Source organism: Primulina tabacum, chromosome 13 (genome assembly GCF_025594145.1).
Source record: "Primulina tabacum isolate GXHZ01 chromosome 13, ASM2559414v2, whole genome shotgun sequence".
In the NCBI taxonomy this organism is placed as follows: Eukaryota; Viridiplantae; Streptophyta; class Magnoliopsida; order Lamiales; family Gesneriaceae; genus Primulina; species Primulina tabacum.
In genome coordinates this window covers 15741972-15814060 of record NC_134562.1, presented here as the reverse complement: position 1 = coordinate 15814060, position 72089 = coordinate 15741972, and the positions used below count along the sequence as shown (strand labels likewise).

Below are 72089 nucleotides of genomic sequence, written 5' to 3'. Positions count from 1 at the left end.
GCTTCTTAAGCTCTGCCATCTCTATCGGTGCTAGTCGGTACGGCGCTTTGGATATCGGAGCCGTACCTGGCATAAGCTCAATGGAAAACTCCACCTCTCTCTCGGGTGGCATACCAGAGACGTTTTCGGGAAAAACGTCTAAGAAATCTCTGACAATCGGAACATCTGAGGCTGACTGGCTGGGTTCCTCGGGGACAGATAAAAAGGTCGCTAGAAATGCCCGACACCCTCTATGCATGAGCTTCCTGGCCTGAACATAAGGAATAATGCACGGTAAAGGAAAGTACCTGTCCGGCTCAAATAAGAACTGCTCCATTCTAGGCGGTCGGACAAGAACGGATCTCCGCTGGAAGTCTATCAACACTCTGTTCCTCAATAACCAGTCCATCCCTAGGATAATGTCAAATTCCGGCATCGGTAGCACAATCAGATCCGCATAAACAAGATTACCGTGCAGCTCAAGGTCTATATCTCGTATAACATTGGTAGCTGCCAACTCCTCGCCTGACGGCAACACTACTGAAAAGGCTGTATCTAGCCCAATGGTCTTGATCTTGAGAAAGTTTGCAAAGACCTCCGAAAATAAACGAGTGAGGGGCCCCTGAATCTATCAAGGCCTTGGTAGCGGAACCAGATATAAAAATTCTCCCTGAAAGAGCGGAGCTCTAAGTTGAATCCAGTAGCTACAAGAACCAGACTTATAACATGCAATGGTCAAGATTCTTCTAACTTAAATCTCCCAAAATACTACTGAGTAGAGCATGCAATCCTATCACAGTTCTAAGTTCAATCTTAATCCTATTCCCAAAACACGGAAATTCAAATAATAACTTAAAGCTTAAAAGGTACCTGTCAACAACATAGTCTCCGGGTTGGTTTCCGCGGCATGGAGAGCAAAAACTCTGCCTTGGGTAGGCAGATTCCTCTGAGGGCATTGCAGCAACATGTGATCTGTACTGCCACACTTAAAACACTTTCCTGAGCCAGACATACATGCTCCAGGATGGCGGCGTGAGCACCTGGGACAAACTGGGTGTTCGTAAGTCCTCGGGGCTGGGCGTCCCCGCTGCTGCTGCTGCTGCTGCTGGCCTCTGTTTCTAGGCGGTCCATGAAAAGGCCTCTTGTTCTGCTGCTGATGATGATGAGGAGGAGGGCGGTGTGGTACCTGGACTGGGCGCTTGCCCTGGCGATCCCTCTCGATATCCCGCAGATCCTGCTCTGCGGCTAGGGCTTTGGAGACAGCAATCTCATAAGTAGCAGGGTCAGACACCCTAACATCCCGGCGCAAGATCGACTGTAGAACCACCAGGAAATGCATCAACTTGGCTTTGGCATCATTCGCGATCAAGGGCACAAAATGACAGCCCCTCTCGAACTTACGGATTAACTCCGTAACCGTCATGTCTCCCTGTCTCAGACTCATGAACTCAATGGTCAACCTTGTGCGAACTTCCTCAGCAAAATATTTGGAGTAGAAAACCTCCGTGAAGCGTGTCCATGAAAGTGTAGCCAAGGTCAGGGCTACTGACGCTCCTTCCCACCATAAGCGGGCGTCTCCAGTGAACAGATAGGTGGCACATCGGACTCGGTCTGCGTCTCCCAGATCCATGAACTCGAAGATAACCTCGAGGGATTTGATCCATCCCTCGGCAATCATGGGGTCAGACGTCCCAGAAAACTCCTTCGGGCGGATCTTCATAAACCTCTCATAAACAGCCTCAGGCCCTGTCGGCCTGGCTGCGGCTGCGGCATTGTTCCCCGCAAACTGTGCGAAGAACTGTGTCATCCCAGCTAGCATCTGGGCACTCATGTCAGGTGGGGGCGGTGGTAGAGGTGGAGGAGGAGGAGGAGGTGTCTGCCTCTCTTGTCTCTGATCGTCATCGTCCTCTCGACGGTGCTCGCCCCTACCTCTCGGGCGTCCTACTTGACGTCTAGGGGGCATATTGTTCCAAACATAACCCATACGTAACTAACATGCATAATTCCATAATTTATTTTAAATGAACACTGAAATGCTGAAAATCTGGTCGAAATTATTTCATGGAAGCATGCTGTCAAAATAATTCATGCTTTAAATAAAATGCTGAACTGTAAAACTTACAAACCGAAGGCGTGGCTTCGTGAGCTTCTCGTGGTCAGTAGTAGCGTAACCCTATACAGAACCACCGCTCTGATACCAACTGTGAAGGCCCGAAAATCCGTACTTTGAAAATTTGCGGAAAATTAAATTTTTTTTTTTAAATAAATGGAGTGCCTCATCCATAAAATCAACTGATGAATCAAGTTAAAAAAAAATATAGCAGCGGAAGAAAATAAAGTTTGCCAAAAATAACAATTCAAAGAATGTCCAACAACTGGTAAAAAATATTTGAGCATAAAATGACATGTGCTGACACTGAGGTCCTCGGGTGCCACTACTGCCGACCCAAGCTGGCTCACTGGTCCCCGCCCTCGGCCCTGGCCTCATCAGTACCTACAACAATCAAGTCTAGTGAGCCTAAAGACTCAGCATGCAAATATCGTAGGTAACGAGTAAATACTAAAGTAAACTTTGCATGGGATAATATATCATGTCATGAGGCAAACTTAAAATAACTTGTACTGAGCAATTATAATACGTGCATAACTGAACTGAAAGTCATAGTAAATAGAATGATTGCTCCTTGGAGCCCTGTACTGAAATAACTGATAAAAATTTTCTGTTGAGATTATGGTCTACGCCTGTGGCCCCTGCACTGAACTGAACTGATCGGTAACTGGCTACCGGGGAGTATCAAACTGAACTGAGCTGACCGGTCACTGGCGACCGGGTGGTACCAAACTGAACTGATCGGTCACTGGCGACCGTATATAATAATGCTTCCATAATAGTTAATTGACCACAAGCAATATCGCATAAATCTCAAAAATAAGTATTTTCTATTTTCATGCACGTAATATAATTAAATGGCATAATGAAAATATCCTGTATATTTTACCAACTGTATTGGATCGCTCCCAGGCTCGCTGCAACCTAAATATGCCATGAAAAATATGCAATAGCTTATACTTGGCCAAACTATGCAATTAAGTTTGAAAATGCGACAAATACGTCTAACGACTTCGTATTTAATCATGACTCCGAACCAACCCGAACCGACACTGAACTGACGTATAGTCATGATTTAAATACGCTTAAAATTATGAACTGATGCTCCTAAAATGATGAGGGTCGAAATCTAGGTGAAATGGAGGCCAAAACAAGAAACGCTCTTTCGAGAGTCAATTTGGCACATCGCACCGTAAATTCTCGTACGACCTCAAAAATGATCCGAATCACGAACGGTCAAAAACACAACCTTCCTAACTCGATGAGGCACTTTACAGTCCAAGTCCATAGGCTAAAAGCCAACCAAGAACTCAAACGAGCCTCCGAACCGTCACAGCAAGTTGCTGTCGAATTCCAGCAGCTGTGCAATCGCGTGTCTTGTGTTGTTTTCGAGACTACCGGCCATTGGGGCGTGAACCACCGACCAAAGACTCTTACCAACATCCCAAGAAATGATTTGAACCATGGCTAAGGGCCTTAGGCCATCCACAATCCTCACCATTCCAGCAACCAACCAAAAGCTCTTACCGAGGGCCCTCATGCGTGCGTGTGTGGTGTTGTGCTTCGCTTGCTGTCTCGACTCGTTCCAGTGGCCATTGATTGACCATGGCACGATCTAGACATCTAGGGGCATGGTATGAACCATGGCTAAGGGCCATAGGCCAACCAAGATCCATACCATTCCACAAAACTCGAACACAAGTGCTGTCAAAAACCGAAGGGGCCGAGAGGGGAGGGGCTGTTCTTGTTGTTTTATTAAAACCCGATTCACCATGGACCAAGCCACCAAAAGGGAGACTTAGTCACGTCTTAGACATGCTAGGGAAGTGATCCAACCATGGCTATGGGCCTTGTGACAGCCATGATCAGATCCATCTCCATTATGACAGCAACCTGAATTTTCGAACACAAATCTGCACCTATGGGGAGCTTGCTGTGATTTCGGTTTTCCAGCAAGCATGGGGACTGAATGAACTGGTCCAACATGGTCCTAATGCATCCTATTACATGTCTAGGAGCCGCCTTGGGAGCCTGGAATCGAACCATAACCTGTAGCAACTGAAACAAGAGAAAACCGTGAAGAGCATCATGAAGTCGAAAAATTCTGCACATGCATTTCGAAAATGCTTGATGTATATTTCGGTTTTCTTGTATAAAAATCATGTAAAAGTGATGTTTAAAATAATAGTAGGACTTGATTGAGGTTAGAAAGAAATCTAGACATGCCTTGGTTTTCGTTTGAATGAAAAACGATAGAATACGACGACTCGGCGCGGAGGAGGTGGAGCGCTTCTTTCCTTTTCTTTTCTCTCTTGTTCTAGGCTATGAGGGTCACGATTTTTAATCTGAAATGGCTGCTGTTTTCGGTGATTGATGAGGGGATTAAGTGGTTGGGGGAGTGAGGGGAGATCCCATAAGTAAAGGGATACAAAGGGGTGACCAAGTCTACCATTATTTGAATTTTGAATTCTAGTTGCTATCAAGTCTTCTTGGATGGATCTAGAAAGGGTTGGCCGAAAATTCACTTTTAAATGGAGGAGAAATGTTGATTATCTAGTAAATCAATAACCCTTAAAAGCCTCACTAATACTTTAATTAATTTAGTGAATTTAAACCCTTAATTATGAAACTTAAATGAGTTTATTTTCTACTCACCTCAAGTAACTTAAATAATTCCTTGAACTTCCTTATTAACTTAAATCAACTTACTTGCTAGCTAAAATAAAGTCTGGAAATATTTATCGAATCTTAAATTCTATCTCAAAGCTCCAACTCCAGTCCGGCCTCACTGAAATAACTGAAAAAATAAAATTAAACTGCTGGCTAAAATAATTAACTTCAAAGAAAAACATTTAAATAATCATGCAATGAAGTCAATTTAATTCAAAATATTAGAATTATGCATGGCTCGTACGTAGTCTAAATTACGGGTTCTACATGTTATCACCACTTTATAAAAACATGCATAATATCATTTTTATTTTGAAACCAAGCATGCAACATGTCTTTTAAATGTCAAAGATTTAACCGGTAAAAATCCATGAACATTTATAATAAACGTTTTAACATATAAAAATCATAAAAACATAAACGTTTTAAAATAAACCTTTTAACATATTAAAAATCCGTGAACATTTAAAATAAACGTGTTAACATCTTAAAAATTCATCAACATTTAAAATTGACATATTAACATATAAAAATTCATAAACATCCATAATCATAAAAATAATCATATTAACATATAAAACAACATTCAGGACACTGCCATGACGTTTACTAATTCTTAGGTGTAAAAAGACCGTTTTACCCCTGGACGTATAATTTCTCTTTTTTGACATTTTATTGATTTCATTGACTCTAACATGTCCCAAATAATTATTTAAGCCTACATGAATTTTATCATATTTTTATTTAGCTTAAATCGATGACTTTTAAATTAATCTTTAAATGTGACGTATTAATGCGTTTTAATCCCGAATTAAACCAAACCTTAATATAAAATTCCCAAATTAAAAACTAAGACTTATAATAATTATTTAAGCTTAAACCTAATTTTTCATAATTTTATAAAGCATAAAACTAGGCGTTTCAATTAACTCGTTAATTAGCGTTTCGTGCAGCGATTAGATCCCGGATAAATCCAAAACTCGTAATTTTGATCTCAAATTTTAAACATAGCATTTTTATGATTTATTCTACCCTTCCAAGTCATGATCCACCCCCGTGGACCCTTGAATTTAATTTTTAGTTCTTAAATCTCGTTTTTGATCCTTAACCGAACACACCGAGCCATCTCCTAATTTACTCGAGCCACGCCCGAGCCACCTTGAGCCAAAACCTAGTCAACCCACCTAGAGACCCTACTGACCAAGCCCAGCCCATAAAACCAGCCCTGGCTCGCTCAAAAGCTCCTGGAACTCGACCCATATTTCTGCACGTTTGAGTGTGTGTGCTTCCTTGCATGTTTAGGACTCCTAACCCAACTAGGACTCTCCCAGCCGAGCCACCACCGAGCCCATCCCTGACCAGCCCTTCTAGGCACCCCCCTGGACCCGTAGAACCCATAGGACCTGAACCTAATTTCCAAAACCGAGCCCACCAACTAGAAACACAAACTGGCCGAGAAACCCCCTTAGCATGGAGTCTACGTTTTTGCTGCTAGGGTCCAAACCACCGAGGCAACCCTTGCACCAGCCCCTCAAGCAACATCTTAGGACCCTAAAGAGTCGACCTAGCCGAACCCAGAACCCCCAGGCCAAGCCCCTAACCCCTCGAAAATTGCAGCTCTCGGCTGCACCAAAATCATGCGAGGGAAGAGTCCATGTGATCATGGGCTCTTCCTAACCGCCTAGCCATGGGTCCTAGACATGCAAGGACCCTACCAAACCTTAGACTGAGACTACCCTGACCCAGCCCTTGCCGAGCCCCCACCAGCCCATGCACAGAACCGAGCCTACATGACACTTACTTGCCAACACACCTTCGGTTCCTTCTTTTGATGCATATGTTTTTTTTTTTTCCAGCTTTGTCATTCACGTTTGCAGCTTATTAGTGCATTCTAGGACCCTTTAAAATCATATAAAACATACTCCTAATAAGTCCTAATCATGGCAGCCCCTTCAAGCTCATAAAAATCATGTTTTTGGAACAAAGATCAAGCTTTAAAAATCGCCTTGGATGCACAAACGAAAATATAAAATGGTGCTCTTGTTTTTCATGCAATTTCAAACATAAATATATAATATGGTGTGATGATGAGTAAAGGAAGAATATGACGTGCCTTTGCGTATTTAACGCACGAAAAACCGTTGACGATTGCGAAGAACGGCGACACAAAGACGATGGCTTGATTTTTCCATGAAGAACCCTCAAACTTTCTTTTCAAAATTGTGTGTGCCGTGAGTTGAGTTTGAGGGGAGAGTTTTGATAGAATTAGGGAGGTGGGCGTGGGATGATAATGAATTAGGGTGGGGTTTTGTACATATTTTATAGTTAATAAATCATTAATTAAGCTTAGGCCCATTAGGAAGTTAATTAGGCCCAATTAAGCTCATTAGTGATTAGTTAAAATATTTAAAATAATTTTGCTTAAATAAGTTTGTGAATTTATTAGCCGGGTTGCCAAAAAGTTTGCATTTTTGTTGAAAAACCAACACCGATAAAAATTACGTCCCGGCGTATAAAATCACTGCATAAACCTCATATTTTCAAAAATAATAAAAAGCATCACCCATAATTTAAATAATTAAAAGCAATTGTTCCAATAAAAACATTTTCTATTTTTCAGCCCTCGGTCTCCATTTCTCGATCGCAACTCGAATAACCTTTAAAATACATTTTAATGCAACCATATATAAAAATATAATTTAAACATACAAATATGCACAACATAATTAATTAATACAATTAAATTATTTAATTGAAATACACAAAGAATTTAATAATTTGTGAATGTGGTTCGCGTGAACCTTTAAATTTTCGGGACGTTACACTTTTTATTTTTCCGATTAAATGGCGGATAACGGTACTCCGTGACTCTCATAGTCGTTTAAATCAGTTTCCCACAATTGCCTGATACAAAAATAAAAAAAATCGTTTCTTTTCTTTTAAAAATGGATGAAAATCTCTCAAAAATTTGTAAATATTTTCCCTCTGTTTCTGAAAATGTTCTAAGAAAAATTTATGCAGGTAGGTGTGAAAGATTGAGATTGTTAATGCAAAAAGAAATTCCAGAAGATATTCGTCTTTTAATAGAACCTAAGGTCCGATTAGGAGGAGAAGTTCTACAATCATTGCTCATTCGGTATTTGCCTGGATTAGGAAAAAGCACTTATGCGAAAAAACGAAGGGCCAAAAGGTTAGGGGTTTGTCATAAGTGTACAAGATGGACTTGTGACAAACGATGGAGATCTTTGGGATGTGTTTCCGATAACAGAGAAGATAAAATTGGTTTCATTAAGAATGGGCTGAGTAAGGAGTCTTTAGATAACATCTTATTGACTCTTGAAACGCATTCTAGTGGACATGTGAATATTGAATTTCTCCGTTTATGGAAACAATTTCACGATGAGCGTCATAGTCTTGTAAATCCGACTAAAAAAGATCATGTTTGCCAATTTATAAGAAAATTGGATGGGAAGCATATCCTCGACTCATAGAAGGCTGATGAAACTTAAAATTAATAATTTATTATATGTTAAAACCTGTATTTTAAAATTAAGTTTCATTAAATTTATAAAATTATGTCATTTTAGTATTGTTTGTTTATATTTAATTGTCTTACTAAATATGTTTTATTTTCAGGTTTTCTACGTGTTGGTAGAATAATGATAACTCAAGCTAGAAAATTCAAATGGAGGTGAATCAAACATGTTCGTAATCCTTGAGAAATTATCTACAACTTTGCAGAAGACATGATTGCCTAAAAAGATCCGTAAGATGATCAAATTGTGCAAATATCAAAAGGATGACAAATTTACTTTTACTATAACCAGCATATAGTAAAAATATCATAACTATTTCAATATTTAACCAAATGAGGTGAACCAAGTGGCCAAATTCATCTACAGACAATTCCCCACATGTTTGCCATTTTGAGCAGAGTCAAATTCGGTGATTAAAGTCATGGAACAAAGCATTGAAAGAAGGGACATGGAATTGAACTTGGAGGAGACAAAGAATACTATTGCAACTACATGGCATTAATAAAAATTTTGACCCTTTCTCTCATTTGGCCTATAAATAGAGGCCTTGTGCTAGCTTGAGAATCATTCTATCTCATTGTAAAATATAGTGTGAGTGTGTATCAAAGTTCTAAGTTCCAATATATTTTCTTTCATGTTCTCAACTATGAGTGATATTTTAGTGTTGATCAAAAGTAATCTTATGGCAAGCTAAATCTATTATGTCAAGGTGAAGAGGATGCATTCTTGGTGAAGTAGGATTGTTTATATTTTGTATATTCTTTCTTTATTTCTTTTTTTAGCTAACTTATTTTTATTGTAGGTATAAAAATGAATTATTTGTTGTCATCAATTTACATCAAATGCTTGATACCATTAAAGTGGTTATCTTGATTTTTTGTTTAATTTTGATACAATAAATATTTCATCACTTATTATTATATATATATATATATATATTTATATAATAATATCATAATATTTCATTTAGACGATAGCGTGGCTCTGCCGGTTGTTCTAAATGAAATATTATGATTTAATACTAACATCTAACAATCTAACATTTACTTTATCGCAACTAACTTTTATTTTTCGCATCTAACTTTTACTTTATCGCAACTAACATTTACTTTATCGCAACTAACATTTACTTTATCGCAACTAACTTATTAAATCAATATATTTTATTTAGGCAATAGCGTGGCTCTGTCGGTTGTTCTAAATAAAATATAATGATTTAATTTAACATTTACTTTATGCAATTATTTATTTATATAGTCATAATTATAATCATAGGGGTACATATATAAAATATCGGTTAATTCGGTATTTTCTATAGTGGGAACTATATTATATTATGTGTGTGTTTAATTTTTCGGAACCATTATTTATGGTGGTTTCTTTTGTTTTACTTTTAGTTAAACAATATTACATAAACCAAGAATAAATCCTCAAGCCTTGACAAAGTTTATAATTTGTAAACTTAATTCTTGCATTTGGTAATCTATAAATTAATAAATTTAAACTCAAAATAACCTCTCTGTGGATCGATCTCGTACTTACGAATTATATTACTTGCAGACAACCTACACTTGGGTGAATTATTATTTAAGTAGTAGCAAGTTTTTGGCGCCGTTGCCGGGGAGGTATAAATTAAGTTTATATTTGTTAATTATGTTTTATTTATAAGTATTGTGTTGTTTTTTTTGTATGAGTATTTGGAGTCGAAAAAAAAGTGGTAGACTTATTCGAGTATCTGAAAATAATTTAAACATGGATGATAATTCAAATAATCAAGATAATAATAATAATAATAATAATAATAATAATAATCAAGAACATGAGCAATTAAGAACACTTAGGCACCATATGAACCCTATTAGAACTAGTGCCCCCATCTTGTTTAGTTTTCCTCCTGATGCATCTAATTTCAACTTCAAACCTCAAATTATTCAACTTTTACCAAATTTTCATGGTTTAGATTCTGAAAATCCATATTTGCATCTAAGAGAATTTGAGGAAGTTTGTAACACTTATAATGATCAAAATTGTAGCATGGATATAGTTCGATTAAAGCTTTTCCCTTTTTCTTTAAAAGATAAAGCTAAAACATGGCTACAAAATTTAAGATCAAGTTCAATAAGATCATGGGAAGAAATGCAACAACAATTTCTCAAAAAAATTTTCCCTTCCCATAGAACAAACTCTTTTAAAAGACAAATTACAACTTTTTCTCAAAAACAAGGAGAAACGTTTTATCAATGTTGGGATAGATATAAAGAATTACTTAATAAATGCCCACATCATGGTTTTGAAACATGGAGAATAGTTTCTCACTTTTATGAAGGTCTAATACCTAAAGATAGGCAAATGATAGAATTCATGTGTAATGGAACTTTTGAAGATAAAAACCCAAATGAAGCTATGGAATATTTGGATTCATTAGCAGAAAATGCTCAAAATTGGGATAATATAGGCACAATAGAACCACCAACAACTAAAAACAATAATTCAACAAATGGGTGTGGTATCTATAATTTTAAAGATATATAGATATTCAAGCTAAACTTGCATCTTTAGCAAGAAAAATTGAGTCATTAGAAATGAAAAAGAGTGGTCAATTAAAAAGTATTCAAGAAATTGTTTGTCATATATGTGATACACAAGATCATGCTACAAAAGATTGTCTAACATTACCTTCATTTAAAGAATGTCTCCATGAACAAGCAAATTATGTTAACAATTATAAAAAACCAATACTAGATCCTTTTTCATCATCATATAATCCTGGATGGAAAAATCATCCTAATTTTAGTTGGAGGAATGATAATAATGCACAACCGTCACTGTGAAGGCCCGAAAATCCTTGCTTGAAAATTTTGAGGAAAATTAAAAAGTTTCTTTTTAAAGAACTTAAATTGCCTCATTCATAAAATCAACTGATGAATCAAGTTCAATGTTTAAAAATATAGCAGCGGAAGAAAATAAAGTTTGCCAAAAATAACAATTTAAGAATATTCAATAACGGATAAAAATGTTTGCATAAAATGGTAACATGCTGCAAATGAGGTCCTCGGGTGCCACTACTGCCGACCCAAGCTGGTTCACTAGTCCCTGCCCTCGGCCCCATGCTCATTAGTACCTACAACAATCAAGTCTAGTGAGCCTAAAGACTCAGCATGCAAATATCGTAGGTAACGAGTAAATACTAAAGTAACATTTGCATGGGATAAAATATCATGTCATGAGGCATTCTGAAAATAACTTGTACTGATCAATTATAATACGTGCATGACTGAATTAAATATTATAGTAAAAATGTTTGCTCCTTGGAGCCCTGTACTGAAATGACTGATAATAATTTTTTGTTGAGATTATGGTCTACGCCTGTGGCCCCTGCACTGAACTGAGCTGATCGGTAACTAGCTACTGGGGAGTATCAAACTGAACTGAACTGACCGGTCACTGGCGTTCGGGTGGTACCAAACTGAACTGATCGGTCACTAGCGATCGTGTAAAATAATGCTCTCATCATAGTGAATTGACCACAAGCAATATCGCATAAATCTCAAAAACAAGTATTTTCTATTTTCATGCACGTAATATAATTAAATGGCATAATGAAAATATCCTGTATATTTTACCAACTGGATTGGATCGCTCCCAGGCTCGCTGCAACCTAAATATGCCATGAAAAATATGCAATAGCTTATACTTGCCAAACTATGCAATTAAGTTTGAAAATGCGACAATTACGTCTAACGACTTCGTATTTAATCATGACTCCGAACCAACCCGAACCAACACTGAACCGACGTATAGTCATGATTAAAATACGCTTAAAATTATGAACTCATGCTCCTAAAATGATGAGGGTCGAAATCTAGTTGAAATCGAGGCCAAAACAAGAAACGCTCTTTCGAGAGTCAATTTGGCACATCGCACCATAAATTCTCGTATGACATCAAAAATGATCCGAATCATGAACGGTCAAAAACACGACCTTCCTAACTTGATGAGGCACTTTCCACTCCAAGGCCATAGGCTAAAAGCCAACCAAGAACTCAAATGACGCCTCTGAACCGCGACATGCTTGCTGAAAAGAAAAATTACAGCAGCTGCGTCTCTCTTTTGTTGCGTCGTTTTCGAGACTACCGGCCATTGGGGCTTGAACCACCAACCAAAGACTCTTACCAACATCCCAAGGAATGATTTGAACCATGGCTAAGGGCCCTAGGCCAGCCACAATTCGCCTCATTCCAGTAACCAACCGAAAGTTCCTACCCGAGAACAAATTCTGCACGTCGGGCTCTTGTTCTTGTTTTTGCTGTCACGGATCGCTCCGCTGGTCATTTGATTGACCATGACATGATCTAGACATCCAGTGGTAGGGTATGAACCGTGGCTAAGGGCCATAGGCCAACCAAGATCCACACCCATACACAAAACTCGAACACACACATGCTGTCAAAAACCGAAGGGGCCGAGAGGGGAGGGGCTGTTCTTGCCTTTGATTTAAAACCGATGCACCATGGACCAAGCCACCAAAAGGGCAACTTAGTCACGTCTTAGGCATGCTAGGGAAGTGATCCAACCATGGCTATGGGCCTTGTGGCAGCCATGATCAGATCCATTTCCATTATGACAGCATACTGAATTTTCGAACACAATTCTGCACCTATGGGGAGCTTGCTGTGATTTCGGTTTTCCAGCAAGCATGGGGACTGAATGAATGGACCACCATGGTCCTAATGCATCCTATTACATGTCTAGGAGCCGCCTTGGGAGCCTGGAGTCGAACCATAACCTGTAGCAACTGAAACAAGAGAAAACCGTGAAGAGCATCATGAAAGTCGAAAGATTCTGCACATGCATTTCAAAAATGCTTGATGTAAATTTCGGTTTTCTTGTGTAAAAATCATGTAAAAGTGATGTTTAAAATAATAGTAGGACTTGATTGAGGTTCGAAAGAAATCTAGACATGCCTTGGTTTTCGTTTGAACGAAAGAATACGACGACTCGGCGCGGAGGAGGTGGAGTGATTTTCTATCCTTTTCTGTTCTCTCTTCTTTCTCACTAATTCTCTCGATTTCTTTCTTGGTTAACCCTACTGAAATGCTACTGATTTCGGTGGTGTGGGAGAGGGATTAAGTGGTTAGGGGAGTGAGGGGAGATCCCATAATAAAGGGATACAAAGGGGTGACCAAGTCTACCTTTATTTGAATTTTGAATAATTGTTGCTATCAAATGATTTGTTGGAGGGATTGGATGGGGTGGCCGATTATCCTTCATGATACTAGACTAGGATAATACTAATTAGTTAATTAAATGATGCTCCCAAAAATAAAAGAATTATCCTACTAATTAAATATAAAGAAAGGATTAAAGGTGTGAGTTGGCAAATGAATTGTTTAACAATTCCAAGTGGCCTGAAATTTAGCAATTAAAGGAAAGGTAAAAATGTTATCTAGATGATAAATTTTAAACCTTTAAAGCCTTATGTATTCTTTAAATAATTTAGTGAACTAAACCCTTAATTAATTGAACTCAAATGAATTTATTTCCTACTCACCTCCAGTAATTAAAATAAATCCTCAATCTCCTTTTTAACTTAAATCAACTTACTTGCTAGCTAAATTAAATCCTGGAAATATTTTCTAAATCTTAAATTTATCTCTAAACTCCAACTCCAGTCCGGCCTCACTGAAATAACTGAAAGAATAAAATCAAACTGCTGGCTAAAATAATTAACTACAAAGGAAAGCATTTAAATAATCATGCAATGAAGTCAATTAAATTCAAAATACTAGAATTATGCATGGCTCGTACGTAGTCTAATTACGGGTTCTACAATCCTCCCCCCCCCCCGTAAAAGAAATTTTGTCCTCGAAATTAGAACTCACCGAATAATTCTGGGTACCGACTCCTCATTTCTGGCTCAAACTCCCATGTAGCTTCCTCCTCTGAATGATTGAGCCATTTGACTTTGACTCGCTTAACCAACTTGTTCCGAAGTTTCTTCTCCTGCCGGTCTAGGATCTGCACTAGTCTCTCCTCATAAGACAGGTTCGGAGTAAGCTTGCAATGGCTCAAAGTTCAGCACATGCGAAGGATTCGCCATATACTTCCTCAGCATGGAGACGTGGAACACATTGTGTACTCCGGCCAGATTCGGCGGAAGAGCAACACGATAAGCTAGCGTCCCAACTCTGTCAAGGATCTCAAAGGGTCCAATGAATCTCGGACTGAGCTTCCCTTTCTTCCCAAATCTCATGACACCCTTCATAGGTGCCACTTTCTAACATGATCGCCCACTGCAAACTCAAACTCTCTCCTCTGCTGATCGGCATAACTCTTCTGTCGACTCTGAGCAGTCCTCATCCTATCACGGATCTTGACTACTACATCTGCCGCCTGCTGAACAATCTCTGGACCCAACTCTGCTCTCTCTCCTACTTCATCCCAATGAACAGGAGATCTGCACTTGCAGCCATACAGTGCTTCATACGGAGCCATACCAATAGAAGACTGGAAGCTGTTGTTATAGGTGAACTCAACCAATGGTAAGTTCGACTCCCAACTCCCGGAGAAATCAATGACGCAAGCACGGAGAAGATCCTCTAAGATCTGAAGAACTCGCTCTGACTGCCCATCTCTCTGCGGATGGAAAGCTGTGCTAAACAGCAACTTCGTACCCATAGTCGAATGCAAACTCTTCCAAAACGAGGAAGTAAATCTGGGATCTTTGTCAGATACGATAGAACATGGGACACCATGAAGTCGGACTATCTCCCGGATATATAACCCTGCATACTGAACCATGGTGAAAGTCGTCTTAACGGGCAAGAAGTGCGCTGATTTGGTAAGACGATCTACAATCACCCAGACGGCATTTGATCCTCTGACTGTCTTCGGCAATCCGGTCACAAAGTCCTTGGTAACATTCTCCCACTTCCACTCGGAAATGGGAAGAGGCTTGAGCAAACCTTCTGGTCTCTGATGCTCCGCCTTCACTAACTGGCAAGTCAGACACTCGGATACAAAACGTCTAATGTCTCTCTTCATCCCTGGCCACCAATACAACGACTGCAGATCTTTGTACATCTTCGTACTCCCCGGGTGAATGGAGTACGGGGACATGTGGGCCTCTGATAGAATATTTGCTCGGATAGTATCACTGCTAGGAACCCACATCCTGTCTCGGTATCTCACTATACCGTCGATGACTGTATACAAGACACTGCCCTTGGCTTCATCCCTCAGCTTCCATTGTGCCAACTGCTCATGTGCGGCCTGACCACTGCGAATACGGTCAATAAGAGAAGACTGAATCGTCAAAGTAGATAGACGGGGAACTCTACCTCGAGGATATGACTCTAGATCAAACTTCTGCATCTCAAGCTGAAGAGGTTTCTGAATCGTCAAATGAGCCATCACTGCGACTTTTCTGCTCAATGCATCTGCAACTACATTAGCTTTACCCGGGTGGTAGCTAATGTCACAATCGTAGTCTTTCACAAGCTCCAACCAACGCCTATGACGCATGTTCAGCTCCTTCTACGTAAAGAAATACTTGAGGCTCTTGTGGTCGGTAAAGATCTGGCACTTCTCTCCATACAGATAATGCCTCCAAATCTTCAAGGCAAAAACTACGGCCGCCAACTCTAGATCATGAGTAGGGTAATTCTTCTCGTGGATTTTCAGCTGTCGAGAAGCATACGCTATCACTCTCCCATGCTGCATCAAAACTGCACCTAAACCGAGCTTCGAAGCATCGGTATAAAGGACAAACTCGCCGGGACCTGATGGCATGGCTAAAACTGGTGCTGAGATAAGAGCTTGCTTCAAAGTATCGAAGCTCTTCTGACACTCCTCGCTCCACACGAATTTAGCATTTTTCTTGGTCAGATGATGTTTGTGGAACGGCAATAGAGGAGAATCCCTGAATGAACTTCCGGTAATATCCTGCTAGCCCAAGAAAACTGCGGATCTCGGATGCATTCTGAGGCACAACCCAATCTCTGACTGCTGCTACTTTTGTTGGGTCTACCTCAATACCACTGCTAGAAACGATGTGGCCTAAGAACACCACCTTCTCTAACCAGAATTCGCACTTCCTGAACTTCACGAACAACTTATGCTTCTGCAAGGTCTGCAACACTGTGGTCAGATGTCGGCTGTGATCCTCCTGATTCTTGGAGTAGACGAGAATGTCGTCTATGAATACTATCACAAACTGGTCAAGATACGGCTGAAATACGCGATTCATGAGATCCATGAAGATCGCTGGCGCATTCGTCAGAGCGAACGGCATCACAAGGAACTCGTAGTGGCCATAACGAGTCCTAAAAGCAGTCTTGGAAACATCAGCATCTCTCATCCTCAACTGATGATAACCATAGCGCAGATCAATCTTGGAGAAAATCGAAGCTCCCTGCAACTGGTCAAACAGGTCCTCAATCCTCGGAAGTGGGTATTTGTTCTTTACTGTAACCCTGTTCAACTCCCGGTAGTCAAAGCAAAGCCTCATAGAGCCATCCTTCTTCTTTACAAATAAGACTGGCGCGCCCCATGGTGAAAAGCTCGGGCGAAATGAACTCCTTGTCGAGAAGTTCCTGAATCTGCCTTTTAAGCTCTGCCATCTCTGTCGGTGCTAGTCGATACGGCGCTTTGGATATCGGAGCCGTACTTGGCATAAGCTCAATGGAAAACTCCACTCTCTTCTCGGGTGGCATACCAGAGACGTCTTCGGGAAAAACGTCTAAGAAATCTCTGATAATCGGAACATCTGAGGCTGACTGGCTGGGTTCCTCGGGGACAAATAAAAAGGTCGCTAGAAATGCCCGACACCCTCTATGCATGAGCTTCCTGGCCTGAACATAAGGAACAATGCGCGGTAAAGGAAAGTACCTGTCCGGCTCAAATAAGAACTGCTCCATTCCAGGCGGTCGGACAAGAACAGATCTCCGCTGGAAGTCTATCAACACTCTGTTTCTCGATAGCTAGTCCATCCCTAGGATGATGTCAAATTCTGGCATCGGTAGCACAATCAGATCCGCATAAACAAGATTACCGTGCAGCTCAAGGTCTATATCTCGGATAACATTGGTAGCTTCCATCTCCTCGCCTGACGGTAACACTACCGAAAAGGCTATATCTAACCCAATGGTCTTGATCTTGAGAAAGTTTGCAAAGACCTCCGAAATAAACGAGTGAGTGGCCCCTAAATCTATCAAGGCCTTGGTAGCGGAACCAGATATAAAAATTCTCCCTGAAAGATTGGAACTCTAAGTTGAATCCAATAGCTACAAGAACCAGACTTATAAACATGCAAAGGCCAGAGTTCTTCTAACTTAAATCCCCAAAATACTACTGAGTAGAGCATGCAATCCTATCACAGTTCTAAGTTCAATCTTAATCCCTATTCCCAAAACACGGAAATTCAAATAATAACTTAAAGCTTAAAGGTACCTGTCAACAACATAGTCTCCGGGTTTGTTTCCGTGGCATGGAGAGCAAAAACTCTGCCTTGGGAAGGCAGATTCCTCTGAGGGCACTGCAGCAACATGTGGTCTGGATTGCCGCACTTAAAACACTTTCCTGAGCCAGACATACATGCTCCAGGATGGCGGCGTGAGCACTTGGGACAGACTGGGTGCTCATAAGTCCTCGGGGCTGGGCGTCCCCGCTGCTGCTGGCCTCTGTTTCTAGGCGGTCCGTGAAAAGGCCTCTTGTTCTGCTGCTGATGATGATGAAGAGGAGGGCAGTGTGGTACCTGGACTGGGCGCTTGCCCTGGCGATCCCTCTCGATATCCCGCAGATCATGCTCTGCGGCTAGGGCTTTGGAGACAGCAATCTCATAAGTAGCAGGGTCAGACACCCTAACATCCCGGCGCAAGATCGGCCGTAGACCCACCAGGAAATGCATCAACTTGGCTCTGGCATCATTCGCTATCAGGGGCACAAAATGACAGCCCCTCTCGAACTTACGGATGAACTCCGTAACCGTCATATCTCCCTGTTTCAAGCTCATGAACTCAGTGGTCAACCTGGTGCGCACTTCCTCGGCAAAATATTTGGAGTAGAAAACCTCCGTAAAGCGCATCCAAGTTAGTGTTGCCTAGCTACTGCTGCTCCTTCCCACCATAAGCGGGCATCTCCACTAAACAGATAATTGGCACATCGGACTCTGTCTGCATCTCCCAGCTCCATGAACTCGAAGATAACCTCGAGGGATTTGATCCATCCCTCGGCAATCATGGGGTCAGACGTCCCAGAAAACTCCTTCGGGCGCATCTTCATAAACCTCTCATAAACAGCCTCGGGCCCTGTCGGCCTGGCTGCGGCTGCGGTTGCGGCATTGTTCCCCGCAAACTGTGCGAAGAACTGCGTCATCCCAGCTAGCATCTGGGCATTCATATCCGGCGGAGGAGGAGGAGGAGGAGGAGGAGGAGGTCCCTGCCTCTCTTGTCTCTGATCATCACCGTCCTCGCGACGGTGCTCGCCACAACCTCTCGGGCGTCCGACTTGACGTCTAGGGGGCATACTGTTCCAAACATAACCCATACGTAACTAACATGCATAATTCCATAATTTATTTTAAATGAACACTGAAATACTGAAAATCTGATCGAAACTATTTCATGGTAGCATGCTGTCAAAATAATTCATGCTTTAAATAAAATGCTGAAATGTAAAACTTAGAGACCGAAGACGTGGCTTCGTGAGCTTCTCGTGGTCAGTAGTAGTGTAACCCTTTACAAGAACATAGGCTCTGATACCAACTGTGAAGGCCCGAAAATCCTTGCTTGAAAATTTTGAGGAAAATTAAAAAGTTTCTTTTTAAAGAACTTAAATTGCCTCATTCATAAAATCAACTGATGAATCAAGTTCAATGTTTAAAAATATACCAGCGGAAGAATATAAAGTTTGCCAAAAATAACAATTTAAGAATATTCAACAACGGATAAAAATGTTTGCATAAAATGGTAACATGCTGCAAATGAGGTCCTCGGGTGCCACTACTGCCGACCCAAGCTGGCTCACTGGTCCCCGCCCTCGGCCCCATGCTCATCAGTACCTACAACAATCAAGTCTAGTGAGCCTAAAGACTCAGCATGCAAATATCGTAGGTAACGAGTAAATACTAAAGTAAAATTTGCATGGGATAAAATATCATGTCATGAGGCATTCTGAAAATAACTTGTACTGAGCAATTATAATACGTGCATGACTGAATTAAATATCATAGTAAAAATGTTTGCTCCTTGGAGCCCTGTACTGAAATGACTGATAATAATATTCTGTTGAGATTATGGATCTACGCCTGTGGCCCCTGCACTGAACTGAACTGATCGGTAACTGGCTACCGGGGAGTATCAAACTGAACTGAACTGACCGGTCACTGGCGACCGGGTGGTACCAAACTGAACTGATCGGTCACTGGCGACCGTGTAAAATAATGCTCCCATCATAGTGAATTGACCTACAAGCAATATCGCATAAATCTAAAAAATAAGTATTTTCTATTTTCATGCACGTAATATAATTAAATGGCATAATGAAAATATCCTGTATATTTTACACACTAGATTGGATCGTTCCCAGGCTCGCTGCAACCTAAATATGCCATGAAAAATATGCAATAGCTTATACTTGACCAAACTATGCAATTAAGTTTGAAAATGCGACAATTACGTCTAACGACTTCGTATTTAATCATGACTCCGAACCAACCCGAACCAACACTGAACCGATGTATAGTCATGATTAAAATACGCTTAAAATTATGAACTCATGCTCCTAAAATGATGAGGGTCGAAATCTAGTTGAAATCGAGGCCAAAACAAGAAACGCTCTTTCGAGAGTCAATTTGGCACATCGCACCATAAATTCTCGTATGACCTCAAAAATGATCCGAATCACTGAACGGTCAAAAACACGACCTTCCTAACTCGATGAGGCACTGTCCACTCCAAGGCCATAGGCTAAAAGCCAACCAAGAACTCAAACGACGCCTCTGAACCGCGAGATGCTTGCTGTCAAGAAAAATTACAGCAGCTGCGTCTCTCTTTTGTTGCGTCGTTTTCGAGACTACCGGCCATTGGGGCTTGAACCACCAACCAGAGACTCTTACCAACATCCCAAGGAATGATTTGAACCATGGCTAAGGGCCCTAGGCCAGCCACAATTTGCCTCATTCTAGTAACCAACCGAAAGTTCCTACCCGAGAACAAATTCTGCACGTCGGACTCTTGTTCTTGTTTTTGCTGTCACGGATCGCTCCGGTGGTCATTTGATTGACCATGACACGATCTAGACATCCAGTGGTAGGGTATGAACCGTGGCTAAGGGCCATAGGCCAACCAAGATCCACACACATACACAAAACTCGAACACACACATGCTGTCAAAAACCGAAGGGGCCGAGAGGGGAGGGGCTGTTCTAGCATTTGATTTAAAACCGATGCACCATGGACCAAGCCACCAAAAGGGCGACTTAGTCACGTCTTAGGCATGCTAGGGAAGTGATCCAACCGTGGCTATGGGCCTTGTGGCAGCCATGATCAGATCCATTTCCATTATGACAGCAAACTGAATTTTCGAACACAATTCTGCACCTATGGGGAGCTTGCTGTGATTTCGGTTTTCCAGCAAGCATGGGGACTGAATGAATGGACCAACATGGTCCTAATGCATCCTATTACATGTCTAGGAGCTGCCTTGGGAGCCTGGAGTCGAACCATAACCTGTAGCAACTGAAACAAGAGAAAACCGTGAAGAGCATCATGAAAGTCGAAAAATTCTGCACATGCATTTCGAAAATGCTTGATGTAAATTTCGGTTTTCTTGTGTAAAAATCATGTAAAAGTGATGTTTAAAATAATAGTAGGACTTGATTGATGTTTAAAATAATAGTAGGACTTGATTGAGGTTTGAAAGAAAAATCAAACTGCTGGCTAAAATAATTAACTACAAAGAAAAGCATTTAAATAATCATGCAATGAAGTCAATTAAATTCAAAATACTAGAATTATGCATGGCTCGTACGTAGTCTAATTACGGGTTCTACAGTCACAACAATATTTTCAAAATAACCAAAATCATCAAGGTTATATTCCTTATGTTACACCTCCAAGAAAAAACTTTGAAGATGTAATTCATGCATTTATCCAAAAGCAAGAGTCTATCAATATTCAAAACAGTCAATCTATGAGTGATTTGAAAAGAACTCTTGCAAAATTTGCATCTGCACTTAATATTCATGAAAAAGGAAAATTTCCATCTCAACCTCAACCTAATCCTAAAAATCAAAATCAAGAATTAAAAAATGAAAAAATTGATTAAATAAAATCTGTTATTACCCTTAGAAGTGGTAAAATAGTTAATGATCCATATAGTAATGAAAACAAGGATAATATAAAATCAAAGAGTAAGGATGATAATCCTGATACTTTTGAGAATGATGATACCTTAAATTTTAAGAATAATATGGTGAAGGATAAATCATCTGAAATAGTAAATAAATCAAATAAACCTCCACCATTTCCTCATGCATTAACAAATCATAAAAAAACAAAAAAGTGATTCTGATATCTATGAAGTTTTTAAACAAGTGAAGATAAATATTCCATTATTAGATGCTATTAAACAAGTACCTTCTTATGCAAAATTTTTAAAAGACTTATGCACTGTAAAGAGAAAATTGCATGTGAAGAAAAAAGCATTCTTCGCTGAACAAGTAAGTTCTATTCTTCAAAATAATTCTAGTTTAAAATATAAAGATCCTGGTTGTCCAACAATTTCATGTATTATTGGAGAAAATAAAATTAAAAAAGCTTTGTTGAATTTGGGAGCAAGTGTGAATTTACTTCCTTATTCAGTTTATGAAAAACTTAATTTAGGAGAATTAAAACCCACTTCTGTTACTCTCTTACTAGCGGATAGGTCAATCAAAATACCTAGAGGTATTGTAGAAGATGTGTTGGTTCAAGTTGATAAATTCATATATCCAGTAGATTTTATTGTTTTGGATACACAACCAATAGAAGTACATAATGAAATTCCAGTAATATTGGGACGACCATTTCTAGCAACTTCAAATGCTTTAATTAATTGTCGAAATGGAATAATGAAATTGTCTTTTGGAAATATGACTCTAGAACTTAATGTGTTCAATATATTTAAACAACCAAGTATTAATGAAAATGAATATGATAATGAAATTGAACCAATTGTGGAAGAAAATATACAATAAGAAAACTTAAATCAACAATCTGAAGTTTTTTCAATAGAAAGTTTTGAGTCTAAAAATAATTTTAAAGAAGATGATAATACAAAACTTGAATTAAAAGTTTTACCATTAGAATTGAAATATGTGTTTCTTGGTGAAAATAAAACATTTGCTGTTGTAATTTCTTCCACTCTTTTGCCAAATCAAGAAGAAGATTTGATTAAATTACTTAAAAAATATAAAAATGCAATTGGATGGACTTTGAAAGATATAAAAGGTATGAATTCTTTAATTTGTACACATAAAATTCACTTGGAAGAAAATGCTAAAACATATCAACAACCACAAAGAAAGTTAAATCCACATATGAAGGAAGTTGTTAAGAATGAAGTATTAAAACTATTAGACGCTGGAATTATCTATCCAATTTCAGATAGTAAATGGGTAAGTCCAACACAAGTAGTACCTAAAAATTCCGGCATCACTGTTATAAAAAATGAAAAGGGAGAGTTATTACAAGCTAGGATTCCATCTAGTTGGCGTATGTGTATTGATTATAGAAAATTAAATGATGCAACTAGAAAAGATCATTTCCCACTACCATTTTTAGATCAAATTCTAGAAAAAATAGCAGAAAATTCTTATTACTGTTTTCTTGATGGGTATTCGGGGTATTATCAAATACCTATATCATTAGAAGATCAAGAAAAAACTACTTTTACTTGTCCTTTCGGAACTTTTGCATTTAAAAGAATGCCATTTGGTTTATGTAATGCTCCGGCTACTTTTCAAAGATGCATGTTAAGTATTTTCAGTGATATGATTGAAGAATATGTAGAAGTTTTTATGGATGATATAACTGTTTTTGGAAACTCATTTGAAAATTGTCTTAAAAATCTAGAAGAAGTATTAAAAAGATGTGAAGAAAAAAATCTTGTTTTAAATTGGGAAAAATGTCATTATATGGTTAAATCTGGGATTGTTTTAGGACATGTGATATCTGAAAAAGGAATTGAAGTTGATAAAGCCAAAGTTGATGTTATTGCTAATTTAACATCACCAAAAACGGTCAAAGAAGTTCGATCATTCTTGGGTCATGCAGGATTTTATAGAAGGTTTATAAAAAATTTCAGCATAATATCTAAACCAATTTCAAATCTTTTAATAAAAGATACACAATTTGAATGGACTCAGAAATGTGAAAATGCTTTTAAAAAAATTATTAATCTTTTAGTTATATAACCTATTTTACAACCTCCATATTGGTCTTTACCATTTGAATTAATGTGTGATGCAAGTGATTATGCTATAGGAGCTGTGTTAGGACAAAGAAAAGAAGGAAAACCTTATGCAATCTATTATGCTAGTAGAACCTTAAATAGTGCCCAAATAAATTATTCAACTACTGAAAAAAAATTACTTTCAGTAGTATTTGCATTAGATAAGTTTCGATCTTATTTAATTGGTTCTACTACTATTGTTTACACCGATCATTCTGCCATAAAATATTTATCAAATAAACAAGATGCTAAGCCAAGATTAATACAGTGGATTTTATTGTTACAAGAATTTGATATTATAATTAAAGATAAAAAAGGAAAATAAAATGTTGTAGCCGATCATTTATCTAGAATAATGACTGAATCATCTCATAATGAAATACCAATAAATGAAAATTTTCCAGATGATCAGTTGTTTTATGCTACTATTATGCCCTGGTTTGCTAACATTGTAAATTTTCTTGTGACAAATAAAATGCCTTCTCATTGGAATTCACAGGATAAGAATAAATTCTTGATAGAAGTTAAAAAATTTTATTGGGATGATCCTTACTTATTTAAGTATTGTCCTGACCAAAATTTTCGACGATGCATACCCGACAATGAAGTAAGTAATGTTATTAAATTTTGTCATTCTGAAGCATGTGGAGGTCATTTTTCATCCAATAAATTAGCTACAAAAATCTTACAATGTGGATTTTATTGGCCGTCTTTATTCAAAGATACGCATTTATTTTGCAAATCTTGTGAAAACTGTCAGAAGATGGGATCAATTTCAAAACGAAACATGATGCCTTTAAATCCAATCATAATTATTGAAATATTTGATAGTTGGGGGATAGATTTTATAGGTCCATTTCCATTATCTTTTGGATATAAGTACATTTTAGTCGTTGTTGATTATGTTTCAAAATGGATTGAAGCAATTGCATGTAGAACTAATGATCATAAAGTTGTTATAAAATTTTTAAAAGAAAATATTTTTAGCCGATTTGGAATACCTAGAGCAATAATTAGTGATGGGGGAAGTCATTTTATAAATAAATCATTTTCCTCTTTGTTAAGAAAATATGGCATTACACATAAAGTTTCTACCTCATATCATTCTCAAAGTAATGGTCAAGTTGAACTTGCAAATAGAGAAATAAAACAAATTTTAGAAAAAAACTGTTAATCCAAATCGAAAAGATTGGTCTTTAAGATTAACTGATGCATTATGGGCATATAGAACTGCATTTAAAACATCATTAGGGATGTCACCATATAGGTTAGTTTTTGGTAAGAATTGTCATTTACCGGTTGAACTTGAACATAAAGCTTATTGGGCAATTAAAGCATTTAATATTAATTTAGATGATGCATCTAAATTAAGAAAATTTTTAAATAAATGAACTTGAAGAATTAAGAAATGATGCATATGAAAATTCAAAGATTTATAAAGATAAAACTAAAGCCTTTCATGATAAAAATATTATGAGAAAGTCATTTGAAATTGGACAAAAAGTTTTGCTTTATAATTCTCGTTTGCATTTATTTTCAGGTAAACTAAGATCGAGGTGGTCAGGACCATTTATAGTCAAATTTGTTTATCCTCATGGTGCTGTTGATATTGAAAATCCTAAAAATAATGACGTGTTTAAAGTTAATGGGCAAAGACTTAAGCCTTTTATAGAAAATGAAATTCTTAATAATGAGTTTATGCCTTTATATGATCCACAATAGTTTGATATTTTCATTTTGTTTTGCAGATTCTAGTTCATTTCCCGGTTAAGTGGCGGATAACGATACTCCGTGACTATTTAAGTCGGTTTCTTCAGTTTTCCCAAAATAATTGAAATATATATAATAATAATAATAATATGGATGCGTGTATTATGAATCTTCGTAAATATTTTGCTTGTTTACCTGATAATGCGTTGAAAAAAATTTATAAAGCTAGATGTGAGCGGCTAAGGTTGATGATGTCATATGGCATACCGAATGATGTCCGTTTGATAATTGAAGCAAAAGTCCGATTGGTTGGAGAAGTAAGTGAATTAATAATAAGACATATGCCAGGATTTGGTAAAAGCACATATGCCAAAAAGCGAAGAGCTAAACGTATAGGCGGATGTCATAAATGTGCAAGGTGGACTTGTAAAGGAAAATGCAAAAATGTTGGAATGACATCAATGAATAGAGAAGATAAAATTTTATTCATTAAGAATGGTCTGAGTAAAGAGCCTTTGGATAATTTTCTAGAGGTTCTTGATATGCATTCTAGTGGGTACGTGCAAAATGAACTTCTTAAACTATGGTGGCAATTTCAACAGGAGGAATATCAATATGGACGGTGGAATCAGCCTTACAAAGATCCTACTGTAGTAACACATATCTATTTAGATAAGTAAATATATATACACAATTTCGTCTTGGGAATCTGACGTTAAAAGACCCTGTTTGCCAATTTATAAGAAAATTGGAAGGGAAGCATATCCTCGACTCATAGAAGGCGTTGAAGTCGTTACTGAACGTAAAATCAGATGAAGATGTGAGCCACAATCACAACTACGCTGTATATATTTGTTTTAATTTTGTCATTTTTATTTTCTTTTAATAATAATAATTTCCTGTTCAAATATTGACTTTTGGCATGTTACGCTTATAAATTCATATGCTGTGATCTAACAATTACAGAAAACATATTTCTCAACATGTCAACGTCCACGGTAAGTAAAATCAAAAATATTTGTGTATTTTGTGGATCTAGTGCAGGAAAAGATTTAATTTATGAAGAAGTAGCAGAAAATCTTGGAATAACACTTGCTAAAAAAAGATTCATTTGGTATATGGTGGTGGTGAAGTTGGCCTCATGGAAAAAGTTGCAAAAGCTGCGCATGCAGGTGGAAGTGAAGTTTTATGCATTATTCCGATTACCTTAGCCAATCTTACAGGACCAACAATAGGAGAAGAAATGAAAGTGGACAATATGTATGAACGAATCACTCAAATGATTGAACATTCAGATGCTTTCATTGCTTTGCCAGGAGGTTTCGGTACTTTGGAAGAAATATTTCATACTGTTTGTTGGGCACAATTAAATATCCTTAATAAGCCAATTGGTTTGTTAAATGTTAACAATTATTATGATAAACTGTTATCGTTTCTTGATGATGTTGTGGAACATGGATTTATTTCATTAGCTTCGCGAAGGTTGTTAGTTTCTGCTACATGTGAAGGTGAACTTATTGATTTACTGCAAGGATTTAGTCATGAACCAGATCCATCCTTATCTCAACTTAATTGGCCAACATCCAAGAGTAAGAAAAGAAAATTCATGTGATGCTAAACTTGTGATTCAACGGTATGTTTTAATGTTTTTCTTTAAGGTATGAATAATTTCTTCTTCTCCTCTTAGTTTTTTTTATATAAAAAATTAAAATATATACTTATATATAGTAATAATAATAATAATTTTTAGTTCAATGTCGAGTAATGTGTTAGTAAAATGCACCTGAGACGCATTAGTTAATAATTATTGAAAAATCACAATACACTAGATTTTAATATTCATTATATTCAAAATACAGACTAAAAGAAAAATTAGTTTTTCAAATGTACCAATTTATATATATTTTGATCAATTAATATAAAATATATAATAGATGTGTTCATATATATATATATATATAATTGTATGTGTTTTCAAATATAATAATTTCTAAAATTTTTATGAGAATATAGTTAAAAGAAATGGTTTGTATGGCTGTTAACATGTATAATTGAAAGAATTCTTTTGTAAAAGTATAATATATACTCACACATTTTTTGTGAGTGAATGGTGAGAAATGAGAAAACAATTAATAAATTTTTATAGATTATTAAAAAATGGTTAATTACAAGAATATAACTCCCCTAAAAAAAATATTTATTGAAAAAAGGTAATAAAAAAAAAGAAGAAGTAAATATATAACGGACTGCAAAATACTTTATTCATTGTAATTTTTTAGATTTGATTGATGTACTATCAATGTGTTCTAAAACATCAATATTGTGTTAAAAAAAAAAACAAACAAACAAACAAAAAGATTTGTTTGTGCTAGATAAGTTTCAAAGGTAGTCGTATGTATCCGTTAAATAAATTTTTATATACATAAATATATATATATATATATATTTATGGTAGAATGTTTGGATAAAAAAATTAAATGTTATTGTAAAATTTTGCAGTCACGTTATTTAAAAAAAAAACAATAAGCTAAAAAAAAAAAGGATTTTATTCTTTGTAAATTTTCCTATTTTGTTTTCAATATTAGTTTAATTAATTATATGCTTTAATACTTAGCCTTTTTCATTGAGAGTTAATATTCATTCCAACTCCATGAGTGAAAACTAGCTATTCCTTAAACATTTTGACCTGAAAGAATATATGGAGTTAAGGCTTTTACAATAATATTCCTGATATTATACATGTTATGGTGGGTGGTGTGAATTATCTTTTTGACTATATTATTATAAAAAATTTAGAAATTTAACAAAAAATTTATATATATATATTGTTACTTTATATATTATGTGAAAATAAAAATAATAATAAAAACACATCTAATTATATATTATTATATTAAACGAAAATATATATATATATATAAATCGGTATATGATTTTGTTTTTAATGAATATGTTTGTATTTGAATATATAAAAGGAATAAAGAATCTAGGTTGTGATTTTCCGATAAATTTTATTACTAAGGGACTAGTAATAAGATAGTATGGGGGTGTGATGAAACTTAAAATTAATAATTTATTATATGTTAAAACCTGTATTTTAAAATTTAAGTTTCATTAAAATTATAAAATTATGTTATTTTAGTATTGTTTGTTTATATTTAATTGTCTTACTAAATATGTTTTATTTTCAGGTTTTCTACGTGTTGGTAGAATAATGATAACTCAAGCTAGAAAATTCAAATGGAGATGACTCAAACATGTTCGGAATCCTTGAGAAATTATCTACAACTTTGCAGAAGACATGATTGCCTAAAAAGATCCTTAAGATGATCAAATTGTGCAAATATCAAAAGGAGGACAAATTTACTTTTACTATGACCAGCATATAGTAAAAATATCATAACTATTTCAATATTTAACCAAATGAGGTGAACCAAGTGGCCAAATTCATCTACAGACAATTCCCCACATGTTTGACATTTTGAGCAGAGTCAAATTCGGTGATTAACGTCATGGAACAAAGCACTGAAAGAAGGGACATGGAATTGAACTTGGAGGAGACAAAGGATACTATTGCAACTACATGACATTAATAAAAATTTTGACCCTTTCTCTCATTTGGCCTATAAATAGAGGCCTTGTGCTAGCTTGAGAATCATTCTATCTCATTGTAAAATATAGTGTGAGTGTGTATCAAAGTTCTAAGTTCCAATATATTTTCTTTCATGTTCTCAACTATAAGTGATATTTTAGTGTTGATCAAAAGTAATCTTATGGCAAGCTAAATCTATTATGTCAAGGTGAAGAGGATGCATTCTTGGTGAAGTAAGATTGTTTATATTTTGTATATTCTTTCTTTATTTCTTTTCATTTAGCTAACTTATTTTTATTGTAGGTATAAAAATGAATTATTTGTTGTTATCAATTTACATCAAATTCTTGATACCATTAAAGTGGTTATCTTGATTTGTTGTTTAATTTTGATACAATAAATATTTCATCACTTATTATTATATATATATAGATATATATATATATATTTATATAATAATATCATAATATTTCATTTAGACGATAGCGTGGCTCTGCCGGTTGTTCTAAATGAAATATTATGATTTAATACTAACATCTATCAATCTAACATTTATTTTATCGCAACTAATTTTTATTTTTCGCATCTACTTTTACTTTCTCGCAACTAACATTTACTTTATCGCAACTAACTTTTACTTTACCGCAACTAACTTATTAAATCAATATATTTCATTTATGCAATAGCGTGGCTCTGTCGGTTGTTCTAAATAAAATATAATGATTTAATTTAACATTTACTTTATGCAATTATTTATTTATATAGTCATAATTATAATCATAGGTACCATATATAAAATATCGGTTAATTCGGTATTTTCTATAGTGGAACTATATTATATTATGTGTGTGTTTAATTTTTTGGAACCATTATTTATGGTGGTTTCTTTTGTTTTACTTTTAGTTAAACAATATTACATAAACCAAGAATAAATCCTCAAGCCTTGACAAAGTTTATAATTTGTAAACTTAATTCTTGCATTTGGTAATCTATAAATTAATAAATTTAAACTCAAAATAACCTCTCTGTGGATCGATCTCGTACTTAGGAATTATATTACTTGCAGACAACCTACACTTGGGTGAATTATTATTTAAGTAGTAGCAAAGGCGTTGAAGCCGTTTCTGGACGTAAAACCAGAGGAAAATTGTGAGCCACAATCACACTACTGTTTATATGCATGTGTGTCATTATTATTTTTACTGTTTATTCTGCTTACAGCTATTACCCATAGTTTTGTCATGATAACATATTACCCCTATAAAATCTCTCATCTTTCTATCTATTTTCGCAGACCAAAAAGAATGTAAAAACATGGTTGGATCCTCTACACAAACATTGAAAAATATTTGTGTATTTTGTGGGTCGAGTTCTGGAAAAAATGAAGTATTTGTAGAAGCAGCGAATAAACTTGGAAAGATATTGGCTGAGAGAAAAATTCACTTGGTATATGGGGGAGGTAATATTGGGTTAATGGGATCTGTTTCAATATCTGCTCATCTTGGAGGTAGTCAGGTTTTAGGTATTATTCCTACAGCTTTCGCTGAAGGAAATATTATAGGTGTTACGATTGGGAGGAATTAAAAGTTTCTTCTATGTATGAAAGAATCACCAAAATGATTGAAAATTCTGATGCTTTTACCGCACTACCAGGTGGTTTTGGTACATTAGAAGAAATTTTTCACACTATTTCTTTGGCACAACTTAATATCCATAATAAACCTGCGGGCTTGTTGAATATCAATAATTATTATGACAATTTGTTGACATTTCTTGATAAAGCTGTGGAACAGAATTTCATTTCAGAAAATTCACGACGGATGCTCATCTGTGCTTCGACTGCCGACCAATTAATTGATGATTTGGAAGCTTTTGTTCATAAGCCTGATCCCATGATAACAAAAATTAATTGGTCGCAATCAAGCAGTAAGAAAAGAAAGTTGGATCATTGATTCAAAAATCGTTGATTGGTTTGCGTTTGTTTCAGTTTGTTATTTTCAATAAAATTCCAGGTGATATCTCTTTCATTATGTACTCTTTATTAATAGTTATTTTGACATTAGGGACAATGTCATATTCAGATTAGGGGAAGAACTAACGTAAAAATTTAAAAAAAAATTAAAAAAATTTATTTTAAAATAAAAACATGTTTATTGTATGTATCTTAGTAATTTTTGCAAAAATATTATACATTACATGTTTGAAAGGTTTAGATTAGAAATTGTAATAATCTATCTAAGGATGTTTAAATTTTTATTTGAAAAAAAAAGTCAATTTTAATATTTTGATCACTATAAAAATATGATTTATAAAATCTTTTTGAATGATTAACCATTGTGATAAAATCAGTTATTAAAGTATATGGCCCAAGATATACCTGATAAGAGTGCCTAAAATTTTTAAACTCACACATATTTTGTGAGTGAGTGGAGAGGATTGAGAAAACAGCTTGCGAGCCTTTATTGATCATCAGAGAGGCTATCTATTGTTTAGATCTTGTGTTCTTATTTTGAAAAAAAAATTGATATTTCCTGAAAAAAAAGAAAAAGAAAAAAAAGAAAGATGTTGAAGATCTATGTAATTTTTAAGTTATATGCTGCGATCCATTTATCTCTCATAAAAATACAAATAAAAAAAAAGAAATAGAGAAATACATTGTAAAAATTAAATAAATATGTGGTCAAGAAGCATAAACTTAGTCTGATTTCATGATGTAAAAGAAAAAAAATCAGGAAAAAAATATATAATAAGAACAACTGGATTTTGAATCAATGGATTTCCTATCTTTTGATTAGTTTGGCTCGTTTGTCTGTCTGCATTCTGTAAACCATTTTCCTGAGCATTTATCCGTATTCCAACTCCATGAGAGAAATCATTCTCATAAATTGAAACACTTATTAACCTGTGAGGATATGGAGTTGAGACTCTTACTAGGAATTTCTGAATGCCATGTACATTTAACTACCTGTAAATAAGCTTTGAATTGATCAGTTCAGATTATTTCATAAATTATAATTATAATGATCTTGATATTACTTTGACAGTTTTCAAATTTAATTTAAACACTTGGATAGTTCTGATTACATTTCTATTTAAATTAATCAATATGTTTTGTGTTGCTATTAACGCTTAAATTGCTAGGGACTAGCAATAAGCTGGTTGGGGAGTGTGATAAAGATAAAAAATTGTATATTAATTATATGTTTTATAATATAAATATATAGTTTTTGTTTTATTAAATGTTTAAATATTATATGTTTTATAATAAATTGTATAAAATATAAGTTGTTGTGTAATTATAAGTTTTTACTATTTTTTACAGGTTCGATAAAACAAGAATAAACTTGGCGTTGCAAATGAGATTAAGATGATTCATGGACCTGTAGAAAGTTGATGTTAATATCTACAATAATGGTGACAAGTATGAGATAAAAATCTTCTCACAAGTGGGATCAAATTAAGCAACAATTCAAACGAAGTGGCAGTTTTACCATGCTCTAGTATTTTTACCATATCTCTCAAATTACTTAGTCAAATGGTTAAAAAAAAATACCACAATTCAAACAACTCAGATATCTACATGTTTGTTTTTATATGGAGAAGAAAATTCGGATGGGAAGATTTTCAAAAGTGATGTGTATTAAAATATTAATTTCTTGGAACACCAATGAAGACTTATGTGTAAAAAATAATATTTTATTTGTGGTTGTGTCCCCAAATTTGCTATAAATAGGGGTGCATTATAATGTATTGAGATATCCCTCATTTTATGAACAAACCTTTGAGTTCATAATATTTCTCTCTTTGTTTTTCCTTTATTTCTTCATTTAAATATAATTAGTATCTTAAATTCATATTCAAAGTTTTACACTTTGAATAATGAGTAGCTAACTTCCCAAAGTTGAGATGAAAAGGTGAAACTCTTGGCATGATGATAAGGTTATTAAAAGGTAAGAATCTATGTTTTATATTATTTAATCATTATTTATTGTTTATGTTATATTTATTTCTTTAAGTATTATTATACCCTACTTATAAGTGGGAGTTTTGATTTATTGTTGCTATATATTACACTAAATTCTTGAACCATTTAAATGTTAGTTTGGTATTACCAACCATTTAAAGTGGATGCCTTGATTTATTATATGATTATATCATAATATTAATTTCTTGGAACCATTTAATTGTTAGTTTGGTATTACCAACCATTTAAAGTGGATGCCTTGATTTATTATATATGAATATCATAATATTAATTTCTTGGTACCATTTAAATGTTTCTTTGGTTTTACCAACCATTTAAAGTGGGAACCTTGATTTAGTCTTTACAAATATATATATAGCACAATAAATACTTGACACCATTTACAAGTTTTGGTATATATTATATACTTATAAGATAATAATATATAACATAATAAAAATATGATTATTTAATATATATTGGAACCATTTTATTAAGTGGATTTCAATAATGTTCATTAATGTTAACTTTATTAAAATACCAAGAGTGGATCCTTTAATCTCAACTACTTAAATTAAAATTTGAACAATTAAAAATTACCAATTAAAGATTCAAACCATTAAAAAAAACAAAAACAAAAACAAAAAGACATTGTAGTGGACTTGTATTACCTTAACTTCCCTTTGGATATGATATTCGGACTCACTGAATTATACTACTTGTGAACAACCTGCTCTTGGGAGTGCAACAATCAAAGTCGCAACAGCCGAAACCTTCCTTGGATTATTTTCCAATTTTCTTCTTCATTTTGGTTGAGGAAAAATATACTCTTCTTGTTGCGTGTTTTCTTGATTGCTCGCAAGCGCACGACGTCAAGTTATAGTAAAATATATTATTGAGTACAAGTGTCGATCCCACGAGGAGTGTGTATATAAATGTATATTAATGCTTGTGATTAAAATAGTCTTGACTTTATTTAGAAAAATCAATTTAAGGATTTGATTTTATGAATGACTAAATTAGAAAATGGATTTAAAAATAAATAAATATAGATATATATAACACCAAATTTTAGCAAATAACAATGAGATAAAAGATCTAGAGGTCCGATTTCACGCACTTATCCACCATGTGTAATTCTTATTAGGTTTGTTATAAAAGTTCTTTTTATTCATTAGCAAAAATCCTATTATTATCTACTCCTTTTCCAAGTAATAAGTAGAAATTTGTTATCTAAAAATGAATTGTGACATTCCCATCAACAATTACAATTAAATAACACAACAAGCACTAGATTCTCTATAGGCTTCGATAGCATTATAGGCCTTCCGAACTCTATAAATTACATTGATGTATTTGATCTTTTTCTTGTTTATAATTTCCTCTTCCGAGTGATAAATTGTAAACATATAAATCATTCAAAATATGGCCAATAAATTGAAAGCATTAAGATTAGAACAATACAAATGAACAATATGAAGAACTTAAATAACTTAATTTATAACTTCTAACACATGGTTTCTAGTTTTGTTCCATCATTCCTGTAGAATTAAAACTTAGTTCATAATAACACAATCAAAACAACAAAACATGGTTTTAAAGTAAGACATAAAAAATGAAAAAAAAACAAAGGAAAGAAGAACTTAGAACAAGAGTTGGAAGAGCTGATTCCGTTCCCGGAGTTGTACAAAAAATTTCTTCCAAACTTGTTGAATTTGATCTTCAATCTAGTAGTAGCCTCCTTCACTCTTTCCTTGGCTCCCCAATACCCTAGATAGTAGCAAAATGATGTCTTCTTATAGTCCAGACAAGATAGAAGTCGTAGCACACAAAAGTCTCAAACTTCCACGCGCAGCACACAAAGTTACAGAATTTCCGGATTCTGCTTTTCGAAGACCGCGGGTGCGGTCCTCTTTCTGGTGTATGAGCGTAGGTGCGCTGCCTATTTCAGTGCGGGTGCACTAGCTCACCGCGGGTGCGCTACAGCTACTGTATTTTTTTTTATCTTTTTGCACTTTCCAATTCAACACTTTTAATACTTCACACTCTTATTCTATACTTCCAAACTATAACAACAAAAAATCAAATAAACTGCTCAAGAATCACATAATTCTAAGTTAAAAACAAGTAATAAAAGTGAAATAAATTACACTTATCAAATTCCCCCAAACTTAGGATTTTGCTAGTCCCGAGAAAAATAAAAACTCACAAACAAACAAGTCAAGAAATTTTTTTTTTTTTTTAAAAGAACATGGCCTCAAGATAATTTAACTAAATCATCATGCAATCACAAGTTAAATCAATCCAACAAATTTTTCATTCGGATATAATCATGAAATCGGTTAATTTTCTTAACTTTTAATCTTTCAACTCATGTTTCAAAACATTCTCAATTGATTTCAATTTTTACAAATACAAATCAAGAGGTCTTTCCTGGTAAATATTGGGTTCAAAGCAATATTCATTCAAGAAAGGAATACCCAATAAATATTTGATGCAATGAGGTGTGTGTAAAATTGATCAAGATTCGTACTCAATGGAAGTGTTTATCGATTGTCTATAGGCTTGATCCTCCCAATCCCTCTCCACTAGTATATTGGACAACTATGACTAGGTTAATAGGATTTTCAATGGTTGTAATGTTAGGCCTTGGTTTATAGCTACAAATGAAGATTAGGAATTCAAATAAGGGAGTAAATTGAATTTTTATCTCTTTTGCATACTCCACTTTTTCTTTTATCTCCATTTTTTATTCATTTCATCTCTTTTTCTCCCTTTTTTCTCCAACTTCTTCAATCAAACATCATTCATCATTTTTCTTTTCTTTTCTTTTGTAGGAGAATATCACTTTCTTTAATCTTTTGAATCCTTACTCCCTTGAGAAGGTAGGAAATAAATGTTTTAAGATATTCAACGGGTTGGTAAATGTGGGCTACTTGAAAGGATATCGAATGGGGGTCTTATACACATATTAACGTGTGCCATTCAAATTCATATAAGCTACAAAGAGGTGACAAATGATAAATTATTTTTATTTGGTGGCTTGAAAGGCTCAATCGATAAAAAAAAATCACCTAAATCATTCGTAAATCATAGTTTGTCCGTATTTCGCCTCGAGTGTTGTTTGGATAGTTCTAGACAAAATCTCAATTCACCAACACAAAGTAGAATCTAATCATCGTGAAAAACTTGTGTCTCAATGCATCAACCAAATACATATATATTCAATAGAAAAGTGCTTGGCTTCCAAGAAATTTCAAGAACACAATTCTTTTCTCATATAGGCTCAAGAGGGCTTCAAATGAATATTTATGAACAATAAAAATAGGCCCAAATAAAATCAAAGATTGCCTCAATCATATATGTGTTTACAAAAATTTATTTCAGTGTCAAATGAAAATCACAAAGTTATATAGAAATTATAAGTTTCAAATTTACCAAATCTCATGATTGTTCTCTAAATTTTTCCAATTGATTGATGATCATGAACGAAATACATGACATTTCTACCAATACACACAAATTTTTTTCATCATTGGCCATTTCAAATAAAAAATTTTATTACTAAGACACTACAAAAACACAAGCAAACTCAAAAGTAAATAAAAATACTCAAATAAAACTAACACTACAAAACACACAAAATATATCTAACATCTCCCCCAAACTTAAATATGTGCATCGTCCTCGACGTATATGATCGTGAAAGTTAGGGAATACACATACCTCGGGCAATGACCGTCAGTGGTCATCGCCATCCTCATCGTCTGCTCCTTCTTATGGTGGGTGATACTCAGGCGAATCATATGCGGGTGGCCATTGCGGAGGTTGTGGATGTTAGAGTAGGTGCCCGTCGAGCCAAGTGTTGGCCGAGGGTTCATGATTAAACTCTATGTATAAACAGTCTTTATTTTAATAATATTTGAATTTATCGTTTTGGCACTTCTTTATCTGTATACCCATGCTAGTTGCATAGATAAAGCCCTTGAATATACAAATAGCAGAAAGAATATGAGATGCTCATATGATGAGTATCATGAAAATCATATTTGTAATACTATATATTCTAAACGGTTCCTAGTCGATTCAGCCGCCACTAAGAAGGATATAGGCCGCTCGAGTTCGAGACTAGTATCTGCGATGTGAGTACCATGTTTCATTGGTAGGGGACATTGTGATGTCCGAGCATGCAGATAGATGCTCCTTGTAGAGTGCACTGAACAACCCTCCATAAAAGGACTTTCCAAGTGGTTCTCACTTATCGAGTGGAAAAGTCCTAGTTTATGGTTGTACACCATTAGTCCTTATGACCCGGGACAACATTGAGACTCTATGTGCTAGAATTACACTTTGACTTGTTTACCGACTCTCATGGGGTCATCAGGTGGCAAGGTTGGGTGTTCTATCGAAACATATAGGAGTCGATGCATTCTAGTCGGGGATTCACCGCTTACCTTCGGGTATGGATATCCTATGTGTTATCATGTGTATGTAGGTTGAAATCTCTGATCACAGTATGGTGGCAATTATGAAAGGAGTTTCATAGATTACACCATCGATGCAACTACGACATGACACATAGTATCGATTCATTGACAACTCTCGATAAACCAATGGTTGTCGAATCGGTCGGGATATATGAGTTGAAGGGACCGTACTGTACGCTAACCATAATTGAATGGTTCTTGCAGCCACTATCATTTGATACCTAGGGAATCATGTAAGCGATGCTGCTAGCCGTTTAACATGATTGGTTGGGTACTATCAGACTTGAGTTCTGACGTTCTTGTTATCAAGAAGTTGATAAGTAAGAATGGAGCAATTGGGGTATGCTCATATAAGAACATGTTTAGTCCGAATCACATGGAGATGTGAACCCACGGCTAGTTGTATCAATGAACCATTGAGGGCCACACAAGTACTAGCTTTCTAGATCCCGTTGAGAAGTAAAAATAGTTCAATGTGTTGAACGGCTTATAAATGAGTTTATAAGCATTGAGAAAAATTAGAAGTATGACTTCTCTGAGAGAAATATAACTTTTAATTTATGAATGTATTCGTAAATTAAAAGTAGGCCAAGTGAATAATGTACTTGAAAATTGTGATTTTCATAAACATTATTATGGACTAAATTAAATTAATTCAAGTGTTGAATTAATTAAGCTCTAGTGGGCCTAGTAGAGTCCAGATAATAAAATTAATTCAAGTGTTGAATTAATAACATTGGCCCTTGTAGAGCCCAATTGGAAATAATTATTTAGCTAGTGGGCTTGAGTAAAATCATGTAAAGTCTAATTGAGCTCAAATATGTTTGAGACAATTAAAAAGTCCATGGGCGTTGTAAATGTTACAAGCCCATTAGGCTATGCATGCTTGGGGTTGAAGGGTTGTGGATTACTTTTGATTAAAATAATGCATGGCATGCAACTTTTTGGATCAACTTTTTGCACTACCAATACAACTCTTCCCTCCCTCATATTTATCACCTTGGCCGAAATTTTTAGGGATTTTCTCTCCAAGTTTTTTCTCTTCTTTTCTTCTTCAAGTGTTGAGGAAGAAATATTCTTCTCCTTGGTGTTTTATTGTATTTGCTACACAATATTATGAGGTGGCCGAAATATTCGATGGAAAATCAAAATTTTTAACTTCCGTTGCGCTTCCGGTCACCGTAACCGATCCCCTTTCAAGTGGTATCAGAGCTATGGTTACGATTTTGTGTAGCATTTACAAGATATTATATTGAGATTGATTTCTAACCGCATGAGAATGAAATTTGCAACAAAAATCAAGGCATGACAAAGGGGTATTTCGGGCAGCATGTTGCTGCCCGTGTCGGGCAGCTCAGGCTGCCCGAGGGGCTGCCCGTTTCGGGCAGCAAGGGCAGCCCGAACCCCTCTATCGAAAATAAAAAAAAATATTTTTTTTGCCGGAATCCGGCGACGGCGATGAAGACTAGGGTTTCCAAAAGTGTTTTGGAATATCAAAGTGTCATGGGCCTTGAGTTGTTGGGCCATTGGATGGCTAACATATTTGTGAATTTTAAATGGGCCAAAATGTTTTTGGTGAAAAATAAGTTTTTGGGCCCTTAAGTTTAAAATTACGAAAGTTGCAAATTTTTCTCATAAAATAAATAATTGAAGTTGGACTTTAATTATTTATAGTAAATTGTGATTTATAAGAAATTCGGTTATAAATAAATTAATTTGAAAGTAGACAAAGATGTTTGTATACTTTGTTAATTTAGTTTATAATCGTGGCGGTTAGTGATTGGATCAAGATATATAATATTGGATCAATTAATTATTGTGATAATTAATTGATGGTTTATGATATGTGATATTATGCATGAAGGATGATCAAAAGCCCAAGCCCAATTTGCTAGGTGTATGCTAGGATATTTTGTGTTGAATGATTGTAATAATTATCAAATTTAAAGTGGGCTTGGTTTATGGCCCGTTCCCACCCCCCATGAGATGTATCCCTATTTGCCATGGATATTTATTTGTATATATTAGTATAGTGGATGATCAAGATTGGAAGATGGTGGCCATGATGATTATGAAGATTGGAAGATGGTGGCCATGATGATTATGAAGATCGAAGACATGTAAATATTGGAAGCTTATGTAATAGTTGCATTTGCATCCCATGCATTTTCCTAGGATTGGACCTAAGCCCGTGTTTAGCTCACACGGGCCATTAGTTTTGGGGCGATTGATCATCCTTGTTTTGTTTACTGTTTATAATATATGCATGATATGTTATAAATAATGAGTATGTGCGTTATTATTATGATAAAAACAAAGTTGCATGAATCCGGCAAACATACGATCAAACATGGCAAGCTTTTAAATAAAATTAATGATGAGACCTTTCAAAATTAAAAACCCTCATTTTGAATAAGATTGAAAATTAATATCAAGCCCGAAAAGGGGAATTATAAAATTGTTTATAATTTCCTTGTCTTCCATCGACAATGGGTGCATGATGAAGGCTACCCGTACTCGGGGCTCGGCTCATATCATTGGGGGAGCTCTGGGTGCCGGAAAGCTGTGACATCTATTGACATGGTGATGTGAACTATGTGGAACTCCCGTGATTTCGGCTCATATTATTGAGGGAACTCATGGCGACCGTCCATTAAGGTTCAACATCGATGGGTAAGGCTTGACACGTGAAGATGAACGACGTCATATTATTGGGTCCTAATCAAACGTGAGACAAAAGTTTACGTAGAGGGTTGCATTGTGATGCAATTGGAAACTATCATTTAGGAATTATGATTGGCTGATATTATTCGGGATCATAATTCGTTAATTAGACCTTACGTACCTACTGAGGAAAGGAGTTTCCCGTTTTCACTAGAGGGTAGTGAAAATGTCAAAACAGTGGGAGCGAAGATTTATAAAGTTAAAGTCCAAACTTTATATCTTATTAAATATTTTAAAATAGTCATTAATATTTATCTGTTTTACTTTACAGCACAAAAATTTGACAATGTCTTCGATTCCCAACCCGCTATCCGCTATACTCGAAAGACATGTGTTAACCTGTAAGGCCCAATACTTAAATAAGCCCAGCCCATTTCCCATTTTATTACAAATAACCAAACCCAATTGATAGAAGAATCAGATCGTTCATTTCCAGAAACTCTTTCCCAGCCTTGCTCGTCGCCTTCTTTCTGTTTTCTGCCATCTTCGCACAGCGCTGCCAGCGGCCAGAAATTTAGTGCAGCGGTTAGCACTCTTCTTCCTCCTTTCTATTAGAGTATTTCCTACCATGAATCGGAAGGTATCGAGTTCGATCGACCCTGTTTCCAGCAACTGTGCATGAGCTTCGATTCGGATTTAGGTAATCTTTTGGCTTCGAATTTTGGTTGTTCTTGGTGTATTAGTTTATAAAAGTGAAGAATTGAGCTTTTCTCCTAATTTCCAGCTAGGTTTCCGGCGTGAACAGTATTTCCGGCAACTTGTTCCGACGAGCCACCTTTGCGAAATTACCGTTGTGCATTCTAGCCTCGAGTATTGAGGTATTAAGCTTGAATTCCAGATTTTGAAAGGTTATATAGGCTGCCCGGATTTCGAATTTTAACCGAGACGATTTATTTTTGTTTAGTCGTTTGGTATGCATTGTATTGAAGTGTATAGCGAATTTATATTGTAGGTTTTATTGTTGGGCGAGTTCAGTCGATAATCCTTAAGAATTTGTCGTGGTATTGTAAGTTGCAATTGAGGTACGTTCAAACCTATATCATTATGACGCTTATATTGGCGTGTAAGAATATTCGGTGAATGTTGTTTGCTATTATGTGCATTGAATGTTTCTTTTGTTGCATTCATGCATAAATTGTATTGGCATAACATATTGAGCCTTGACTCCTTTTACGGCTATTTATGTTGATTCTGTTGAGATTTATTGAGTCATCAGAAGGACGAGTGGGTTAGGATTAGCCACATTCCCAGATGACAGCTAGGGACGAGCGACTTAGCTACTCGCATTCCCGATGCTACGTGCATGGACGAGCAGCGATTTGATGCTGCATTCCTGGCACGGGTGGCCACTGTTACTGTTGATGATGCTATTCGTTTGGACTCCTATTTGGTATCCGTTATTCCATTGTTACCATTCATGCATCGCATAGCATTGCATTTACTTGATATTATTACATGTCCTTTATTTACGTCATGATTTTACTGGTTGTCGTACTGGGGTCTGACCCCTGTTTTTTTTTTTGATGTTGTGGTTGTTTTTGATGACATAGCAGGTCATTCCAGGGGTTTTGACGCGTCTGGTGGAGCGTCAGCGAGTGGTACCCAGTAGTCAGTCGGTTGGTGTCAGAGTTCCCAGATATTTATATATATATTATGCTGGTTTGATACATTTGCCAGGGAGATGCCCTGTGTAGCTGTATGGTTATGTTTTAATGTTGTTTGGATTTTATTTGTGGTATGTTGTGTCAAGTCCTGGCCAGTGCGGCTGTAGGATGTTGGTGTGGTTGATTGTGAAACTGATGTTATTTTCGAGCGTATATTGTTATTGTTGTGTTTCGAAATTTTTGGGATGTCCTACTTACGGGGAGGTCATGCCGAAATTTCTGTAGGCCCTAATGAACGTTTTAAACTCGTTTTCGCTGTTTACACCATTTAATCCTTGTTGTGTGGTAATTAAATATCAATTAAGAGCACGGGCCCTGACAGTTTGGTATCAGAGCGTAACTGGGATACGCTCGAATTATAGTCTAGGACACTCGAGTTTAGGCACAAATAAAATGATTGTGCATGTGTTCGATTATTTGCTCTTACTTGTTTCTATGTTTTGACTTAATTGTATCAGCATGACTAGAGCGTATAGTTGATTAAGTTGTCATTTAATTTAGAATTTCCTATTAGTTTAAGTTTATGCTCTTGTAATCAACCGATTATTTTGTTTCTGCCTGTGGATTAAATACTTGTGTCTTGTAGATGGCACCTGGTCGTAAGGGCAGAAAAGGAAAGGAAGTTGTTCAGGAATCTGAAGCTCCTAATGTTAGAGGACTTAACGAGACTGATTGGGGAAGACGAGGTCGTCGTCCTCGTGGTGAAGCACGAAATGCTAACGTTGAGCATGAAGTGGATCAGTTGACTAGAGGAATGGGTGAAATGGAACTAGTGATATCCCGATTTCAGAACATGCGTCCTCCTCGATTCTTTGGGAATGAAGATGGTGAGAAAGCTATAGCATAGTTAAAAAGTATGAAGCGTTTGTTCAATATGTTGGAGTACACTCCTGACTTGCAGCTTAAGTTGGCTATTTGTCAATTAAAAGACCGAGCCCAGTTATGGTGGGAAACTACTGAGGAAGCTTTGAAAGAATCAGGTATAAGAGTTACTTGGGATGTATTTTGCGCTCAGTTTGCTCGAGAGTATTCACCGCCTTCGTACTATTCGTCCAAGGAAGCTGAATTCAATAGATTGACTCAAGGTAATATGACTGTAGTGGAGTATGCCTCTCAATTTTCAGCGCTTCTTGCCTATGTTCCTCATGTTGCTAGCAGTGATCGGAACAAGCTATCGCATTTTATGCAAGGATTGAAGCGAACCATTTGTACTTTAGTAGTTGCTGGAGCACCTGTTAATTATGCCGATGCCGTTGAGAAAGCCAAGAATGTGGAGGCGAGTTTACTTTTGGCAGAACCACAGTCAGTTCAACCAGGTTTTCCTCAGAGTTTCGGAGGTAATGTGTCGATGCCAGTGGGTGCACCATTATACCGTCCTTTACTGCCGTACCAGCCTACGCAGTCTTATCAACAACCAAAGCAGCAAAATTTTACGGCCAAAGGAAAACAGTTCAAGAAACAGACTCGTAGTAGTTTTTCTAGGTGGAGTATTTTGTGATCATTGTGGTGGTAAGCATTTCAGCACTCAGTGTACGGGAGTTCACGGATCTTGTAATATTTGTGGGCAAGTTAGACATTATGCTAGAGTATGTCCGAATGCAGTGAGACAACAATTTCAGCAACCTCAGTTTGGTCAGGGTTTTAGAGGACAAGCAACTAGGCCTTTTGTTCCGACTCAGTCTTTTCAGCAGTCTAGCTATCCTCAGCCTAGAGGTTCTGCACAGCAGCGTTTCCCAGGGCCACAGCAGGCTCGAGTTCATGCTTTAACCCAGGATCAAGTTCAAGACGCACCGGGTGGAGTTATCGCAGGTATCTGTCTTATTTTTTATCATCCCGCTCGTATACTGATAGACATAGGAGCATCTCATTCATTTGTATCTATTGTATTTGTTGATGAGCATGAGATTGCTGCTACTCCGTTGATAGATACTGTGTCAGTCTCTACACCTGCTGGTGTATGTTTGATGTCTCATGAGATAATTCTGAATTGTGTTATTAGATTCGATGATAATATTATGATAACTAATCTCATCAAGCTGGATATGTCTGACTTCGACTGTATTCTGGGAATGGATACTCTGTCTAATTATCGAGCTACCGTCGATTGTTTCCATGGAGTTGTCAGATTCAGACCGTATTATGGCAGTAAATGGAATTTTTACGGTAGTGATTCGCAATCACGTATTCCATTAATGTCAGCAATGGAGATGTTTAGAATCTTGTCGACAGGAAATGAAGGATTCATGATCTATGCAGTTGATGCGACACAGGGAAAAAGATTTGAAGTTTCTGATATTCCTGTTGTCAAGGAATTCCCTGATGTATTTCCCGATGAAATTCCTGGATTTCCACCCCAGAGGGAAATTGATTTTAGCATTGAGTTGGTGTCCGGGACAAATCCTATTTCGAGGGCACCATACCGTTTGGCTCCAGCGGAATTGAGAGAGCTCAAAGAACAATTACACGACTTACTAGAAAAAGGCTATATTAGACCAAGTATGTCACCTTGGGGAGCTCCGGTATTGTTTGTCAAGAAGAAAGACGGAACGATGAGAATGTGGATTGATTACAGGCAGTTGAACAAAGCTACTGTGAAGAATAAGTATCCCCTGCCGCGTATCGATGACTTGTTTGATCAGTTGCAAGGTACATCAGTGTATTCAAAGATCGATCTCCGTTCTGGCTACCATCAGCTTAGAGTTCGAGAGAAAGATGTTCCGATGACAGCATTTCGAACACGTTATGGGCATTATGAATTTCTAGTTATGCCTTTTGGATTGACTAATGCTCCTGCGGTTTTTATGGATTTGATGAATCGTGTTTTTCGAGAATTTTTAGACAGATTTGTTATTGTCTTCATAGATGACATTCTGATTTATTCGAAAACAAAGAAGGAGCATCGAGAACATTTAAGGTTGGTCCAACAGACACTCAGAGCAGCGCAATTGTATGCAAAATTTTCTAAATGTGAATTCTGGCTGGACAGAGTTGTATTTCTGGGTCATATTATATCAGCTCAAGGAGTATCAGTGGATCCTAGTAAAGTGGAAGCTGTTATCAATTGGCCAACACCAACCAATATATCCGATATTCGCAGTTTCTTGAGATTGGCAGGATACTATAGGCGTTTCATTGAAGGATTTTCTATTATAGCAAGGCCTATGACTCAATTAACGCAAAAAGATCGACGTTTTGTGTGGACTGATGAATGTGAGTCAAGTTTTCAGACTTTGAAGGAAAAGTTGACAACAGCTCCAGTGCTAGCTTTGCCATCAGGCTCAGGTGGATATGTTGTTTGTTCAGATGCATCTCTAAATGGACTTGGATGTGTTCTAATGCAAAATGGGCGAGTGATTGCATATGCTTCTCGTCAGTTGAAGCCGCATGAAACCCGATATCCAGTTCATGACTTAGAGTTGGCTGCCATTGTGTTTGCATTGCAGTTATGGCGTCATTATCTGTACGGTGAGCAGTTTGTGATTTATTCGGATCATAAGAGCCTTAAATATCTTTTCTCACAGCCTGACTTGAACATGAGACAACGTCGATGGATGGAGTTACTTAAAGACTTTGATTGTGAGATTCAGTATCAACCAGGGCGAATGAATCTTGTTGCAGATGCTCTCAGCAGGAAAGTTCATAATGGTATGCTGAGATCTTTGACTATCTCTAAAGTTCACGAGCACTTGGGAACTTCAGGATGGACTTATCAGATCAGTGGAGACTACTTCATAGTGTCATCTATTCAAGTTGAGCCACAGATTTTGTCCAGAATCAAAGCAGCACAGAAGACCGATCCGCATATTCATAGATTGAAAGAATTGTCTCGAACAGGTCAGACAGAAAAGTTTAGTGTTGCTTCAGATGGCAGTCTGCGCTTTAATGGTAGACTTGTGGTTCCTAATTTGATAGATCTGAAAGAAGCTATACTACGGGAAGCACATTGTAGTCGACACAGTATTCACCCAGGAATTCGAAAGATGTATCATATCTTGAGAGCTCATTATTGGTGGGAAGGTATCAAGAAAGATATTTCTCATTTTGTGGCTAAATGCTAAACGTGTCAACAAGTTAAAGCCGAGAGAATGAGACCTGGTGGAATGTGACATAGTCTTGAAGTACCGCAGTGGAACTGGGAGCACATTGCTATGGATTTTGTGACTCATTTACCTCGTTCTAACCGGGGTTGTGATGCGATTTGGGTGATTGTCGATAGATTGTCTAAATCAGCTCATTTTATCCCCTATGATCGTACTTGTACTTACATGAAAATGGCGAAGCTGTACATTGATCATATAGTGAGATTGCATGGTGTGCCAGTAACCATAGTATCTGATCGTGATCCAAGGTTTGCTTCGAAGTTTTGGGGAAGTTTGCAATCAGCTTTGGGTTTAAAGTTGACTATGAGCACCGCCTATCACCCGCAGACAGATGGTCAGTCAGAAAGAACCATCCAGACTCTAGAGGATATGTTACGAGCAGTAATGATGGATTTCAAAGGTGGTTGGCAAGAATCATTGTCTTTGGTTGAATTCTCTTACAATAATAGTCTTCAGGCAACAATCGGTATGGCACCATTTGAAGCTTTGTATGGAAGAAAGTGCAGATCGCCGATATGTTGGGAAGATGTAGCAGAAAGACAGATGTCAAGACTAGAATTTATTCAAGAGATGAAAGATAAAGTTGAATTGATCAGGAAAAGGATGAAAGCAGCCCAAGATCGTCAAGCCAGTTATGCTAATAAAAGGCGTAGACCTTTAGAGTTCCAAGTGGGCGATTATGTTTTCTTGAAAGTATCACCATTCCGGGGTTCCATGAGATTCAGACATAAAGGGAAGTTAGCTCCGCGTTATATTGGTCCGTATATGATTGTTGAAAGGATTGGCACATTGGCGTATCGTTTAGATTTGCCGCAGAGTTTTTCTTTGATACATAATGTGTTTCATGTATCTATGTTGCGGAAGTATGAGCCAGATCCGTCTCATATCTTGAATGTCGAGGATGTGGAGTTGGACAGTTCCCTTAGCTATGTTGAACATCCAGTGCAAATTTTGGACCGTAAGGAAAGACAGCTCAGGAGCAAGACGATTCCATTGGTTTTGGTACAATGGAGTAGACATGGAAGAGAAGAATCTACATGGGACTTAGAGGCAAAGATGCGACAAGAATGGCCTCATTTGTTTGAGAATGTAATGAATTACGCGATGTATTCTGAATTTCCTATGTATTATCAGATGTAATGTTGTGGATATCAGTGTTGTGTTTGTTCGATTTCGAGGACGAAATCTTTTATTAGTAGGGGAGATTGTGAGGCCCAATACTTAAAATAAGCCCAGCCCATTTCCCATTTTTATTACAAATAACCAAACCCAATTGATAGAAGAATCAAATCGTTCATTTCCAGAAACTCTTTCCCAGCCTTGCTCGTCGCCTTCTTTCTGTTTTCTGCCGTCTTCGCGCAGCGCTGCCAGCGGCCAGAAAATTTAGTGCAGCAGTTAGCACTCTTCTTCCTCCTTTCTATTAGAGTATTTCCTACCATGAATCGGAAGGTATAGAGTTCGATCGACCCTGTTTCCAGCAACCGTGCATGAGCTTCGATTCGGATTTAGGTAATCTTTTGGCTTCGAATTTTGGTTGTTCTTGGTGTATTAGTTTATAAAAGTGAAGAATTGAGCTTTTCCTCTAATTTCCAGCTAGGTTTCCGGCGTGAACAGTATTTCCGGCAACTTGTTCCGGCGAGCCACCTTTGCGAAATTACCGTTGTGCATTCTAGCCTCGAGTATTGAGGTATTAAGCTTGAATTCCAGATTTTGAAAGGTTATATAGGCTGCCCGGATTTCGAATTTTAACCGAGACGATTTATTTCGGTTTAGTCGTTTGGTATGCATTGTATTGAAGTGTATAGCGAATTTATATTGTAGGTTTTATTGTTGGGCGAGTTCAGTCGATAATCCTTAAGAATTTTCCGTGGTATTGTAAGTTGCAATTGAGGTACGTTCAAACCTATATCATTATGACGCTTATATTGGCTTGTAAGAATATTCGGTGAATGTTGTTTGCTATTATGTGCATTGAATGTTTCTTTTGTTGCATTCATGCATAAATTGTATTAGCATAAGATATTGAGCCTTGACTCCTTTTACGGCTATTTATGTTGATTCTGTTGAGATTTATTGAGTCATCAGAGGGACGAGTGGGTTAGGATTAGCCACATTCCCAGATGACAGCTAGGGACGAGCGACTTAGCTACTCGCATTCCCGATGCTACGTGCATGGACGAGCGGCGATTTGATGCTGCATTCCTGGCACGGGTGGCCACTGTTACTGTTGATGATGCTATTCGTTTGGACTCCATTTGGTATCCGTTATTCCATTGTTACCATTCATGCATCGCATAGCATTGCATTTACTTGATATTATTACATGTCCTTTATTTACGTCATGATTTTACTGGTTTGTCGTACTGGGGTCCGACCCCTGTTTTATTTTTTTTTGATGTTTTGGTTGTTTTTGATGACATAGCAGGTCATTCCAGGGGTTTTGACGCGTCTGGTGGAGCGTCAGCGAGTGGGGTACCCAGTAGTCAGTCGGTTGGTGTCAGAGTTCCCAGATATTTATATATATATTATGCTGGTTTGATACATTTGCCAGGGAGATGCCCTGTGTAGCTGTATGGTTATGTTTTAATGTTGTTTGGATTTTATTTGTGGTATGTTGTGTCTAGTCCTGGCCAGTGCGGCTGTAGGATGTTGGTGTGGTTGATTGTGAAACTGATGTTATTTTCGAGCGTATATTGTTATTGTTGTGTTTCGAAATTTTTGGGATGTCCTACTTACGGGGAGGTCATGCCGAAATTTCTGTAGGCCCTAATGAACGTTTTAAACTCGTTTTCGCTGTTTACACCATTTAATCCTTGTTGTGTGGTAATTAAATATCAATTAAGAGCACGGGCCCTGACATAACCGGACCTAACTATCTCACTTGGCTAAGAAATTTGAAAATCGTCCTAAAATCGGAAAAGATTGCATATACACTGACTGAGTCGCCCCCTGCTGAGGCTCCGACTAGCTGCACTCCTGAGGAATTGCAGACCTACAAGGATTGGTGTAACCATGACTTGAAGGCTAGGTGTTATATGCAGGCTTCTATGAATGATGAGTTGCGAAGGCGTTTTGAGGATGCAAAGAATGCTGCTGACATTCATATGCACCTCAAGGAGCTCTTTGGTGAGCAGACTCGGCCTCTTAGGCATGCTACCGTCAAGGAGCTGATCACTATGCGCATGCGAGATGGGGCCTTCGGTCCATGAGCATGGCTTGAAGATGATTGGGCTCGTGGACAAGCTCGTTGGCATGGATCTTACGTTGCCTTCGGAGTTGACCACCGATGTGTTGCTCTTGTCGCTGCCACCTCATTTGATCCTTTTGTGGTAAATTTTAACATGAACAAGCTAGAGCCTACCCTTGAGGAGTTGGTGAACATGCTTGTGACCTTTGAGTCCACCATCAAGAAAGAGAAGCCGGTTCTTTTTGTGGGCTCTTCATCTGGTACGAAGACCGGTCCACCTGGGAAGGGAAAGAAGCGTTCTTTCCAACGTCCCAAGAAGAGCGTGCCCTTGAAGAGGCAGACTCCTGGGTCCCGTAGTGGCAGCCACACCAGTGAAGGCTGACAAGACTGTTGACATATGTCATCACTGCAAGAAGCCTGGACATTGGAGGCGTAACTGCAGGGAATATCTTGCCTAGAAGAGTTCTGGAAACGGTATGTTCTATATCGAAGTAAACATTTCAATTAACTCTACTTCTTGGATATTGGATACCGGCTGTGGCTCACATCTCTGTAATGATTTGCAGGTGATGGGAAGAAGTAGGAGGCTCAGGGAAGGTGAGACCTTCTTGAGGATGGGCAATGGGGCAAGAGTTGCTGCCAAAGCTGTTGGAGATGTTTCTTTAATTTTGAACAATGATTTTAAGTTGTTGTTAAGAGATGTTTTGTTTGTACCAGACTTGGTGAAAAACATTATTTCCATTTCTATGTTAGACAAAGATGGATTTTCTTGTTTATTTAGCAAAGGTGTTTGTAATATTTACAAGAATAAATGTTTAATTGGTACTGGAGAAATTGAAAACGATCTCTACACCTTAAAATTGAAAGATATTCCACTTAACAATGTCCATGCTATAACAACAACAAACAAGCGCAAACAAGATACTCTTAATATGGCACAATTATGGCATGCTCGATTAGGACATATTTCCCTAAGAAGGATGAACAAGCTAGTGGGAGTTGGCATGTTTGATATGTCTGATATTAATGCTCTCACGACTTGTGAATCCTGTCTGAAAGGAAAGATGACCAAAATTACCTTTAAGGGCCATGTGGAGCGAGCCAAAGGGTTATTGAATTTGATCCATACCGATGTGTGCGGTCCGCTTAGCATCACTACTAAGCATGGACATGCCTACTTCATCACCTTTACCGATGACTTTTCGAGGTATGGGTATGTGTATTGGATGAAATACAAGTCTGAAGCCTTTGAAAGGCTCAAAGAATTCAGAAGTGAAGTAGAGAAGCAATTGGGACGAAGCATCAAGACACTTCGATCGGATCGAGGTGGTGAGTACTTGAGTGCCGAGTTCCAAGAGTATCTTAGGGAGAATGGGATTCTCTCGCAGTGGACTCCGCCCGCTACACCACAGTTGAATGGTGTTTCGGAGCGTCGTAACCGGACTTTGATGGATATGGTTCGGTCTATGATGGGGTTCACGGAGTTGCCACCATCCTTTTGGGGATATGCGCTTGAGACAGCGACACTGTTGTTGAACAATGTCCATTCAAAGGCAGTTGACAAGACACCATATGAGATATGGATGGGTAAGCCACCCAAATATTCTTATCTTAGAATATGGGGGTGCCCTGCTTATGTGAAGCAGGTAGTGGGAGATAAATTTGATAGTCGATCCATTTTGTGTTACTTTGTGGGATATCCAAAGAATTCGGTTGGATACTACTTCTATCATCCCCAAGAAACAAAGGTGTTTGTTTCTAGGAATGCAACCTTTTTAGAAAAAGGAATTTCTATTAGATAGAAAAGGCGAGATGATAGAACTCGAAGAGGTTCGAGAGACACCCACAATTGTAGAACCCACACCCGTAGAGGCAAGAGAGGAGATACAAGCTCCTAGAAGATCCGAGAGAGTATCGAGACCACCTATGAGGTATGGTCTGCTTCTTGAAGAGGGCCATGATGAGCCTAACCATGGATGTGATCCAAGGACCTTCAAGGAAGCATTATCTGATGCCGATTCATCCAAGTGGCTTGAAGCGATGGAATCTGAGATGAATTCCATGCATTCGAACCAAGTGTGGAATCTCGTGGATCCACCTGAGGGAATTGTTCCCATAGGGTGTAAATGGATTTACAAGAGGAAACTTGGGGCGGATGGGAAGGTATTGACCTTCAAGGCGCGATTGGTGGCAAAAGGATATACTCAAAGACAAGGAGTTGACTTTGAGGAAATCTTTTCTCCGGTTGCAATGTTCAAGTCCATAAGGATTTTGCTAGCCATAGATGCATGGTATGACTATGAGATATGACAAATGGATGTTAAGACAGCCTTTCTTAATGGGGATATTAAGGAAGAGATTTACATGTCTCAACCCAAAGGGTTTACATCTATCGGAAGTGAGCATATGGTATGCAAACTTCAAAGATCTATTTATGGTCTAAAGCAGGCATCTAGGAGTTGGAACCTCAGATTCGATAGTACAATCAAAGAGTTTGGTTTTGCTAAGAATCCTGAGGAACCCTGTGTGTATAAGAATGTCAGTGGGAGTGCAGTGACATTCCTTGTGCTTTATGTTGATGACATTCTACTCATTGGGAATGATGTAGTGATGTTGCAATCAACTAAGATATGGTTAGCGAGTAAGTTCTCGATGCAGGACTTGGGTGAAGCATCTTTTGTATTAGGAATACAGATCTATAGAGATAGATAAAAAAGATTGCTTGGTCTCACCCAGTCCACATACATTGATACCATCGTGAAGCGGTTCTCGATGGATGAGTCCTAGAGAGGACATCTACCAATGTGTCATGGCGTGTCCCTATCCAAGTCTATGTCTCCCAAGACTGATGCAGAGATAGCGGCGATGACCAGCATTCCTTATGCATCTGCGATTGGTGGCATCATGTATGGGATGATATCTACGCGTCCTGACGTGGCTTTCGCACTAAGTGTAGTGAGTAGATATCAATCGAACCCCGGTCTTTCACATTGGAGAGCTGTGAAAGACATCCTCAAGTATTTGAGAAGGACCAATAAATTGTCTTGGTCTATGGGGGTGGAGAACTGAAATTGGAAGGCTATACCGACTCTAGCTTCCAAAGCGATATCGATGACTCGAAGTCAACCTCTGGATTCATATTCATGCTCAATGGTGCTGCTGTCTCTTGAAAGAGTTCCAAGCAAGACAGTACAGCGGATTCCACCACTGAGGCAGAATATATTGCTGCATTAGCTGCAGCAAAGGAGGCTGTTTGGATAAGGAATTTCGTCCAAGAGTTGGGCGTCATTCCTAATGGAGTTGCTCCTGTCCCGGTGTTTTGTGACAACACGGGAGCCATTGCTCAAGCAAAGGAGCCGAGGTCTCATCAGAAGTCCAAACACGTATTGAGAAAGTACCACATCCTCAGAGAGATCAGTGGAGAGAGGAGATGTCACGATTGACAAAGTCGGCTCCGCAGATAATGTTGCTGATCAACTGACTAAGCCTTTACCTAGACCATTGTTCGAGAAGCATCGCGAATCGATGGGTTTGAAGCATATGGGTAGTTGGCTCTAGTGCAAGTGGGAGATTGTTAGAGTAGGTGCCCGTCGAGCCAAGTGTTGGCCGAGGGTTCATGATTAAACTCTATGTATAAACAGTCTTTATTTTAATAATATTTGAATTTATCGTTTTGGCACTTCTTTATCTGTATACCCATGCTAGTTGCATAGATAAAGTCCTTGAATATACAAATAGCAGAAAGAATATGAGATGCTCATATGATGAGTATCATGAAACTCATATTTGTAATACTGTATATTCTAAATGGTTCCTAGTTGATTCAGCCGCCACTAAGAAGGATATAGGCCGCTCGAGTTTGAGACTAGTATCTGCGATGTGAGTACCATGTTTCATTGGTAGGGGACATTGTGATGTCCGAGCATGCAGATAGATGCTCTTTGTAAGGTGCACTGAACAACCCTCCATAAAAGGACTTTCCAAGTGGTTCTCACTTATCGAGTGAAAAAGTCCTAGTTTATGGTTGTACACCATTAGTCCTTCTGACCCGGGACAACATTGAGACTCTATGTGCTAGAATTATACTTTGACATGTTTACCGACTCTCATGGGGTCATCAGGTGGCAAGGTTGGGTGTTCTGTCGAAACATATAGGAGTCGATGCATTGTAGTCGGGGATTCACCGCTTACCTTCGGGTATGGATATCCTATGTGTTATCATGTGTATGTAGGTTGAAATCTCTGATCAGAGTATGGTGGTAATTATTAAAGGGGTTTCATAGATTACACCATCGATGCAACTACGACATTACACATAGTATCGATTCATTGACAACTCTCGATAAACCAATGGTTGTCGAATCGGTCGGGATATATGAGTTGAAGGGACCGTACTGTACGCTAACCATAATTGAATGGTTCTTGCAGGCACTATCATTTGATACCTAGGGAATCATGTAAGCGATGCTGCTAGCCGTTTAACATGATTGGTTGGGTACTATCAGACTTGAGTTCTGACGTTCTTGTTATCAAGAAGTTGATAAGTAAGAATGGAGCAATTGGGGTATGCTCATATAAGGACATGTTTAGTCCGAATCACATGGAGATGTGAACCCACGGCTAGTTGTATCAATGAACCATTGAGGGCCACACAAGTACTAGCTTTCTAGATCGCGTTGAGAAGTAAAAATAGTTCAATGTGTTGAACGGCTTATAAATGAGTTTATAAGCGTTGAGAAAAATTAGAAGTATGACTTCTCTGAGAGAATTGTAACTTTTAATTTATGAATGTGTTCGTAAATTAAAAGTAGGCCAAGTGAATAATGTACTTGAAAATTGTGATTTCCATAAACATTATTATGTACTAAATTAAATTAATTCAAGTGTTGAATTAATTAAGCTCTAGTGGGCCTAGTAGAGTCCAAATAATTAAATTAATTCAAGTGTTGAATTAATAACATTGGCCTTGTAGAGCCCAATTGGAAATAATTATTTAGCTAGTGGGCTTGAGTAAAATCATGTAAAGTCTAATTGGGCTCAAATATGTTTGAGACAATTAAAAAGTCCATGGGCCTTGTAAATGTTACAAGCCCATTAGGTTATGCATGCTTGGGAGGTGAAGGGTTGTAGATTACTTTTGATTAAAATAATGCATGGCATGCAACTTTTTGGATCAAATTTTTGCACTACCAAGACAACTCTTCCATCCCTCATTTTTATCACCTTGGCCGAAATTTTTAGGGATTTTCTCTCCAAGTTTTTTCTCTTCTTTTCTTCTTCAAGTGTTGAGGAAGAAATATTCTTCTCCTTGAAAAATCCTCTTAATTTTCTAGTGAAAATTAAGAGGGGATTTACCTAGCAAGTGGTGGGCCTAATTTTTGAAGGAAGGAGAGCTTGTAGACTTGTCATCCTTGAAGAGCCAAGTTGTTTACAACTTGGTTGGTGCCATTCATCAATCTCTTGAGATAGATAGGTAAATTCTAAAACACCCTATGTATATTTTTGGTGTTTTATTGTATTTGCTACACAATATTATGAGGTGGCCGAAATATTCCATGAAAAATCAAAATTTTTAACTTCCGTTGCGCTTCCGGTCACCGTAACCGATCCCCTTTCAGTGGAAATGGATTACCAGATGTGGAAGCAGATGGAATTGTTGAGCCAAGACAGATGTGAAATCCATCATATAATCCATGAATGTATCGGTCCTAAACCGAAACGCGTCCATGTCTTGGCGTTGTTGGCGCATCTCCTCTTCCAAATAAGTTAATCTATCCCGCACATTTCTTCGTTGCGGTTGTGTTCGTTGTTGTTGGGCCTGAGCATGGGCACGTCTTTCAGCAGCTCTTCGGTTGAATTCTCTCTGAGCTTCGCGTGTATCTTGTTGATCAGATGTCAGTGACCTATGTGGTTGAATTACCACAATGGCATTTTTTGGTTTCAACAATTCTTCGTTTGCTGCCCAAGTCACTCCCGCATAATGGCATAAGTCTGTGATAAGAGAAGGGTGGAGGAGTCCACTAGGAGAGTTACCTTTTGCATAATCTAGCATTGAGTTCTGAAGCAATTGACCTAAATCAATTGTCTTTCCCGTTAAGATGCAAAAAATCTGGATTGCCCTCTCCTTGATGACGGTGGTAGTATGTTCAGTGGGCTTAATCCTAGCCGAAATAAAGTAATACCAATCTTTGGCAACATTTTTCAAATCAGATTTGGCCAGGCTTAAATGAACATCTTCTCTCATTCGCCACTCTGCTCCCTCGATGCAAATAGTCTGAAGAATTCATTATAATCAACTTCCTCGTTCCGGTATTGTTCATATTCTTCATGCATCATTGGAGGGATACCATACATTGTGTTGATGGTATGCGCATCAAAATGCTATCATCTTGCCTCGCACCAAAACCTTCAAGTGATCATGCTTAACCTTAAGGTTAGCATAAAATTCTCTTACCAAGGAAATAACTGCATCCGGTGGTGGCTTGCCAAACTCCTCCCAATGCCTAGCAGTAAGCATGAATCCAATTTCAGTTCGTGGGAAGCTCAAGTCAAAGCCCCTCTCTTTCACAATGATCTTGTTTAGAATTTTGCCATAGTTTTCCTCCGCTATCTCGTCCCAAAACTTGTTTACATCATAATTTGCAGATGATGATGCACCCTTTGATTGTTTCTTTCTTGGAGGCATTTTATCAAATACCTTCAAATCACCAACTTTCCCTTCAATCTAATTCACAAAACTAGTTGATTCTTTCACACCCCCAAACTTGTTAACCACAATAACTACACCTCAACAATATACACACCAATTCAATCAACAATATCAAGATTGTACTCTACTAAAATTCAATTTTCTTCCATAGCCAATGACACCCATAATTTCGAATTTGAAAGCAAATGTACTATGGAATGGCTCACCTTGAGTGTTGAATTGTTTCTTGTACGAACAAAATCAAAGCTCCTTTCAATCCTTGGGTGAAATTTTCGAGCCTCCTTTCAAACCCTAGGTTTGATGTTGATTGTGTGGAATGAAGATGGAGATTGAGTGGAATGAGTGATGTTATGTAGGTGTGAGTGGTAAATTTGTGCTTGGAGAAACAAAATTTGAGTGTGGAGTGTGTTTTCAGATGATGTATTTCGAAGTGGAGGAGAAAATTTTTTTTGAAGAAGGGTTCTTTGGTAATGCCAATGTTTGCCCGTTTCTGTTTTTAAAAACTTCGACAGCAGGTGCGGTGATAAACATACCGCGGGTGCGGTCCGCTTTCTGAAATTTTTAAGTTTTCGATCTTCAGCGACCGCGGGTGCGCTGCTTTTTGTACCGCGGGTGCGGTATTGACTCTGAATTTTTTTTTTTCAACCCTCTGATACTGCGGATGCGTCAAATAACTTACCGCGGCTGCGGTGTGGGTTCTGGAATTATAGCGCGGGTGCACTAACAAAATGACCGCGAAAGCGATTGGCCTACTGGAAATTTTCAATATTTTGAATCCACAACAACCGCGGGTACGGTGTAAATTTTACCGCGGGTGCGGTAAGCTCTCGGCCAATCCAATGCAGGTGCGCTCCTGAAAATACCGCAAGGTGCGATCTGGCTACTGGAATTTTTCAATTTTAGATTCAATAGCTACTGCGGGTGCGACACATTTCCAGTGCAGGTGCACTCTTTGAAGTTGTTTTCTCCTCCAATTTTTAGTCCTGAAAAACAACTGAAATTCATAAGATTTGGGAAGATACAAGAACACATTATACCAAAAATACACAACCTAAAATAATAATACAAGAGTAAAAGCAAAATCAAAAACGAAATGTAATAAAGAAACAAAAAAAATTTGGGTTGCCTCCCAAAAAGCGCTTGATTTAACGTCGTCAGCCCGACTATACCAATTTTGTTCATGGTGGTTCGCTCAACCCAATGATGTCGATATTCCTTACTTCAGTCCCATAATAAGGCTTAATCCGCTGACCATTCACCTTGAAAGTTCTTCCATCGTTGCATTTTAACTCGATAGCCCCATGAGGGTATACTGTTTCTACAACAAATGGCCCGGACCAACGCGACTTCAACTTACCAGGAAACAACTTCAGACGAGAATTGAATAATAATACTTGTTGCCCCGATTTGAGTTCCCTTCGAACAATGATTTTGTCATGCCACTTCTTAGTTTTCTCTTTATATATCTTGGCATTCTCATATGCGTCATTTCGGAATTCTTCCATTTCATTTAGTTGCAATTTTTTGACATCGGCAGATGCTTTCAAGTTAAAGTTCAACTTCTTGATTGCCCAGAATGCTCGGTGCTCCAATTCAAGTGGCAAGTGACATGCTTTTCCAAATACGATCTTATAGGGAGACATCCCAATAGGTGTTTTGAATGCAGTTTGGTATGCCCATAGTGCATCATCCAACTTGAGTGCCCAATCCTCCCGGTTAATGTTGACTGTCTTCTCCAATATTTGTTTAATTTCTCGGTTGGATATTTCAGCTTGTCCATTCGATTGGGGATGATACGCCAGTGCCACTTTATGCTTCACATTGTATTTAGCCAAGAGTGATTTGAAAATGTTATTGCAAAAATGTGTACCTTCGTCACTTATAATGGCTCTCGGTGTTCCGAACCTTGTGAAGATGTTCTTATGCACAAATTTAGCTACAACACGAGCATCATTAGTGTGAGGACCCTGACGCTAATTCATTCCTTAATCGTCTTTAGGAATAATCAAACAATTATAATAAACAGGGTCTAATTTTTTTTTTTAAATACAAAGCGGAAACGTAATGTAATTCAATTCAATTTACATATTAACCATAAACATACAAATCTTGTATTATCTACAAGAATTCAACTAGGTTCAACTATATATCAGTGCTGAATCCTAAGTTGCTTCGAAGCCCGGATCTCCACGCTATCTAGTCCAGCCTCATTCTCTTCTTGACCCTGATCCTATCCCACCTGTTGTCATGCACACATACAAACAAGACAACAGCCGGATAACTCCGGTGAGAATTACATTCTCAGTATAAATCATGTATACATGCAATCATGAAACAATATAAAAGCATATAACAGATATATCTAGCATGTATTCAAATCAGAATATAAGTCCATATCAAGAATAAATCATATTCGAAACATGTACCATCATCAGGAACATAATTCACCATGTACCATATTCAGGAACATAATCAACATAACTCGATATAAACAGTCAATTAGACTCATGACGTCAAATTTAAGACTAGACTCAATCCTAGTCTAGGGATCCTGGTTTCCAGAAGTTAGCATTCCCATATCGACCAACAGTAATAGAAAAGACTCCAGTTCTATCCACGTCGATAGGGTATCGATCAACAGTAATAGAAGAAGCTCTGATTCTATCCACATCGATATAGTATCGATCACCAGTAATAGAAGAAACTCCAATTCTATCCACATCGATATAACATCGATCATCAGTAATAGAAGAGTTTCATTCTATCCACATCGATACAGTACCGATCACCAGTAATAGAAGAAGCCACATCGATAGCCAATCATCCGGTGACAGACTTTGGCACTATCGCCAATACACTATCTTGTGACATCGTGCAATGTGCCCGTGGCGATTCCACCACTATCAGACACTTCTGTCACAAGATACTCATCTAATACCTGTTATCTATCAATCAAGAAAACAAGTATATCAATCAAATCAATACAATAACGTAAAGTATGTGATTTAGGGAAAACTCGAGTCAAACCTCACTCGAGTTGTGCAATCCCAACTCAACATTAATTTATACCTTTCTCTTCACGCTCTGACAAGACGAAGTCCTGCATTCAATCCTGTCCATTCTCAATCTGGTAATAACAATACCGAACAGACACAATATCAGTATATAACTCAATTCAACATCTGTTCTGATCAATACTCAAATCAAAACATAATCTGATCAATGCCCATCGACATATGATATCAAAATACCATCTCAATCCATACCGAATCTGATCAATATCAATCAACTGATGTTTCGACGGCATAACAATACAGTCTCGATAACCCCGTCAATTCCAACACCACATATATAATACAAGAACTCATAATCAATATCGGTGCAATTCATAATTTCAATAACAACACCAATCTGATATCGAATCTCAGTTAATCAATTCCAAAAATCATAACAATTACATAATTAGTCCGTTTCTTAATTTGACTTCGATTCTATGATGTCTAATATGTCAAGAACATCATATATGAATCACATTCAATTCTGACAACATCATAATTTCAAAACATATCAAAACGTAGTAAAACTTACGTCCAGTTGTAGCTGTCGTCGCTAGGAACACGGTACTGTCCTCGGATTAGAAATCTAACGGACGAATTTCGCAAAATCGCGATTAAAATGCCACGGAGAATTTTCTTAAAGATTCCTTCGATTTCCTCTTTCTCTCTTCTGAAGAAATATGCATGTTTATATATATATATATACCACGCATTCAGCAAGGCAAGTGGCCTGCTCCCTCGAGTAACACGTCTCGCGCATATGCGCGACATCTTTCGGCGCATATGCGCGAGACACAATTTCTCAGCGCGTGTGTCTCGGCATCTCTCGCGCATATGCGCGCCTTCCGTTGCGCATGTGCGCCGAACTCACTGCCCTGCTCGCGCATATGCGCCCGTTCACATCGCGCATATGCGCCGAGCATTTCCTTGGCTACTGGACACCTCATGCATATGCGCGCCCACACGCCGCGCATATGCGCGGGGTCTTCTGTCCACTCCGCGCAAGACTCGCGCATCACGTCATGCATGTGCGCGAGCACACCTCCTTGCACTTACATTTTGCGTCTTTTCTTACCTTTCCCGGTCCACTCTGTTCCGTCTATAATTACCTTGATTAATCAATAAATCATTCCTGAATAATCTCAGATTACGGTAAATATACCCCAAATCATTTCTGATTACGGTAATCAAATTCTCGGGCCTTACAATTAGTATTGGTGGCGATTGCTTCCACCCATTTTGAAACATAATCCACAGCTAATAAAATATAAGAATTACCAAAAGAAGGGGGAAAAGGTCCCATGAAATCAATGCCCCAAACAGTCAAAAAGTTCTACTTCTAAAATATTCGTAAGTGGTAGTTCGTGACGTCAAGAAATGTTTCCTAACCTTTGGCATCTATCACATGATTTTACTAAGGTATAACTATCTTTAAACAAACTAAGACAATAGAAACCAGATTGCAATACCTTAGCTGCTGTTCGTGTTGCTCCAAAATGTCCACCATAAGGTGACGAATGACATTGTTCCAGAATTTTGTTTGCATCATCGCCATCCACGCATCTCCTTATAACTTGGTCAGCACATCTCTTGAATACGTATGGATCATCCCATAGGTAAAACTTTGCATCGTGAATGAATTTCTTTTTTTGGTGATAACTCAAATCTGGAGGAAGAGTACCACAAGACAAGAAGTTAGCTATATCAGCAAACCATGGGAGTTTAGAATTTACCTCAAAAAGCTGTTCGTCTGGAAATGCTATAAAGATCCAAATGAGGCAATTGAGTATCTCGATTCATTAGCTGAAAATGCTCAAAATTGGGACACTATAGGTACAATCGAACCATCAAACAAGATTCAATCTCCCACATCTGGTGGAGGTATGTACACCCTCAAAGATGAACATGATCTCCAAGCTAGATTTACTTCTTTGGCAAGAAAAGTTGAGGCACTTGAATTGAAAAAAAATGGTCAATTAAAAGCTATTCAAGAAATTGCGTGTCACATCTGTGATAGAAGTGATCATTCTACAAAAGATTGTCCTACTTTGCCCTCTTTTAAAGAATGTCTCCATGAACAAGTCAATGTTTTGAACAATTTCAAAAGGCCAAATTTTGAACCATTTTCTCAAAATTACAATCCAGGTTGGCGAAATCATCCAAATTTTAGTTGGAGGAATGATAATGCTGCACAATTTCCGCAACCACATTTTCAAAATCAACAAAAATTTCAAAATTATGCACCTTATGTTCCTCCACCTAAAAGGAATTTGGAAGATTTATTGAATTCTTTCATTGCAAAGCAAGAGTCTATCAATACTCAAACTGCTCAAACCATGACAGATTTGAAAGATACTCTTGCTAAATTTGCATCTGCACTTAATGTTCATGAAAAAGGTAAATTTTCTTCACAACCACAGCTTAATCCCAAGGATCATCATTCACAAACTGGAACTTCTGGAACTCAACCGATGGATCAGGTAAAATCTGTTATTACCCTTCGAAGTGGTAAGGTTGTGGAAAAATCCATTCCCGAACCTTGTGAAGATGATGATAAATCAACTCCGAAGGGTAAGGATGTGGAACCCATAACTTGCGAAGAGGAGGTTCAACAGACAGTGTCACCACCATTCCCTCATGCATTGAAAAATACAAAAAAATCAAATTTGAATTCTGATATATATGATATTTTTAAACAAGTAAAAGTTAATATTCCTTTATTAGATGCAATAAAACAGGTACCATCATATGCCAATTTTTCGAAAGACTTGTGCACTGTGAAAAGAAAATTGAATGTGAAAAAGAAAGCATTTTTAGCCGAACAAGTAAGTGCAATCATTCAAAATAATAATACTTTGAAATACAAAGACCCTGGTTGTCCTACTATTTCATGTATTATTGGAGAACAAAAGATTAAAAAAGCCTTGCTTGATCTTGGAGCTAGTGTGAATTTACTTCCATATTCAGTTTATCAAGAACTCAATCTAGGCGAGTTAAAATCTACTTCGGTAACACTTTTACTTGCCGATAGATCTGTTAAAGTGCCAAGAGGTATGGTAGAAGACGTGTTGGTCCAAGTTGATAACTTTGTATATCCTGTCGATTTCATAGTTTTAGATACGCAACCTATCGAAGCTTGTAATGCAATTCCTGTAATTCTGGGTCGTCCATTTTTAGCAACTTCTAATGCTCTTATAAATTGCAGGAATGGAATAATGAAGTTGTCATTTGGTAACATGACCTTGGAGCTCAATGTTTTTAATCTTTGTAAGCAACCACATGACAAAGGAGATGAAAGTGAAGATGAAAATCTTATTGAAACTCTTGTGGAAGAAAACATTCAAGAAGGGAGTACTCGTGATCAATTAGATATTTGTTCAATTGAAACTGTTAAAGAAAATATTGAAATTGATCTTGATGATTTTATCAGGTATCACTCGTTACCAGGATCAGAGAATGAATTTGAGGCAAAATATGAGAACAAAGACGAACCACCCATATTGGAGTTAAAACCCTTGCCAGAAGAATTGAAGTATGCATTTCTTGGAGAATATGAAACATATCCGGTGGTAATTTCTTCCAAACTAGCAAGTGAAGAAGGTAAATTAGTTGATATGCTTAAAAGACATAAAAATGCAATTGGTTGGACACTAAAAGATTTCAAGGGCATTAATCCACTAATTTGCACTCACAAAATTCACTTAGAAGAAAATGAAAAAACATCTCAACAACCAAAAAGGAGATTAAATCCACACATGAAAGATGTTGTGAAAACTAAGTTCTCAAACTACTTGATGTTGGGATTATCTACCCTATTTCTGATAGTAAGTGGGTAAGCCCAACACAAGTAGTTCCAAAAAAATCTGGCATCACAGTGATAAAAAATAAAAAAGGTGAATTGTTAACAAGTCGAGTCCCATCTAGTTGGCGGATGTGTATTGATTATAGAAAATTAAATGACATCACTAGAAAAGATCATTTTCCATTACCATTTTTGGATCAAATTTTAGAAAGAGTAGCAGGTCATCCATACTACTATTTTCTTGATGGATATTCAGGTTATTATCAAATTCTCATTGCACTCGAAGATCAAGATAAAACTACATTCACATGTTCTTTTGGAACATTTGCATTTAGAAGGATGTCATTTGGATTATGCAATGCCCTAGCAACATTTCAAAGATGTATGCTAAGCATTTTTAGCGACATGGTTGAAAATTATTTGGAGATTTTCATGGATGATTTAACTGTTTTTGGGAATACATTTGATAATTGTCTTGAAAATTTGGAAAAAGTTTTAAAAAGATGCGAGGAAAAAGGTCTTATTTTAAATTGGGAAAAATGTCATTACATGATTACTTCTGGGATTGTTCTGGGACATGTCGTGTCATCTCATGGAATTGAAGTTTATAATGCGAAAGTTGATGTCATTGCCAATTTACCCCCTCCAAAAACCATTAAAGAAATTCGCTCATTTTTGGGACATGCTGGATTTTATAGGAGGTTTATAAATGACTTTAGTTCAATCTCTAAACCCATTTGTAACCTCTTAACAAAAGACACTGCATTTGAGTGGACTCAAGAATGTTCAAAATGCTTTTGATAAAATCATTCGACATTTAACATCAGCTCCTATCATGCAACCTCCTGATTGGTCTTTACCATTTGAAATCATGTGCGATGCGAGTGATTATGCAGTCGGTGCAGTACTGGGTCAAAGAAGAAACGGTAAGCCTTACATGATATATTATGCAAGTAGAACTTTAAACAATGCTCAAATGAATTACTCCACAACTGAAAAAGAACTACTTGCTGTAATATTTGCATTAGATAAATTTCGTTCTTATTTGATTGGATCAACGACTATTGTGTTTACTGATCATTCTTCTATTAGATATTTGTTGATCAAACAGGATGCAAAGCCACGACTGATACGATGGATTTTGTTGCTCCAAGAATTTGACATTGTGATCAAAGATAAAAAAGGAACCGAGAATGTCGTAGCCGATCATTTATCGAGACTAGTAACATGATCATCTTGTGAAATGACACCAATTAACGATAATTTTCCCGATGAACATCTATTTTCAGTTACTACTACACCTTGGTTTGCTAACATAGTAAATTTTCTTGTGACAGGAAAAATGCCACCGCAATGGAGTTCCCAAGATAAAAGAAAATTTTTGAATGAGGTAAAAAACTTTTATTGGGATGATCCGTATCTGTTCAAGTATTGTCCAGATCAAATATTTTCGACGTTGCATACCCTACAATGAGGTAAGTAGTGTCATTAAATTTTGTCATTCAGAAGCATGCGGAGTACATTTTTCTTCAAAGAAAACGGCTGCAAAAATCTTGCAGTGTGGATTTTATTGGCCCACTTTGTTTAAAGACACCCACGAAATCTGCAAGATCTGTGAAAATTGTCAAAAATTGGGTGCGATTTCAAAAAGAAACATGATGCCTTTGAATTCTATCATTGAAATTGAAATCTTTGACTGTTGGGGAATTGATTTTATGGGACCTTTTCCACCGTCATTTGGATACTTGTATATTTTAGTTGCAGTTGATTATGTTTCCAAATGGATAGAGGCAATTCCATGTCGAACAAATGATCATAAAATCGTCATCAAATTTTTGAAAGAAAATATTTTTAGTAGATTTGGAATTCCTCGAGCCATGATAAGTGATGTGGGAACTCACTTTGTTAATAAATCATTTGCTTCAATGAAAAATATGATATTACTCACAAAGTAACTACTCCTTATCATCCTCAAACAAATGGACAAGTTAATTAGCTAATAGGGAGATAAAGAAAATTTTGGAAAAAACTATTAACTCAAATAGAAAAGATTGGTCTCTGCGACTTAATGATGCACTTTGGGCATATCGAACATCTTTTAAAACATCATTGAATATGTCTCCCTATAGGTTAGTTTACTAAAAACATTGCCATTTGCCTGTGGAATTGGAACATAAAGCTTATTGGGCGATCAAAACTTTTAATTCAAGCATGGATGATTGTAACAAATTGCAGCAAATTGCAACTTAATGAACTTGATGAACTCAGAAATGATGCGTATGAGAATTCAAGGATTTATAAAGCAAAAATCAAATCATTTCATGATAAAAAAATTCTTAGAAAATCTTTTGAGATTGGTAAAAAAGTTTTGCTTTATAATTCTCGACTTCACATATTCCCAGGAAAATTACGATCAAGATGGACAGGCTCATATGTTGTAAAGCATGTGTATCCATATGGAGCTGTGGATATTGAAAATCCTAAAAATTGTGATGTTTTTAAAGTGAATGGACAAAGGCTTAAACCATTTTTGGAAAATGAAATCTTTCAAGAAGAGTTTATTTCCCTTTCTGATCCTTAAATTTTTATGTTGCATTTAATTTTGTTTGTTTTTATTTCTGGTTTCCTTAATCTTTTTGAAACGTCTGCTATTCGTTTTCTTAAAACGTGCTAGATTTTTTTTTTAAAACCTCACTTAGCATCGGCCGAACCATAAAATATTTTTGACATCATTTTAAAAATAAACATCCAACTGTCATTTAAAAATACAAAGAAAAATATTTTAAAGCATAAAATCGTCAAATATTTTACCAACCTAAAAACATTGTTCGAAAAGTATAGCCCATACTATAACCTCTCAAAAATCTCTCATAGCATAAATAAAAGACGTAAAAATATCTTTAACATTACTTAAAATCATAAATCATAACTAGTGCGGAAAACTAGCGTCGGTCCTCGGGTTATGTGCACCTCCAGTCCAGTCAGATCAACCATCAAGACCTCCAAAAACATTAACATCAAAATCACCTGCATCAATCACACCTAATGAGTCTACAGACTCAACATATCATATTCTTGATAACAGGTAATACATAATACAGTTCACATATAACAGTGAAAAATACTTGTACTTAAAATATCGTTTTCATGAAGATGCATAAACATAAATATTTTCGTAAACATTTTCATGATGCATAAAACCTTTAAATAAAAACATTTTCATAATCTTATGCATAAATATTTTCATATAAACATAAACATATTCATATTCGTATCCATATTCATATCAACATATTCATATCATCATATTCATATTCATGTTCATATTCGTGTCTGTTGAATTCAGATCGTGATTGTGACTCGTATTCTTAAACGTATTGGGCGATGGATCCATCTAAAAAAACCAGAGTACTGGGCGGCGGGGACACCAGCAACACTCTCACCGGTCAACTGGGCCTTGGCCTACGTATTAACATATTCGTATTCGTATCACGTATTCGTATCCGTATCCAAGAAAACACGATCGTCGGGCTCCCACTGGGACCATAACCCTCACGATATTTCCAACATGTAGTAGTCACAATCCCTTCACATCCTTCAACATGCTATCATCACTTTATAATAACATGCATAATATCATTTTTATTTTGAAACCAAGCATGCAACATGTCTTTTAAATGTCAAAGATTAAACCATAAAAATCCATGAACATTTATAATAAACGTTTTAACATATAAAAATCATAAAAACATAAACGTTTTAAAATAAACCTTTTAACATATTAAAAATCCGTGAACATTTAAAATAAACGTGTTAACATCTTAAAAATTCATCAACATTTAAAATTGACATATTAACATATAAAAATTCATAAACATCCATAATCATAAAAATAATCATATTAACATATAAAACAGCATTCAGGACACTGCCATGACGTTTACTAATTCTTAGGTGTAAAAAGACTGTTTTACTCCTAGACGTATAATTTCTCGTTTTTGACATTTTCTTGATTTCATTGACTCTAACATGTCCCAAATAATTATTTAAGCCTACATGAATTTTCTCATATTTTTATTTAGCCTAAATTGATGACTTTTAAATTAATCTTTAAATGTGACGTATTAATGCGTTTTAATCCCGAATTAAACCAAACCTTAATATAAAATTCCCAAATTAAAAAATTAGACTTATAATAATTATTTAAGCTTAAACCTAATTTTTCATAATTTTACAAAGCCTAAAACTAGGCAGTTTCAATTAACTCGTTAATTAGCGTTTCGTGCAGCGATTAAATCCCGGATAAATCCAAAACTCGTTATTTTGATCTCAAATTTTAAACATAGAATTTTTATGATTTATTCTACCCTTCCAAGTCATGATCCACCCCCGTGGACCCTTAGATTTAATTTTTAGTTCTTAAATCTCGTTTTTGACCCTTAACCGAACACACCGAGCCATCTCCTAATTTACTCGAGCCACGCCCGAGCCACCTTGAGCCAAAACCTAGCCAACCCACCTAGGGACCCTAATGACCAATCCCAGCCTGTTAAACCAGCCCTGGCCCGCTCAAAAGCTCCTGGAACTCGACCCATATTTCTGCACGTTTGAGTGTGTGTGCTTCCTTGCATGTTTAGGACTCCTAACCCAACTAGGACTCTCCCAGCCGAGCCACCACCGAGCCCATCCCTGACCAGCCCTTCTAGGCACCCCCCTGGACCCTTAGAACCCATAGTACCTGAACCTAATTTCCAAAACCGAGCCCACCAACCAGAAACACAAACTGTCCGAGAAACCCCCTTAGCATGGAGTCTACGTTTTTGCTGCTAGGGTCCAAACCACCGAGGCAACCCTTGAACCAGCCCCTCAAGCACCATCTTAGGACCCTAAAGAGTCGACCTAGCCGAACCCAGAACCCCCAGGCCAAGTCCCCTAACCCCTCGCGGCTGCTCCAAAATCATGCGAGGGAAAGAGTCAATGTGATCATGGGCTCTTCCTAACCTGCCTAGCCATGCTAGGACCATACCAGACCTTAGACTGAGACTACCTGACCCTCACCCAGCCCTGGCCGAGCCCCCACCAGTCCATGCACAGAACCGAGCCTACATGACACTTACTTGGCAACACACCTTCGGTTCCTTCTTTTGATGCCTACGTTTTTTTTTCCAGCTTTGTCATTCACATTTGCAGCTTATTAGTGCATTCTAGGACCCTTGAACATCATATAAAACATGCTCCTAACAAGTCCTAATCATGGTAGCCCCTTCAAGCTCATAAAAATCATGTTTTTGGAACAAAGATCAAGCTTTAAAAATCGCCTTGGATGCACAAACGAAAATATAACATGGTGCTCTTGTTTTTCATGCAATTTCAAACATAAATATATAATATGGTGTGATGATGAGTAAAGAAGAATATGACGTGCCTTTGCGTATTTAACGCACGAAAAACCGTTGACGATTGCGAAGAACGGCGACACAAAGACGATGGCTTGATTTTTCCATGAAGAACCTTCAAACTTTCTTTTCAAAATTGTGTGTGCCGTGAGTTGAGTTTGAGGGGAGAGTTTTGATAGAATTGGGGAGGTGGGCGTGTGATGATAATGAATTAGGGTGGGGTTTTGTACATATTTTATAGTTAATATATCATTAATTAAGCTTAGGCCCATTAGGAAGTAAATTAGGCCCAATTAAGCTCATTAGTGATTAGTTAAAATATTTAAAATAATTTTGCTTAAATAAGTTTGTGAATTTATTAGCCGGGTTGCCAAAAAATTTGCATTTTTGTTGAAAAACCAACACCGATAAAAATTACGTCCCGGCGTATAAAATCACTGCAAAAACCCCATATTTTCAAAAATAATAAAAAGCATCACCCATAATTTAAATAATTAAAAGCAATTATTCTAATAAAAACATTTTCTATTTTTCAGCCATCGGTCTCCGTTCCTCGATCGCAACTCGAATAACCTTTAAAATACATTTTAATGCAACCATATATAAAAATATAATTTAAACATACAAATATGCACAACATAATTAATTAATACAATTAAATCATTTAATTGAAATACACAAAAAATTTAATAATTTGTGCATGTGGTTCGCGTGAACCTTTAAATTTTCGGGGCGTTACACTTTTTATTTTCCCGATTAAATGGCGGATAACGGTACTCCGTGATTCTCATAGTCGGTTAAATCAGTTTCCCACAATTGCTGATATAAAAATAAAATAAAATCGTTTCTTTTCTTTTAAAATGGATGAAAATCTCTCAAAAATTTGTAAATATTTTCCCTCTGTTTTTGAAAATGTTCTAAGAAAAATTTATGCAGGTAGGTGTGAAAGATTGAGATGTTAATGCAAAAAGGAATTCCAGAAGATATTCGTCTTGTAATAGAACCTAAGGTCCGATTAGGAGGAGAAGTTCCACAATCATTGCTCATTCGGTATTTGCCTAGATTAGGAAAAAGCACTTATGCGAAAAAACGGTGGGCCAAAAGGTTAGGGGTTTGTCATAAGTGTGCAAGATGGACTTGTGACAAACGATGGAGATCTTTGGGATGTGTTTCCGATAACAGAGAAGATAAAATTGGTTTCATTAAGAATGGGCTGAGTAAGGAGTCTTTAGATAACATCTTATTGACTCTTGAGACGCATTCTAGTGGACATGTGCATATTGAATTTCTCAGTTTATGGAAACAATTTCAAGATGAGCGTCATAGTCTTGGGAATCCGACTAAAAAAGACCATGTTTGCCAATTTATAAGAAAATTGGATGGGAAGCATATCCTCGACTCATAGAAGGCGTTGAAGCCGTTTCTGGACGTAAAACCAGAGGAAAATTGTGAGCCACAATCACACTACTGTTTATATGCATGTGTGTCATTATTATTTTTACTGTTTATTTTGCTTACAGCTATGACCCATAGTTTTGTCATGATAACATATTACCCCTATAAAATCTCTCATCTTTCTCTCTATTTTCGCAGACCAAAAAGAAAGTAAAAACATGGTTGGATCCTCTGCACAAACATTGAAAAATATTTGTGTATTTTGTGGGTCGAGTTCTGGAAAAAATGAAGTATTTTTAGAAGCAGAAAAAATCTTTGAAAGATATTGGCTGAGAAAAAAATTCATTTTGTATATGGGGGAGGTAATATTGGGTTAATGGGATATGTTTCAACATCTGCTCATCATGGAGGTAGTCAGGTTTTGGGTATTATTCCTACAGCTTTAGGTGAAGGAAATATTACAGGTGTTACGATTGGGGAGGAATTAAAAGTTTCTTCTATGTATGAAAGAATCACCAAAATGATTGAAAATTCTGATGCTTTTATCGCACTACCAGGTGGTTTTGGTACATTAGAAGAAATTTTTCACACTATTTCTTGGGCACAACTTAATATCCATAATAAACCTGTGGGCTTGTTGAATATCAATAATTATTATGACAGTTTGTTGACATTTCTTGATAAAGTTGTGGAACAGAATTTCATTTCAGAAAATTCACGACGGATGCTCATATGTGCTTCGACTGCCGACCAATTAATTGATGATTTGGAAGCTTTTGTTCATAAGCCTGATCCCATGATAACAAAAATTAATTGGTCGCAATCAAGCAGTAAGAAAAGAAAGTTGGATCATTGATTCAAAAATCGTGGATTGGTTTGCGTTTGTTTCAGTTTGTTATCTTCATTAAAATTCCAGGTGATATTTTTTTCATTATGTACTCTTTATTAATAGTTATTTTGACATTCGGGACAATGTCATATTCAGATTAGGGGGAGAACTAACGTAAAAATTTAAAAAAAATTAAAAAAAATTTATTTTAAAATAAAAACATGTTTTTTGTTTGTATCTTATTAATTTTTGCAAAAATATCATACATTACATGTTTGAAAGGTTTAGATTAGAAATTGTAATAATCTATCTAAGGATGTTTAAATTTTTATTTGAAAAAAAAATCAATTTTAATATTTTGATCACTATAAAAATATGATTTATGAAATCTTTTTGTATGATTAATCATTGTGATAAAATCAGTTATTAAAGTATATGGCCCAAGATATACCTGATAAGAGTGCCTAAAATTTTTAAACTCACACATATTTTGTGAGTGAGTGGAGAGGATTGAGAAAACAGCTTGCGAGCCTTTATTGATCATCAAAGAGGATATCTATTGTTTAGATCTTGTGTTCTTATTTTGAAAAAAAAATTGATATTTCCTGAAAAAAAAAGGAAAAAAAAAAAGAAAGATGTTGAAAATCTATGTAATTTTTAAGTTATATGCTGCGACCCATTTATCTCTCATAAAAATACAAATAAAAAAAAAGAAAGAGAGAAATACATTGTAAAAATTAAATAAATATGTCGTCAAGAAGCATAAACTTAGTTTGATTTCGTGATGTAAAAGAAAAAAAATCAGAAAAAAAATATATAATAAGAACAACTGGATTTTGAATCAATGGATTTCCTATCCTTTGATTAGTTTGGCTCGTTTGTTTGTCTGCATTCTGTAAACCATTTTCCTGAGCATTTATCTGTATTCCAACTCAATGAGAGAAATCATTCCCATAAATTGAAACACTTATTAACCTGTGAGGATATGGAGTTGAGACTCTTACTAGGAATTTCTGAATGCCATGTACATTTAACTACCTGTAAATAAGCTTTGAATTGATCAGTTCAGATTATTTCATAAATTATAATTATAATGATCTTGATATTACTTTGACAGTTTTCAAATTTAATTTAAACACTTGGATAGTTCTGATTACATTTCTATTTAAATTAATCAATATGTTTTGTGTTGCTATTAACGCTTAAATTGCTAGGGACTAGCAATAAGCTGGTTGGGGAGTGTGATAAAGATAAAAAATTGTATATTAATTAAATGTTTTATAATATAAATATATAGTTTTTGTTTTATTAAATGTTTAAATATTATATGTTTTATAATAAATTGTATAAAATATAAGTTGTTGTGTAATTATAAGTTTTTACTATTTTTTACAGGTTCGATAAAACAAGAATAAACTTGGCGTTGCAAATGAGATTAAGATGATTCTTGGACTTGTAGAAAGTTGATGTTAATATCTAGAATATTGGTGACAAGCATGAGATAAAAATCTTCTCACAAGTGGGATCAAATTAAGCAACAATTCAAACGAAGTGGCAGTTTTACCATGCTCTAGTATTTTGACCATATCTCTCAAATTACTTGGTCAAATGGTTAAAAAAAAATACCAAAATTCAAACAACTCAGATATCTACATGTTTGTTTTTATGTCGAGAAGAAAATTCGGAT

At 36.7% G+C, this 72089-nt stretch overlaps 2 protein-coding genes and 1 non-coding gene across 3 annotated transcripts; 2 read left to right on the top strand and 1 right to left on the bottom strand.

The window, feature by feature from the left end:
- Positions 1–10475: 10475 nt before the first annotated feature.
- On the bottom strand, positions 10476–10586 carry LOC142523517 (small nucleolar RNA R71). The gene has a single exon (XR_012814706.1). It is a non-coding gene; the product is annotated as a small nucleolar RNA R71 (small nucleolar RNA).
- A 32198-nt stretch (positions 10587–42784) lies between these two features.
- LOC142521876 (uncharacterized) lies at positions 42785–45986 on the top strand. Its single transcript, XM_075625050.1, has 6 exons — positions 42785–43415; positions 43531–43737; positions 43855–44447; positions 44505–44574; positions 45043–45356; positions 45450–45986. The coding sequence occupies exons 1-6, from the start codon at positions 42785–42787 to the stop codon at positions 45984–45986; spliced, it is 2352 nt and encodes a 783-aa protein (XP_075481165.1).
- Positions 45987–46598: 612 nt separating this feature from the next.
- On the top strand, positions 46599–47168 carry LOC142521875 (uncharacterized). Its single transcript, XM_075625049.1, has one exon. The coding sequence runs from the start codon at positions 46599–46601 to the stop codon at positions 47166–47168; it is 570 nt and encodes a 189-aa protein (XP_075481164.1).
- The last annotated feature ends 24921 nt before the right edge of the window (positions 47169–72089 follow it).

Coding starts and splice junctions, on each gene's coding strand:
- LOC142521876 (XM_075625050.1), top strand. CDS start 42,785: ATGAAGCGTTTGTTCAATATGTTGGAGTACACTCCTGACTTGCAGCTT. Junction 43,416..43,530: donor TAGTAGTTTTTCTAGGTGGA/GTATTTTGTGAT, acceptor GTCCGAATGCAG/TGAGACAACAATTTCAGCAA. Junction 44,575..45,042: donor CTTGTTTGATCAGTTGCAAG/GTACATCAGTGT, acceptor TGAGATTGGCAG/GATACTATAGGCGTTTCATT.
- LOC142521875 (XM_075625049.1), top strand. CDS start 46,599: ATGAAAGATAAAGTTGAATTGATCAGGAAAAGGATGAAAGCAGCCCAA.